Source organism: Setaria viridis, chromosome 7, assembly GCF_005286985.2.
Source record: "Setaria viridis chromosome 7, Setaria_viridis_v4.0, whole genome shotgun sequence".
In the NCBI taxonomy this organism is placed as follows: domain Eukaryota; kingdom Viridiplantae; phylum Streptophyta; class Magnoliopsida; order Poales; family Poaceae; genus Setaria; species Setaria viridis.
In genome coordinates this window covers 11,527,325-11,598,132 of record NC_048269.2, presented here as the reverse complement: position 1 = coordinate 11,598,132, position 70,808 = coordinate 11,527,325, and the positions used below count along the sequence as shown (strand labels likewise).

The 70,808-nt window shown below is 45.2% G+C and overlaps 4 protein-coding genes and 1 long non-coding RNA gene across 8 annotated transcripts in view; all 5 read left to right on the top strand.

Moving 5' to 3' along the window:
* LOC117862710 (ABC transporter C family member 4) overlaps positions 1–880 on the top strand; it is a 7,949-nt gene extending 7,069 nt beyond the window's left edge. Inside the window, exons 10-11 of the mRNA XM_034746211.2 lie at positions 82–321; positions 447–880. Coding sequence (XP_034602102.1) covers positions 82–321; positions 447–547 — 341 coding nt within the window. The 3' untranslated portion in view covers positions 548–880. The remainder of the gene's footprint in view (positions 1–81; positions 322–446) is intronic.
* A 33,464-nt stretch (positions 881–34,344) lies between these two features.
* LOC117865249 (uncharacterized) lies at positions 34,345–37,892 on the top strand. 3 transcript variants are annotated; one of them, XM_034749403.2, is made up of 4 exons: positions 34,345–34,897; positions 34,979–35,109; positions 36,509–37,247; positions 37,332–37,892. In XM_034749403.2, the coding sequence occupies exons 1-4, from the start codon at positions 34,507–34,509 to the stop codon at positions 37,787–37,789; spliced, it is 1,719 nt and encodes a 572-aa protein (XP_034605294.1). In that variant the 5' UTR covers positions 34,345–34,506; the 3' UTR covers positions 37,790–37,892. The 3 variants fall into 3 exon arrangements, with proteins under 3 accessions (XP_034605294.1, XP_034605295.1, XP_034605296.1); XM_034749404.2 differs by lacking the exons at positions 36,509–37,247; positions 37,332–37,892 and adding exons at positions 35,189–35,494; positions 35,585–36,268; XM_034749405.2 differs by lacking the exons at positions 36,509–37,247; positions 37,332–37,892 and adding an exon at positions 35,585–36,268.
* Positions 37,893–38,704: 812 nt separating this feature from the next.
* Positions 38,705–47,453, top strand: LOC117863804 (ABC transporter C family member 4). 2 transcript variants are annotated; one of them, XM_034747657.2, is made up of 11 exons: positions 38,709–41,025; positions 41,908–42,228; positions 43,164–43,250; positions 43,725–44,351; positions 44,637–44,801; positions 44,900–45,194; positions 45,563–45,777; positions 46,018–46,323; positions 46,422–46,485; positions 46,577–46,816; positions 46,972–47,453. In XM_034747657.2, exons 1-11 carry the CDS (start codon positions 38,854–38,856, stop codon positions 47,070–47,072), a joined length of 4,593 nt encoding a protein of 1,530 aa, XP_034603548.1. In that variant the 5' UTR covers positions 38,709–38,853; the 3' UTR covers positions 47,073–47,453. The 2 variants fall into 2 exon arrangements, with proteins under 2 accessions (XP_034603549.1, XP_034603548.1); XM_034747658.2 differs by lacking the exons at positions 46,422–46,485; positions 46,577–46,816; positions 46,972–47,453 and having other exon boundaries at positions 38,705–41,025; positions 45,884–46,023.
* A 1,768-nt stretch (positions 47,454–49,221) lies between these two features.
* On the top strand, positions 49,222–54,144 carry LOC117864594 (uncharacterized). Its single transcript, XM_072295268.1, has 8 exons — positions 49,222–49,228; positions 50,074–52,220; positions 52,357–52,413; positions 52,502–52,668; positions 52,743–53,427; positions 53,503–53,711; positions 53,791–54,085; positions 54,133–54,144. Exons 1-8 carry the CDS (start codon positions 49,222–49,224, stop codon positions 54,142–54,144), a joined length of 3,579 nt encoding a protein of 1,192 aa, XP_072151369.1.
* Positions 54,145–59,625: 5,481 nt separating this feature from the next.
* Positions 59,626–62,429, top strand: LOC140223365 (uncharacterized). The gene is made up of 3 exons (XR_011898778.1): positions 59,626–60,253; positions 60,350–60,528; positions 61,999–62,429. It is a non-coding gene; the product is annotated as an uncharacterized lncRNA (long non-coding RNA).
* The last annotated feature ends 8,379 nt before the right edge of the window (positions 62,430–70,808 follow it).

The window sequence follows — 70,808 nt, the reverse complement described above, 5'->3', positions numbered from 1 at the left end:
TTTATTTTTATGCTTCTTCATACTTTCTTGTTAACATAGGCTGCATCTTGCACTCATGTCCCATGTTTTGGTTCTTCATAGTGGCTGACAGTGGAGAGAACTGGAGCGTAGGCCAAAGGCAGCTTCTTTGTCTTGGTCGTGTCATATTGAAGCGGACCAAAATCTTATTTATGGATGAGGCAACTGCTTCTGTTGATTCTCAAACAGATGCCACGATTCAGAAGATCACACGACGAGAATTCTCAACGTGTACGATAATAAGTATTGCACACAGAATACCAACAGTCATGGACTGTGATAGAGTTTTGGTGCTGGATGAAGGTATGTCCCTTACGTGTCTTCGTTTTTAAGAGCACTTTGTCGCTTTTAGTATATGTACTCTGGTAACATGAAATGCATGCATTTTTTTTAAGGATATTATTTAAACAACACCATTTTCTGTTCAGGCCTGGTAAAAGAATTTGACGCACCGTCAAGGTTGATTGAACAGCCATCCCTTTTCGCTGCAATGGTTCAGGAGTATGGGAATCGTTCTTTGAACCTGTAACTCTTCCCATGATGCTGCGAATTTAAGAAATAAGAGTCATTTTGATAGGTTGACTTGTGGGCACAAATGGAGAAAATCAATCTCGAAAGAGAAGCAGAAATAAATTGCAAGTTCCTTTCCAACGAAGTTTATAGGGATCTCTTGTTCTTTAGATGACATTGTGTTGTTAATTGGATCTGAGGGGAGCACACTCGCCTGGTCTTGTTGTCGGATTTTAGTCAGGATGGCTAATGTAACTTTCAGTTTCAGTGCTTCAGTTATGTTTAATTTCTTTCTTTACCAATTCAGAGAAACTCCATGCGGCGGTTGGCTCCAATTCAGCAGTTCTGAGCTCGTGGCCCTCTCGATTGCTTTGCAATAAGCGAAACATTTTTTACATGTCTTCTCTCCAAATTATACATATGTGCATGGCGCGTTCTTAAGTAAACTTTGAGCTGAATAATTTGTCTTGGAAAGCCAGTCTCCAGCTGTCTTCTTTGTGCTGCAGTCGTATGATATAGATGTATGTGCGGCAGTTAACAAATATTACACATCAAATCTTTGAAAGTTGATCATAACGAGATCGGTAAGAAGCAATCGATTCTTCAACGCATCAACATTTTTAAATTCAAGGATAAGGAAAACTCTGGAAATTACTGAAAAATGAGATGAAAATCATCGAAATTTTTATTCTTCACATTCTCAGTTATAGACTCTTTCTTCTTTGAAGGAACGACAGAATATTTTTTTAAAAAAAAATAAACAAATTTTCAGCACAAGTGCACGCATGACTCAGTTATAAAACAATTGGTTCATTAGATCCTAATGCCTTGGAAGTTGTTTGTCAACATTTCTATTATAATATATAATATATTTGGGTGCAGAGCCCAATATTATACAATAGCAACTGATCACCACCTCCTAATAATGCTATAAAGAAGAGCACACGCACTAAACAGGAGCAGAGTAGGTTTGACTTCATTAGATCTGACCATGTAATTCTTTAATACGCAGCACACATCACATTGAACTGCCACTGCTTACGTGATGGTAAATTAAACTTTAGTTTTTAGCTTCTCTAGGGCAGCGATTACTAGTAAGAAACTAAGAAACATATAGATTTTGAAATCTGTCAGTTCATCTCCAAACCACCATTTGAACCAAAATTTATATAGATCATGAAACATGTCAATCTGACCGTAGGAAATGTTGTACAGTATTTTAAAATTTAGCTCTTAATATGCAGAATATTTGCTTGAACCAATTATATATGTGCAGTAATTAGGTCAACAAGAAAAAAATAAATGATTTCTGATGGAACTAGGGTACCCGATCTTCCGTCAGGTGAGGATAACTTTCGATTTGGTGGAGCTAGAAATAGCACTCACGATCCGACTTCCGATAAGCAAGATCCGAACCCCACAATTGCAGCACCACTTCTCTTCTGGTTATCAACCGTGCATATCCCGATTGACGTCGCCACAAACGCTAATCCCTGCTTGCGAATCGAAGAACACAAGTAAGAACAAGGTAGATGCAATCTAAATATTGCTAATAATATGAAGCACACGAGTTGGGGCCTCACAAACGGATAAATGACGAAACTGTTGAAAGACAAATTAATTTAAGCAAAACCTAAACTAATGTTGGCGGCGGCTACTGAATACAAGGAATTAGGGGCAAGCTCCACCTCCTGGACACATTCCTAATGGACCCCAATACGATACACGGCCCACCGGCCCAAAAGACGGTGACACAACCATCTAACCAATTCTGTATACCCACTTGTTTTGATGATTCATATCGATTCCGAAAGAATTTTGATGTGGGACTGGTGCCACCTTAGCTTTCCATGGATATGTATAACATCCAAAACGGAGTCTGTATGTGGCCTGGGTGTTGATTTTAGTGCGGGCTGCTCCTGGATTCCGAGATAGGCCCGAACTTGATATCGTTTAGGCCTCTACATGGCTTGGACGTCCCATGCTGGTCCTCTCTGTTCCCATGCCTATCTTTAAGTATTTCTTCTTCTTTCCATTGTTCCTAATCATATTAATATTATTAGGTAGCAATCTATTCTTGAAATAACTAAAAAGATTACACAGGAAGGAGTTCACCTTATCATCCATGACTTTCTCCAAATATTTCCTTATCTTTTGTGTATCCATAGTAGTCATATTCTCATCATTCTCCCCTTCTTGAAAGCAAACCGTCCTCATTTTGAGTGTAGTTGTAGAAGATATCATGGGTAATAGCCAACAATGCTCCCCTTCTTGGAATTGTATCTGTTTCTTTAAAACAAAACTAAAAGAACTTGACATTATAGGATTAGTGTTATTGCAGCTCTATCCTTGATCATATTGTTGCACAATCGACGGAGATTTCAGTTTTGAACAAATATAAACTCAGTGTACCATATATTCTCCTTTACAATTATACCCGCCAATAAAGTGATATGTATGAGTAGATAAGCATGTCAACTCAGAATATGCAAAAAGTCTCTCCTCCAAACAGTTTAGATTACACAGAATATCAAATTCAGTATAACCTAAAGTATTGAAAGAAGATAACAATTTCAGCTCATCATGTGCAGTAGTTATAGGGGAAAAATATTTATTTACAGCACAAGTAAAAGTGTTGTGCTTATTCTCTAGTTGTGACATAGGAATAAATGAATAATTTTCACACAACTCTTGTTTATCACAAGAAATAGTAAGCAATTCATCTTGTGATAAAGATAAATCATTATAAGGTTCCACTAAATGTTACTCTATGATAACATGCTTTGTGGACAAATTTAACACATCAAAAGAATTAATTATCACCTTGCGTGAGTGTAGCATCTTTTTCATTACCTTTGGTCTTATGTGCAGCGGTAGTCGAAGGTGCATCATGGCATGAAGATCCTAAATGTTCACATGAGGCGATGTCATGATTCTCTTCCTCATCCTTGTGTGGTTGAATGTCCTGCAAAAGGCTAGGGACAACAGGAGGTATTGCAATAGATTGATCGGTAGAAAACACATCACAATACCTCAGTGTGTCCTCAAAGCCCAAGACAAGTCCTTCATCATCATCGCCGTTGACTTTGTCACCCAAAAAAACACCCTCATCAATGTTCTCCTCGACATTAGAAGCACTAATGTAGCCACCATCCTCCGAAACAAGGTATGCTCGTGGACTGGTGCAAATGTCCTGCACATCATCAAATCCATAGAAAAGTTTTTCTCTAGGTTTTAAGGGGAAAATGATGCAAATTACAAATTAACCCTCAGCCTGGTTTTTTGATTCAACCTAAGGCTCGGGGGCTACTCCATATGAAGTGCACTTTCGCACTTCTATATAAAATTCAAGATTGGAGGATACGACACTGAGTTAAATGAGGCTTGAGTACATTCTAGCCGCATGACAGTTTTTGGGTACCTTTGAGATTCAACTAGATGAAGTACTCAAAGAGCCTCAAAAACTAGTTTGTGAAGTCTACAAACGTACTCGGAACTGTTGCATTTGACTAAAAAGTACTCAACGGCTTGTTGTACATATATCTATAGGCCCACCAGAAGGTTTGGACAGTCCTAAATATGACATCAAGACGTATCTGACATGGAGACTATGGCGCATGACGGTGTAGTCTACATGGAAAGACAGGAACTAGTCGAGGATTAGAAAATACTCGTAGTAATATGACCAACCGACCTGTAATCCTACCCCTGGCAATATAAAGGTGAGGCAAGGATCCCCTCCAAAGCAATTCCATCCAACCAACACACAGGACGTAGGGTATTACCTAATCTAGTAGCTTGAACCTATCTAAATTGTGTGTCTGCATTTACCTTCGAATTTCTGATCTCGACGAGCCCCATTAACCAAAACACTACCTCGGGAATCCCCCTTGGTAGGTTGCCGGGTTTAAACACCGACAATACCTCTACCTCCTACGCTTGTAGAGTACATTTTGATGTACTTACCATTTTTCCCTTCAACCCCTAATGTCCCTCTCCCTAATAAATGCTGCTAAGGTGTTGGAGGCCATGAAGATCTAGGAGTGCAAACCCCCGGTTGATTGCATGTGGTCATGGAGCCTGCTTCCGCACAAGATATTAAGCAATAGCTGTACTTTTCTTTTCGACCAAGGGGTCATTTTGTAATATTTAAATGTGATACGGAAATGTACCTTTGATGAAGTCAAACTTTATGTATGAAATATGATCCTGGCATACATAAAGTGTGCACCTGGTTGTGTTTATAAAATCTAGTGTGACAATTTGGCCCAACTCATATAGTATGTGGCCAGTATTTGTTGTGCCATATAACATGTCACCATGGGTATGCATGGAAGAATCAAACTTCATGATGACATTATTGATCCCTGGGCCGAGTTCTCCATCAAAGGATTTTGATGTCTTCTTGCAACCTCTCGTAGATGAGCTGTTGGACCTTTGGAAGGGTGCTGATGCATACGATGCTTGTAGTCATCAATCCTTTAAACTGCAAGCTGCGGTTATTTGGTGCATACATGATTATGCAGCACTAAGCACATTGGTGGGGCGAGTCACAAAAGGTTATTATGCCTGTGTGCGTTGTGACAAGGATCCTTTCTCAAGGAGATTGAAGAACAAGATATGTTATATTGGCCATCGTCGTTTCCTTCCAACTGACCATCCATGGAGATGAAATAAAGCAGAGTTTGATGGTAATACTGAAAATCAAGAGAGGCCAGAGCAATTTACTACTAAGGAGCTTCAACAGCAACTAGAGAAGGTTAAAGACATTAAACCAGGAAAGCCTCCTCAAGGTTAGAAAAGGAAGCGGAAACCCAGACAGTGTTGGAGCCAAAGGGTTTGTTTGTTTGATTTGCCATATTGGACAACTCTGAAGCTGCCACATAATCTTGATGTCATGCACATTGAGAAAAAACATATGCAAAAACCTTATTGGAACATTCCTTAAAGTTGCTGGGAAGACAAAGGACACGATCAATGCTAGGGTTGATTTGGAAAAGATGGGCATTAGACCACATCTACACATGCTGAATACTACGAAAGTATAGTCATGCAAAATGCCAGAAGCTCCATATACAATGGGTAAAAAGAAACAGAAGATGTTCTATGATTTTATAAGTCAGGTGAAGTTCCCAGATGGATATGCTTCTAACTTATCAAGATGTATTGCCGTTGATGGATGCAAACTCCAAAGACTGAAAACCTATGATTGTCATATCCTACTCCAAAGGATTTTTCCTGCTTCCCTTCGAGGTTTAAAGGATAAAGAGATATACTCAGCTATTTCGGAATTAGGAAACTTATTTCGGGCAAAAACTCTGAAGTTGGATGTGTTTGAAGAAACTGAAAATTGATATCCCAATAATTTTGTGCAAGGTTGAGAAAATTTTCCCTCCTGCCTTCTTTGATGTTATGGTGCACTTGACTGTCCATTTGCTTGAGGAAGCAATCCTAAGAGGTCTAGTACAATATGGATGGATGTATCCCATCAAAAGAAGGCTACACACATTGAAACGTTTCATGAGAAACATGGCTAGGCCTGAAGGATCCATTGCAGAAACATATGTTGCTAATGAGTGCTTGACATTTTTCTCATGGTAGTTTGCGAATGATGATGTTGGCACACGATTCAATCAGGAGGGCAGGAACAGAGAGAATGCTGATTTGTTACGAGAAGGAGATTTATCTTGTTTCTAGCACAATGTTCATAAACTTGGAGCAGCGAAGACTTCGTTCCTTGATTTGGATTAGGTATGTGCTAAACAATTACGAAGAGGTTGAGCCATATATCAGGTATGTAATCCTTCATGCAATTATTGTACTGCAATTATTTCGGTCTTATTTTTAGATGGATGTGTTTTTGCAGGATATACAGGGATCAATTAAAAGTGGAAGGTGTGTTGGACAAGTTCATTGACCATAGAATTCAGAAAGAATTTGCCCGATGGTTTAAATCGTATGTAAGTTTTCTACTTTTTCAGAACAAACTTATATTAGCTAGCGAGGAACTATATATAAAACTATGGTTTTGTTGTACAGATTGAAAAGATGCCTGAATGAGAGGTGTCCGAGGACCTATATGCATTATTAGCTTTACCAGACCAGCGAGAAAGAAAATATTCAACATGTCTTGTTGGTTGTATCCGGTACCACACACATGGTTGAGAGGAAAATAGGAAGACACAGAACAGTGGGATTATGGCTCCTGGATTTCATAACAGTGAGCCATTTGAGTTTTATGGTTGTCTAAAAGAAATTATTGAGTTGCGGTATAACTCATCAGGACGTAGCATAAGTCGAACTATTGTATTAATCCACTTTGATTGGTATGATCTGGGAGGGACAAAGAGGGAACTGAGGATTTGAAATGATGGGTACTTCACAAGCATCAATACTAGAAGGTACTGGTACAAAAGTGATCCCTACATTTTTGCTGAACAAGAAATGAATGTTCTACTTGCCAGACACCCTGCTACAAGACCCATGGAGAGTGGTGCAAAAAATTGAGCATAGGCATTTGTGGAGCTTTAATGAAAATGAGCAGGACATAGCACCTAGTGGCATGGTACTTGCATATCAAGATGATGAAAATTGAAGAATGTGGTGATGATGGTATTGGTGATGGTTCGGAGGCTCTGGTGCCTATTACTGACGAGGAGGAGTGGACTGTCGTTCCAGCGGATCAAGTTACTTCCATTCTCTAGAAAAGCATGGATGATTTGGATGGATTCAATTCTAATGATGAAGAGGAGGATGAAACTATCTGACAATACCATAATGAAGATGAAAATCTTGTACCTGACAGTGACGAGGACTAGGAAGTAAAATCAATTAATATTTTAGTTGATTCGATCTGAACTCATTTTTTGTATAAGATATAAACCGATATGTGCATATAGACCTTTTATCATAGTAGTTGTGGGAAAATCCTTTTGACGTATCTCAATATGTTTGAAAGCGCACTTAACTAGCTATTGATCTGGCTCTAGGTATTGTAAAACACCGAAACATCCTATGATGTCTTTCAAAATCATCAAACGCCCATTTGGCTGGTGTTGCTATATTTAATGAATGCAAATAAATTCGCAAGCGCACAAATATCATTGTAGGTTTCACCTCAGAGTATTCCAAGGGTATCAAATCCAAGAGAACGTGTGTGCACTAACTCCTAGTATAGTTGGTCCAAGGACACACCAAGATAGGTGGTGAGGGTAGGGAGGATTTCTAAAGATAGCTCTATAGGTGAGTTAAAGGTCGATCTCTCAGGTCATAAACTCACTTCAAGCATCGGCTTACCCTGAATTAGTCAGGCACCTCTGGCCAACGGCTCTACGCTATATCCGAATGTGGAGGATTATAAAGGACCAATAGGGCTGTCACCACCTACAGCTACCTCTAGCAACCCATGGGATATAAGGCAAACGAAGGATAACCCTTTAGCTTAGACACCACGTCTGCGCTACTAATTACTACTAGAGCCCAACTACTTCTGACGTCCCGTAGCCAACTACAACACTCCATATAAATATGAAGCAACGAACCCGTGAGTAAGAGAATAGATCTCACTCAACTATAAGAACTACTATAAGAAAGGAATCATGAATACAACTTACTTTATACCGAAGCAAGCTAGCATTCATAGAGGTACGAGCTTGGAGAAGGGTGCCGATAGACCCGGCACTTCCCCAAACTACCCCTTACTCTCTCCCTACTTTAAGCACTAACTAGGTAGCACTCCGCCTTTGCAATGAAGTTCTAAACTCTTCTTGAGTGGTGTTGGTGGTGTTCATCCAAGGTGGTGGTGTGTCCTCAAATGAGACCCCTCCCCTTGTATTTATAGGCACTTGGGGGCTGGTTCCCAAGGGGAATATTTAGGGAATCTTTCCTAACTACCATTACAAGGTTGGTAACTAGCGACACATGGTGGGTAGAGGCGAACGGGGCCACTAGGGGTTCGACCGACCCTAGGGAACCGCCTTAGGCAGCCGCCTTTGGCTGGGTGGCTGCCAGGTGGGTCCCCATATAGGTACATGGTGTTTTGCGGTGAAACTTGTTGGTTTACTCCCATTTGTGGGCCCTTCAATCCGTGTTCTTGCTCCTGATTCATTGAGAGTGTGTTTCCTTGCTCTTTGAGGTGTGTTTCTCCTATAATGGACCTGCATACAAATATTCATCAACACTTGCGGAATTCGTTAGTAATAACTCCTACCACTACTATTGATGCTCATCATTTGTGTGTTTATGCAGGAGTTGATGGCCTAGATTTGGTTCTTAAGAGCCGTCAACAACACCTCCACACTTAGCCTTTGTTTGAAAGGACTAAGGTGAAACTTTACTTCCAAAGGTATGATGCGAGCATAAGAGATATTCCAAACCATACCTTGCACTTGTGAACTTTTAAGTGTCTATCATACCATCTTGGGTAGTTGAGGCATGGAATGATCTTGAATCAAATCACTTCTACTGCTCATGTCAAGTAGCTTGGGATTTTTCAATAAGTTTTCAAAACAAACCTTGCTTAGCTCCTCATTTGATTCTCTCAGATCACTCAATGTGTATATGTCCTCACCAAGGCATTAGACTTGCCTTTCTTCATCCTACTTCTAATGATGGCTATATGTGTAGCTCAAGATAGGGTATGAAGGATAAGGCATACTTGTATCACATATATTGCAAAGTCAAAAATCGGATCCAAGGATAAAAACAAGTCATACAATTAGATCAAGATGTGCACGTGTATGGATATGGTGGATGGAATGAAAATTCATTTTTGTATGATCTCTCCCCCTTTGTAATTTCCATTGAAACATGGCTATCTTTCTTCTTTCTTTTCTCTCTTTTCTTACTTTCTTGGACCTTCTTGTGTCCAACTTTTTTTTCAATGCTTGGACCTTCATGTGTCCATATATTTTTTTTTGATAGCCCATGTCTCTTTTGTAACAATAAGCGAAGAGAGAGACAAGCACATATGGTGGAGCATTTATTTTGTAGAATGGATGGATGGTACCATGCTATCTCTCATATAAGCATAGCAAGGGGAATATGGTATGCACATGAATCTTGATCATGAAAGCATGGAAGGAATTCTCTCAAGGGTCACAACAATTTGACAAAACTCAATGCAAAGACAGGCAGCACATGCGTATAGGGTTTTCAAGATATCTCATTATATGACCTTTGTAGGAATTTGGCATATCAAAGAGGAGCTTGCAAGGGCTTTTTAAATTTTTCAAATAAATTTTCCAAGAACTTAAACATCAAGAGCGAAGATCATATCATCAAACCATACATCAAACATCAACTACTTAGATGAGCATGCTTGTCTAAAGATTTTTGCTCACAAGCATCAAGGTGATAAGCATGGAATAGAACATATGCAAGCCAACCATAGGAAACATGTAGAGCAGGTGGAGAATACTGATTCATTTTATTTTTGAGTTTGATTTTAGTAGATCAGAATTACAAATCATTCAAACTCATGAATCAAGGAGAGTGAGGAATAGAGTGCACATACCATCGCTCTTGAAGGATATGGGGACAGAGGCAGACTAGTGGTGATTCGGCCAAACCACGGGGGTGGCCAATTCATCTTGGTGCACTCGCCTTGTCCCTTGTCATGTTGGCGCAGTCGATGTTGTGCGACATCTTTGTGGGAGATCTCGAGTGTGTATATCAATGAGCTTGAGAGATCTCTCCCACACTTGTGCTTATACTTGGTGCTTTATTCGAACAAAATGGTGGAAACAAAAAAGGGACTCTACTGGTTTCAGAACCATGGAGTCTTACTTTATTTGAACTCAAATATTTTTGAGATTTTTATTTTATTTTCACCATGACGTAACTCAAACAAGGCTGAATTAAAATTGCACCATCATAAGCAAAGGAGGGTATACTTACAGTGGACCCTTGAAGGGTGATATTTACCTCCTTTGTATGTTGTGCAACATGAATCCGACACCTTGGTTTATCTTCCCTTTTTAATCAAGCTCAACGACTTACCCGTTCAGATTTGAAGACTTTCCTACATGAACATCCACATATACAACCAAGATCTATGAAAGTATTAACTCTAAGGTTCATCAATCAAACTCGACACCATATCTAGTTTGATGGAAGAAGATATTTTAACCTAAGCACCATGCTTAATTTAAAAGGCCTATGAATGTACATAGGTAAACATACATTCAAACCAAAGCATACGAGCATAGATAAAGGAAGCATGAAAGCATGATCAAGCTATATTCAAGAGGAGAGATAAACATGAGTATAAGATTGGTGAACCTCATGCGACCTCCCAGAAGGGCTTTGTTTAAAGTCAAAAGTAGAACATACCTGAAGGTACTTACCATGGCGTTTGGATGATGAAGGATTCTGAATTGCCATAGTGGTAATTCCTCTCTCTCTCTCTCTCTCTCTCTTAGTGGGGCAAGATGCAAGAACCAACACCATCTCTAAACTGAGATAAGATTTGGTACGAAAGGAACTTACTCGGGATACTCATAACCTCCCCCACACTTGGAGTTTGCATTGTAGGGCAACACAACTCAAGTGTGTGGAGTTCAAGCTTCCTTTTGTAATTGTTCCCTCACCAAAACTTACCAAGGTGTTGTAGTTAGTGTACCTTCCATGTTCTTAGGTATCACCTATCCATCGTTCTTTTTAATATTCACCTGAAATGGTTAGTGACCAAAAATATCCGAAGGAGAGTTTATCCTAAAGACACGTTCTTTCTTTTATTTGGAAGGAAAAAATTTATGATAATTCGGGCTATCTCCGGTAGTGCTTTGTTTATGGTCACAAGCTCGACCATGGGGACATCCTCTTGCAGCTATCATTGGTGACGTGTTCCCCTCTCACCACCAACTATTAATGTTTCATTGAAGCTTTTGCTTCACGGTTAGTGCCACAATGCATCTACAAAATTTGCAATGTTTATGATAAATATATGCATCTACAACCAACCTTCTAAACTTTTTGAAAGAGAGGACCTTAAGGTGGTTGTAGTCCTCATGCGTGCTTGGAGCACAAAGCATGGCTGACTCTGGAGAGGCATTATGCAAGCATTGTTCTTGTGGTGTTTCAAGAATGAAGCTTCCACGCTCATCTATGGAATCCTTTCCTTCGGACTCTAGAGTCAGTGCCTCACTAAATTCCATGGCCCATGTATTCTCCATCTCAAGAGATTCATCGTGGAAGATCAATGTTGATTCTCGATCGTGGTCGAAAATAACACGATACGAGCCAGCAGGAAGAGGCTCAAACTCGATCGAGGGATGATCGTTCATCTTCACAAAGGTGAAGGGTCTCTTCCGAGTCGTACTCTTCGGGAGCAGTAGATTCTACAATCTCAAAGAGAACGGACTCAGATGATACGAACGAAGATGCATGCATCACCTTCTCGAGCAGATTTTGCTTGGGGAGAGGCTTCGCCATTGGATTTTCTGAGCAAAAGGTGGCAGAAGCGGCTTTCCTATGCTTGTCATCAAGGCTCCCTTGAGATGCACCATATAGGTGGGGTTTTTCTAATGGGTAGCCTATTAGTAGATCAAAATCAAGGATATCAAATATGTAGAAGTCTAGGTTGACCTTGATTTTGTCTAGCGTGATTGCCACGACACTTGCAACCCCTTGACATTCAAGGATGTGTCCAAACTTTTGGGGAGCTTGTCGGATGGCCTTAGCGGAACATTGCCCAAGAGAGTGTATGCTATGTGCCATGGCATGATATTGACCTCCATGATGGGGTTGAGATGGGATTCTACAGTAATTCCCCTTATAGAACATGGAAGGATCATAGAGGGTGAACTAATCCGAATTGCTTCGGAAAAGTGCCTCAATCCATCCGACAATTCCTCCTTTATGTCCTCCATGAGAAATGCTTCACTGTGAGGATCGGGAGGAGAAGGAGGTACTGTAGGCCTGAGGGAATGTTCTGTCAAAGTATTTCTAGGTGGAAAGATATGGATAGAAGAAGGTTCCTTCCCTAATTGGACATCAAGCTTTCCTAGAGTCGGAGCATCTAAGAGAAAATTCTCTATAGGATGTCCGATCAAGATATCAAAGTCTTGGACTTTGAAGACATGAAAGTATACGGTAGCATCGATGTCTCTGTGTCCTATAAACATGTTCTGCAAGATCCCTATCCCTTCTAATAGATCCCCTGAGGAGCTTCGGAAGGTTTTGTTGGTTGTTGCTAGTGGATAGCCAAAGAACAACAATGCGTAGATATTGGAAATGATGTTGGCCGCAATAGTGGTATTGTAAAGAGCATCCACCTCCATCCCTTGTATGGTGCATTGAATGGTTAAGGCAGGGGAGCTGATCCAGAGAACATCTGACGATAGCTCCAGCACCCTTAACCGTTTATTGCTCCTAACGGTGGCTGACTCATGCATGGTTTCTCTAAGGAAACTAGCTTCTAGAGGATCTAAAGGAGTAGCGAGGATCGGTGGTGTTGGAGGTATGCCCTAGAGGCAATCATAGACATGAAGATATTCCATTTGTATCCATGATTTATATTGTGTTCCTTGAATATCCATTAAAGGCTACTTGAATTGATTTGCAATTATGTGAATTGTATGTGAAACTCTTTACTTGTATGGTTATTCTAAAGTTGTCCCTAGTCGCAGTTCATGTGAGGACACACATGAATATTAGACTAGCACATGTATTAGTTGATGACTATGTTTCACAAGTCATGGACATGGAGATGTCAAACTAATAATGTAGGCGTATGTAGAGACATGTGCTAGAATTGACCCAACAGAGTAGTTCTCTCTTTACACAACATGTATATTTTGTCCTTAGACCTGAGATTGTTGCATGTACTCAAGATGTGGATCTACTTAGGGGCTATCAAATGCTACACTGTAACAGGGTAGTTAAAAAGGTAGCTTTCAGGTTTGTCAAGAAGCATGCTAAGAGGCATGGTCAATCAAGATGGGATTTGCCCCTCTCTGATTGAGAGAGATATCTCTGGGCCCCTCAAGTGATCAGATTCAGAAATGCATGACCATGCTACGTAAGGTTAAGAGTTAACCTACAAAGGGATTCCGAATCACAGGATCGAGAAAGAGCGGTCGGCTTGGAGCTAGACCAAATATCGTGAGGCAAAGGGAATAACATGTAAGTGATGTTGTGACGGTTCGTCTGATATGATCTTCGTGTGCATAGAGGAGTTGGCACGTCTTGCTAGTGGCCACTACCAACTATTGGGCTGAGTAGGAGTACTCGGGCCATGTCTATATGTATCCGAACCTATAGGGTCACACACTTAAGGGGCTGGAAGCCCAATTCGGATGTGATACGAATTGGATCAGGTTTAGGAGTACTAATGGGCCTCGGACCCAGAGGCCCGTTAGGAACCTCTATAAATAGAGGGGTAGGGGTGCCCTAGGGTGGATAGCCTTTTGGCCAAAGCAAAGTTGCCGTGCCTCCCACACCCTCGCGCTGTTGCAACTCGCGGACCTAGCAATCCGGCTTGCGACGCTTCCTCCCTACACGTGTGGATACCTTGGAGGTGTTGCACCTGCAGCACTTGGACGAGCTGTCGACGAGCCGACGATGAACCGCGGCACAAGGAGGACCTCGTTGTATGTGGACAAGCTGCTAAGAAGCTACTCAACATTGATGCATTCGATTACGCTGATCGACTTCGCTGCCCCGACGCGTTGAGTGGTAATCACATGATCCATATACAGCTGTTTTCCTGGTTTACGTGGTAGAAAAATTTTGTTTTGCGCTAGCATAGCCTACCTCGTATCCCAATAGGTGGTTCCTTCTTGCAGGGATAATTCAGGGTGTTTCTAATATTTTAAAAAGGGTCATCCTCGAATTGGAAAGAGAACTCTGAAGGTTGAATTTCTTCTCCCTTTGGTGTACGTGGTTCGCGAGAGGGCTCAACAGATGAATGTTGGGATATGGAAGGTAAATGCTAGGATTTGACTATTGAGGGACTCTCATGGCTCGACTCAGATTCCTCTCGGCGAAGTTCATTATGATCGGTAGGGGAGGAAGAGTTTTCTAAGAGGCAATCTAGGATTTCCCTTCCTTTCACCGTAGTTTTGTGTGCAAACGCACCACCGGTGGCAATGTCGAGATCTAGGGTAGATTTCATGTCTAAACCTGACCAGAAAATGTATAATCATACATTATTGGATATAGACAAGCCTGGGCTAGATGCCAAAAGGCGTAAGAACCTAGCCCATGCTGCACCTATGGACTCCTTCTTTAAATGCTCGAAGTTGAGGAAGTCACTCGGAAGGGAGGCTATGCGTTTTATTAAAAGGGAGAACGAGTAACAAAAGTCAACTCGAAGTTCTTCCCAATCACCATTCTCAGTCCCTACGGTGCGAGTGTACCATTGCTCCGTCCTCTCTGAGAGAGACAGGAAACAACTTCCACCTCAAAGTTTCTTGTGTCATACTGGGAATAACCGGCACAAACACAGTTCCTCGAACTCTAGCAAATTGTAACATCCCACAAATTTTGCAAAATGTCAATTTTAGCAAAAAGTGAAATTTTGAAAATTTTTGTTTGAATTGTGTGAGCCATGAAATTAATTTACAAATTAGGGCTAAAAATTTCTCTCCCTCCCAAAATCTCTAGTAAATAAAAATGGTGCACTAAAATATTTAGTCATGACCCTTGTATGAATGAGTTGGATTTTTATTTGGATTTAATTGGATCTTAATTGGGTGAATTCAAATTTGAATTCTAAATTCAAGATTTGAATTATAAAAAGTAAAGCCAAATCCCTAAACTCACATGGGCCGAAATTGATAGCGGCCCGCGAAACCCTGCCGGTCTCATCCTCTCCGCCGGCCTACTAACCCTCCGCCAAGTCGAAGCCATCGCCGCCTCCATGGCCCAACAACTGGCCCATTGGCTTGCTCGCCCACCTGTGCTAGCACCGCGCCCACCCTTCTCTCACGCTCGCCAGCAGGTGGGTCCCACCTATTAGCTTTTTCGTCAACCTCCAGCCTCCTCCGCTGACACCCTGCGCTGCGCCGCCCTGTACTGCGCCTCTCCCGCCCCACAACAAGGAGGCTGTGGGAGCCTTCCGGAAGCCTTGCGCTGCACCCCTGTGACCCCGCGTGCACCAACACGCACCCTAGGAGTCGTCCGATGCTCGCTACACCACCCCTCTCGCACATCCCGAAGATCGCCGGTTGTTCGTCCTTGTCCCGGTGCCCAAACCCTAGGCACGCTGCTATAAATCCCTCGCCTGTGTCCTATTCCGGCCAGTCGCTGCCCTAGGGGTTCTCCCCATCCACCGCCACCACTGGAGAAGAGGGAAGAGGGGGAAAGCCGGAGCAGAGGAGGGGAGCCGCCGTAGCCACCCGTGACACTGCCACTGACAAGCCAGGACTCCTGCGCCGCCATCCACGCCCCCGTGCGTGCTGCACGGCCTCAGCTCACCCGGCCTCACCTCGCCATTGCATCAAGTCCATGCCCCCAAGCCTCCAAGGTGAGCTCTCCCGCCTGTTGGGATACGAGGTAGGCTACGCTAACGCAAAACAAAATTTTTCTACCGCGTAAACCAGGAATAACTACTGTTAAAGATCACAGGATTACCACTCGACGCACAGGTGCAGAAGTTGTAGAAATGCGTCGGGGCAGCGAAGTCGATCACACGTCGACGCAGTGTAGTCGAACACGTCCGCGTCCAGCAGCTCCTTAGTAGCTCGTCCATGTGCAGCGGCGAACTCCTCATGTGCCAACTCGTCATGTTCCTCGTCGGCTCGTCAGGTTCCTTGCTAGAGCTCTCGTGCAGCGGCTTGTCCAAGTGCTACAGATGCAATACCTCCAAGGTATCCACACGTGCAGGGAGGAAGCATCGCAAGCCGGACTGCTAGGTCTGCGAGTGCACCAAGGTGAGGGCGTAGGAGGCGCGACTGCTGCTAGTACGAAAAGGGATGAACCCTTGGGCGCTCCCCCTCAATATATATGGGTTCCTAAAGGGCCTCTAGGTCCGAGGCCCATTAGTACTCCTAAACCTGGTCCAATTCAGATCATATCTGAATTGGGCTTCAAGCACTTTAAGTGTGTGACCCTATAGGTTCATATACATATAGACATGTCTCGAGTACTCCTACTCAGCCAATAGTTAGTAGCGGCATCTAGCAAGACATGCTAACTCCTATATGCACACGAAGATCATATTAGGCGAACCATCACAACATCACGTACATGCTATTCCCTTTACCTCATGATATTTGGTCTAGCTCCAAGCCGACCACTCTTTCTCGTTGCTATGATTCGAAATCCCTTTCTAGGTTAACTCTTAACCTCACGTAGCATGGCCATGCATTTCCGGATCCGATCACTTGAGGGGCCTAGAGATATCTCTAAAAATTGAGAGGAGCAAATTCCATCTTGACTGACCATGCCTCACAGCATACTTCTTGACAAACCCGTAAGCTACCTTTATAACTACCCAGTACGATGTAGCGTTTGATAGCCCCTAAGTAAGTCGATCCACATCTTGAGTACATGTGATAATCTCTGATCTAAGGACAAAGTGTACACGTTGTGTAAAGAGAGAACTATGTAACTCGCGTTGGGTCAGTCCTAGCACATGTCTCTACACGTGCCCACATTATTAGTTTGACATCTTCATGTCCATGACTTGTGAAACATAGTCATCAACTAATACATGTGCTAGTCTAATATTCATGTGTGTCCTCACATGAACTCCGACTAGGGACAACTTTTAGAATAACCATACAAGTAAAGAGTTTCACACACAATTCACATAATTGCAAATCAATTCTAGTAGCCTTTAATGGATATTCAAGGAACACAATATAAAACATGGATACAATGGAATATCATCATCTCTATGATTGCCTCTAGGGCATACCTCCAACACCGCCTCCTCTGTGTGCCGCCGCTCACCACCATGATCACGGCCACTGTCGGATTTATAAGCCTGGTAGCCACCAGGGGGTTACCCAAGTGGTTGATTTGTAGATGAGGGCGATTACGAAACCAAGAACTCGAAGGTGATCAGAAGAACACGAAGGGACACAAGGGTTTAGACAAGTTCGGGCCTCCGAAGAGTAATACCCTACGTCCTGTATTTTGGTGAGCTGTATTGCTTAATGATTCGATCGATGATGGGATACCCTCGGGGGGTGCCTTTGGCTGCCTTATATAGGCTGACGACCAAGAGTTACAAGTCAGTTTGAACTTAATCTACTCGGTAGTTACATGGAAGGTAATCTAAGTCAGATTACAATACATGTTCCACGATATCCAGGTAGATTTCTACTATCTAGTTGCACTGGCGTGTACTCCTAATATCTTCATGTCCTCAGCCCACACGTCCTGATCGAGCGGACCCACTTGTCAAGTCAGGCAAGTATCCTAGTCGCTGGGGACCCATGGGGTACCCATATCCCTCAAGCCCGTGAGAGATGTGTAGGTGAACAGGAACTTGAGGTCATCACAGTGAAGCTTGAAATGAGATCAGTTGAAGATGTGACAACATCAAGGTGACCGAGAGGCTATGCAATGCTCAAAAAGAAGAAAATCCGAGCAAGCACAGAGCCAACGCGTAGAGCGAAGACAAGTGCCGAGTTGATGGACGGTGACGTCCAGCAAGTTGGAGCGATGGGTGCGGAGGGCGTCGCAAGACGCACTCCGTAGGAGTAGCCCCCGAGCATTGAAGTGATTAGAATAATCAGTCCAATGGTTAAGAGAAAGGAAGTTATCTCTTGAAGTAGATCCCAGTACCTGAGCACAAAAGATAAGCACAGCCGCGGAGGCCTGCCGACCAAAAATGTGTGCCCAAATCTCTGGAGATAAGACTGAAGCAATGATAGGTAGGTGACAAAAAGTCCTTGTTCACGAGAGTGCCACTCCATCGATGTAGCTGCATGGGAGTACTGTCCTCCAGTACTTGAAGATAAGGCTGATTATCATGTGAATATTGTGTAGTCATGGTGGTATGGAGGGGCTCTGTTGTGCACCTTCACGGGTTTACTGTAGCATCTTGGATGCTAGCCGACGGCCCGGCTATAAATAGACAACCGTTCATCTTGGAGAGTCATGGCTCGAGTAATAGCGCTTGTAGGTTTGAAGCTTGTAGTTTTTGATAGGGGTAGTGTCCACTCAGAAGCCTGATGCCAGATGAATTCTCATGAAGAACACCTGGATGCTTCTTTCCTTTGTAGTCTCTGTGGTGAAGTTGGGAAGTAACGATGCTAGAAGAATCCTCATGAGGAAGGTGCATCGTGAACTCCGCACTTTGTCCAGGACACCACTTAGGGAAGCTTGAAGCGCAGCTTTCTTGTATTGTGCTTTTTTCTTTTTCTACATTGTAGCTTCTTATCCTGGGATGTCGGCTATCCTAGAGCTGTTCACAGTCTTTTGTAATATGTAATGCTAGGAATTCGATTTTAGCTGAATGAAAATATGCCTTTGCATCTTCTTCTAGGGTTTTTATGTGGCCACAGAAGCGTGCTTTCTTGAAAGTGGACTACTGATCCTTGTAGTTGAAAAATTGGCTGCGCTGCAGAGGCTAGCCAAGTAGAATCAGGTGCCCAACCCCCGAGGACGAGGACTAGTGGAGCCACGGAGGCACGCCAAGTAGAATTAGTTGACCAGCCCTCGAGGGTGAGGACTAGTGGAGCCAAGGAGGCGCACCAAGTAGAATTAGGCACCCAACCCCCGAGGCTGAGGACTACCAGAGCCGCGGAGGCGCGCCAAGTAGAATTACGTGCCCAACCCCTGAGGGTGAGGACTGGCAGAGCTGCGGCGGTGTAGAATTAGGTGTCTAGCCCCGAGGACAGGGTGTGACAAAACCAGGGGGTGCGCCATTAAAAATGTAACGAAGATCCCGCAAATTCCGTACCACGCACACGGCGTTTAACAGGAGGATCCGCAAATTTCGCCTAGCACGTTGCGCCGTGCTAATAGAAGGCCCGTGATTTTTGTCCGTAACTCACGCCATCATCTCTTCAATAGCGCGAGAGGCACGGAGCTAGTGTCATTCTTATCTTCAACCTCTCTCAACGCCTCTGCTTAGAGCTCACTAAGCAATTCGTCACCATGCTTGTGAACCCTTGGTCGCGCCACCGTATTCCGCATTACTCTCGCGCACATGCCGCCGCCACCCGAGCTGCTGCACTGCTTTATGCATATCAAAACCCTAGTCCATTTGAGATCCAAATCTCAAGGCCTCAAAGCGATGGCGCAACCCAATGCCCTAGTGCCTTCCTCGGTATGGATGAAGAGTGTGATGACATAGGAGCGGATCCAATCCCTCGTCGACCGTGGGCTCCTTGGCCTGCAAGTGCTGCTCAACTGGAAGCCTACCGCCGGTCAGGAGTTCCTATTGGAGGACACAGTGGAGGCAGTAGTGCTCGCGATATTCTTTGAGCGTGGATTCGGGATCCCCACTGGAGACTTCTTTCGTGGCCTCCTCAACTACTACAAGATTGAGCTGGTACACTTGAACCCAAACTCAATCTTGGACATATCTGTTTTCATCCATCTGTGTGAAGCTTTTATGGGCATCCCCCCATTTTCATATGTGGTGCTACCTTTATCAACTGAAACCCATAGTTACCAAGGGAAAAAAGATCGGGTTATTGGGGGGGGGGGGCTGGATTCTCGATGCGCCCCAAGAGGGTGCAGGAGTACTTTGACCTTCAATTGAAGGAGTCCAACAAGGGGTGGCATTCGGAGTGGTTCCTCATCGCCAATCAGAAACCTGAGTTGCCGCCGCGTATGGGTTATAGGCCAGTGTCAATATCCGAGTGGCAAAATCTACCGACCTTATAAGAACAAGTCCATGTAGACGAGCTGTTAGTGAAGATCATCGACCTGAAGGCGCGGGGGTTCACAGCCACAGCCATCATTATTAATTTCTGTCAAAGGGCAACATAGCCAATCAAATATCGAGTACATCCATCGTACGAGTACTCAGGGCTGGATGATCTGACCCAGGAGGTCCCTGGCAAGGTCCCCAATGAGGAAGTCATTCGCCGGGTGTCCGAGTTCTTCAAGGGCGAGGTCAGCACCAGGGACATCCCCAAGGCCTTTTCGTTGAGGAGGCCGTTGCCTACCCCGGTAAGATTGTACTCAGCTTTGTCTTGATGTAGTGCATTACTTGTTTGCAATGTTTCTGACTTGGAGCAATGACTTGAGTTAGGATGACGCACTTGTTTATTTTTTCCCTTCACTGTTCCTTGGCAGGGCTCAAGTGGCGCTGCCCAAGATTTGTCCGGCTGAAGTGCCGGTCGCACCGCCTACCAACCTTGAGTTTGACTCTGAGTCCTCTTTTGGGTCCATTATGAACGCGACCGATGAGGGCAGTGAGGATCAGGGCACCGAACGGCAGACCCAGCAGGTTGTGCGCAAGCGGTCCCTTTCCAAAGTGCCTCTACCGAGTAGAAAGAAGAAGTTGGCCGGCAGGAAGAAGGAGAAAGCCATGCCGAGTACTGCTGCCGCAACTAGGTCGGTCAGTGAAGCGGAGTCCGACGCCCTGAGCCTGGCTACGAAGGACAACGAGCTAGAATTCGAGAAGACCACTACGGCTGACGCGGCACGCCTCAAGGAGGCCTTAAAGGCGAAGATGCACGGTGTCCCGAGCGAAGATACATCCGTGCCGCCTGCGCAACTGCGCCCAAAGTTACACTTAAGGAAGAAAAGCACTTTGTAAGTGCTGCCCTCTTTACACTCTCTATGTTTATGGTTGCAGTCTGATCTTGCATGGATTGCTTGTTTGTGATGATGATGCAGAACTGGCGTGCAGTCTGACGACGGCAGCGCACAGCTGACAAGGTGCTCGGGCCAGACCAAGGCCACCAGTGGTCGCATCGTCGAGCAACCATCAGCCATAGAAGTCAGAACTAGCGAGGGTGGTCAAACTAAAGAAGTTGCACCGAGTCCTGCACCGCAACAGGTTAAGGTCAGTGCTAAGGCTGCCGACGATAGCATAGCTAACCCCGAGGTCGCGGAGGAGGTGGAGGAGGACATCGTGGTCGAAGAGGAGACTGAGGAGGACACCAAGGCCGATCTTCAGCAGAATGAGCTGCCTAGGGATGATCCACTACCTGATTTGCCTGCCTTGGATAGAGGAAATGATCCTAACACTTTCAACATCTCCGGGGCTGACCTTGCCGGGGACGCGGCGTAGGACTAGAGAGATCTTGCCAGGCTACGGCAAGCATCCTCTGAGGTTTCTGAGCTATTAATCGTAAGTGTGCTGACCAACCCAGAGGTTTTATATCTGAAATCCAGTTTCTTTGCAGAGCTCTGATTGTTAGAATGTGAACAGGGTTTGGCTGAGCGTGCTCACAAGAGGACGAACGCGATCCACCATGCCGAGCAATATCATCTGAAGGCAGCGCATCTGGAGGCCGAGCTTGAGAAGGCAAAGGGAGATCTCGAGACCAGCTGTCTCGGCAGAACCTCAAGAAGGTGGTGCACGATGGGCTTATGAAAGGTACAGTGTGCCGACCTATTTTAATCAATTTTTGCTTTAGCAATCTTGATGTTGATGCAATCCTGTGTTGGTTATGTAGATTCCGCCGTGCAAGTAGCCAAACTCCAACGGAACCTTAAGGAGTGCGAGGATGCCAGAGCGCACCTTCAAGCCGACCGACAAAAGGCAAAGATTGACTTTGCTATTGATAAGGATATCCTCTCTTTGAACTTGACTGGTATGTTACGCCGATTAGTTAAATCATGTTTTTCTTGGATATCGTCGCACTGATGCAAACTTGGTCGGTCAAACAGATTCCAGGAAGAGGGAGGAGAAGCTCAAACGGCACCTCAGAGAGTGCGAAGACTCCAACAAGCACCTCCAGGAGCAGCATGACACGACGGTGAATCGTGAGTATGCAGTATCCCAAAAGCTGGCCTATGAAGCCAATGCGTGCAAGGAAATCGAGCGCTGCTTAGAGGATGCTGATAAACAGGGGTAAAAAGGTGTTAATAATGAGCATCAACACACATCTTACTTGATGGTAGCTAGACCTCATATCTAGTTTAGAAAAATATTATGTCCTTGCTAACTCATCTAGGATTTCATCTATCAAAGGCATTGGAAACCTATTCTTTATAGTTATATCATTCAACTTTCTATAGTCAACACAAAAACACCAGCTCCCATCTTTTTTTTGCACTAAGAGCATAGGTGAAGCATAGGGACTAGTACTAGGTGTAATCAAGTCAGCAGTTAACAGCTCTTTATCATGCCTTTCTATGTCATCTTTATGTAGTGGAGAATATCTATAAGGCTTAGAGTTAACAAGAATAGCATTAGGAAGTGTAGGTATGGAATGATCATACTCTCTTTCTAGAGATAGACCTTGAGGCTCTTCAAAGACATACTGAAATTCAGTTAACACTTCTTGTACTGCTAGAGGAAGTGAGCCTATTGGGTCTTCGGATGATTGAACATCAACAACTGCCAAAGCCCATACATCATTGCTAGCTAACCATTTAACCATTCTCTCCACAGGAAGCTCTTCTAGTTGTGAACTCACAGGTTTCACCCCTTGCAACAAAATTTATTGGCCCTTATGGAGGAATTCCATTGTTCTATTTTCCCAATGGTGATTAATGGGACTATGAGTCTTCAGCCAGTCATATCCCAAGATGGCATCATAAGCTTTCAAGTCTAAGACCCTCATATCAGTGGTAAAGGAAGGCCCTTGAATCCACCACTCCATTTGTGGAACATATGTACTAGTGATCCAGATTCCCCCATTTGCCACTTTAACTTATTTGGGAGTAGTTGGTATAGGTGTGATGCCAACCCTCTTAAGGAAATCAAAACTCACAAAGCAATGAGAGCTGCCACTGTCCACCAGCATAAGCATCACCTTGTGTTTATAGAGATCTGAGGCTTAATACTTCCCCTTCATCTGTACCAGCAATAGCATTCAATGATAAGGAACAGAACTCCTCAACTAGGGCATCTTCAATCTCCAGCAGGTTTAATACATCCTCAGTTAGGTTCACACCTAGGTCATTGACGACTAAGGCATTAACCTGAGCTTTGGGTCTTTTTGTGCACTTGGATGCATGAGTAGGGTCATAAGGTTCCCTGCAATAGAAACAAAAATTATTTGTTCTACAATAGTATCTCAACTGCCTTTCTTTAACCAATTGGCTCTAGGGCAACTGTGGTTTGTACTCCAACTTTGTTGTAGCAGAAGTGCTTTGCCTGAATAAAACATGTTGTTTTTGCAGCTTGTATTTGCTCTTATCTTGAATAGTTTGTTGTATCTTGGCCAGCATCACTGCCCTTTCCATAGTCCCTGGCACTAGACCCTGCACTTGGTATAAGATCTCTACCTTGAGACCCTTGATGAACAGAAATACAAAATATGTATCACCTATTCCTTGATCATGCATAGTGATTTGGTAATGTAATGCCTCAAATTCAGTTACATAATCCTTTACGGAACCTGTTTGCTGCTCCAGCAACTCATCAATGGCATGTTTGTAGTCATAAGCACCAAATTTGTTCTGTACTGTCTTCATAAAAGCCTCCCAAGAGCTCAACCCATATTTCAGCTTATATACCTGCATCCATCTTTCTGCATTATCATCCATATGTAGAGAAGCAGCAGTGGTCCACGTAGATTCTGGTATGCTCAACAGCTTGAAGTAGTCCTCACACTTATCCTTCCAAATAGATGGGTTCGTGCCATTGAACCTAGATAAGTTCATCTTTGGCATAAAGCCTTTGTTCCCTCCTCTGTCGCCAGCATTGTTCCTATGAGAAACTCATGCACGAAAGTGTCTTCTTGCTCCACTAGTAGTTGGCCGGTGATTGGTAAATGGGTTATCAGTAGTAGTACTGAATCTATAGGGTTAGGTGGTGCATCGTCCGCTGAACGCATTTGATTCATCCTTAACTTAGCCACTGCGTGGCATGTAGCCTCTATCTGTTTAGCCATGGTCTGTTGCAGCATCTGCTCTGTCACTTTTGTTGACATGTCAAATTTCACTTCAAACTTCTGTTGGTTCCGATCAATCTCTTCTACCTTGGAAAATAGCAGATCCATATTCTCCAGTACTGAGTTCTAGCGTTCCTCATCATTCTTCGCTATCTCATCCATCTTGTTGAGCTCAATTTGAGTCTGCACCGTGGTGCCTACACCTCAAGCTGAGCGAGCTACGATCTGGTATGGGGAAACCTCGATTCCCTCTCTCGAGGCCCAAATCAAGTCACTCAAGGCTGAAGGAATAACAACGGCACTCACCCATTCCCACAAACACCCGTCGAGCTGCTCGACGCTGCACCTTGATGCAGATTTCGAGTCACCGCCACCACACGCCTCCAAATCCACGAATCTAGGAACAATTTCAAGCCTCCGAGTTGATTCGCCAGCAAGCGGAGCTGATGGCATGTAGAAATTACAGGGAGAACAAATCGTGACCGGTGCAGCGTGGCACACAACTCGATCCCCAAAACCAACACAGTTTATCAAATCAACGCCAACGAAATCTCGCGAATCGACAGCGGGCACGCTGAGGATAGCTAAATCTGATACCAACTGTAACAACCCTTAGGCCGCCGGCGATCGCCGGGACATGAGCCGATCACAGGAGGGACACAGAATTGACGGTGGAAGGTCAGACAAGGAACCTTAACACCCAGTTCACGATTTACTTCGATAGATAGTTCTAGGTGCTGGCCTATATGCTCAGCTACTGACAGTGTTACAATTTAAACTCCTACGTCGAACACGTTACACATCTTCCGACTTCCCCCTCCTTACGCCTGGCCGTCTGTTACACTGCCCTGTTCTCGTCGGGCAATCGTTCTCCACTGCCCGCTCGCAGACCTAATGGTATCTGCGGCGACAGAAGTGCTTTACCTGTTTGTGAGGTAGAGGCCGTTGCTGTTGTCAACTTCTTGTGAAAATTCAAAACTAGCATAGTCTCGTTTAAAATTTGCAGTCTCAAGTTACGCATGTTTCATAGACGTATGCATCTGTGAGAACAATTGATAAAATTGTATGTTGACTACAACATCAGCTTTTATAGCAGCTGGAATATTTTGAGCGGTCGAAGGAGCAAACGTGTATGTTTCTTCAAAGAAAAAAAAAACAGAGGAGCAAACGTGTATGCCTTCCTTCCACCGAAATCGCAATCCACAGCAACTAGAGCCTATACTTTACAAGATTCCGAACATCTTCAACACCTGCTCCATGTTTGTAGTCTAAAATCCTTAGTTTCATTAGCATCCCCTACGCATGATTCAGTCACTGTCCTGAGAGGTGAGAATCCTCTTGAGAGCATGGGGTAGGTCCAGCACAATGTCCGCGTAAGCTGAAACACAGAACAGGGAGGGAGGAAACAGATCAGAACAAAGTTCCGCACAAACCTGTGTGTATATTGTACGGCAAGGAGAAGACAAGGGGCAGGATAGGGACCTTCTGGTAGACATAATGTCTTGAGCGCTTCCTCAGCGTATGAAAGGCGAAACGGTACCGGCTGGGAAGCTGACGCACTGCTGCTTCGTGTGGATATTCTCTTGGATGAGCGAAGTGGCCAAGCCAAGACCCTTGCCTGGCTCGGCAGGGTCAGAAGTAGATCTGAATATCGGATACTGACTGTAATCTTGCTGCTCAAACATTTGTATATTTCAGTCTCTAGACGAGGTAAAACATGCAGCTTACTATGCAAAAGCCAAGGGCCAATGAAAAATAAGGGTAACAACTTGCATGTTTAAAATCAGCAGGCAGCATTCAAGATGGTGCTAGCAAAGAAAAATGAAAGACTTCTAGTTGTAGATATTCTACAAAGCTGTACTCGAAACAGAACAGAACTTGACTGGTGCAAATCCCAGCATTATTAGCAGTTATTGTCCTTACCACTCAAAATCCTCCAAGACAAACTCTATCACATTGTAAGGAAGACTGTGGAACAGTTCGCCAATTTGGTTCCCATAGAGCTCCTTGATAAGCCGAACCTTGAACATGAAATACAAAATTATAATTAACAATCTGCTGTCGAAGAAAACACATTGCACTAGCTCTATGGCCTATCCGTCTTCAGCTCACATACGAGCCTACTAACAATCTTTACAGCCAAACTTCAAAAACAGCTGAGACCAAACGATAGAATGCATCCTTGGCAAAAGGGAAAAAAGGGATCCATGACTCATCTATACCCTTTTCTAATACAGGTTTACAGTAGACACTGGAACAGAACCAAAAATCAACCAGTACGACAAATTGGTCAATTTATACATAAAGTATTACATAAGCAAAAATTGAAGATTGGTATGCTGTACAGTGGCTAAATGCACACATATATGTAGAACGAGAACACTAAAAAATTAAGTCCAAATATAGATAAGAGTAAAATGCACCAGAAGTCCATCAACTTGTAAAGAGGTGTCACTTAGGGTCTGTTTGGTAGAGCTCCATCTGATTCTGATTCTCTATGGGAGCTAATTCTTTGAGAGAAGTGATTCTGTGGGTGAAAGTGATTCTCTTTGATTCTTTAGCATAAACTCTTAAAATCAGGATGGAGAATCACTTCACAGAATCAGGAGAAGCTACTTTTTTCAGCTCCCAGCCTCTTAGTTCATTTTAGAGAATCACTTCACAGAATTGTTAGAGAATCACTTCACTCTAAAAAACTGTTTGGCAGAGCTCCTGCTGGATTCAGCAGAGAATCAACTCTGGGAGCTCTGCCAAATGCACCCTTAGGTCCACAAACTCTGAAAGTGCACTTTTGGGTCCATAAACTTGTTAAGTCGTTCCCCCAAGTCCATACACCTCCACATGGCATCTAGCGCTGACATGGTATGCTGACTGGGCATCTTCTCTCTCATCCCTCTCATCTTCCTCTCTCTCCCTCTAGCATTTCATCGAACATGTCGACGGTGGTGATGGCACAGAACTCTTCATATGCTTCATGGAGGAGAAGCGGATGAAGAGCTCCTGCCGCCACCGCCGTCGACATGTTCGATGAAATGCTAGAGGGAGAGAAAGGAAGATGAGAGGGATGAGAGAGAAGATGTGCAGTTAGCGTGCCATGTCAGCGCTAGATGCTCATGTGGAGGGGTATGAACCTGCTGTGAACGACTTAACAAGTTTATGGACCCAAAAATGCACTTTCGGAGTTCATGGACCTATGTGGCATCTCCTTACAAGTTATGGAGAACAGAGATCTGATATAGTTACTCATTTTCTGAAAATAAAACTGCAATGAGCACAGCTCCTGCCATGTGCTGTTGCCTGGCTAATGTTTGCACAAGACACTAGCCAAGAGGGTTCAGCTTATGCAAAGATGAACAAACAAGTGGTAGAGTTGTTTCAACCGTTTTCATTAGAGTTTTTGCAACACAAAGTTAACAGATCATCTGTGGTGATATCTTCAATGGTGTTTTTTTCATGATTATAAAGCTTTTGACTTTATACAGAGCAAATTTATATGAAAATAAGAATACGAGATATGAAGGTCTTGTTTGGCTAGAGTAGAGCATGGAAATATAATTAGTAAAAATCAGTATGAAACAGCTTCTGCATGACAAACAGAAAATATTACCACCAGGAGTTATACACAAAAACATATTAAATATTTCTATTCAGTTGAAGAACATGGAGACAGCTCAGCTGAACAGACCATATGCATTATGCCTCACCGAGACTAGATCAATTGTTTAAAAGATAGAGTGCAAGTCAGATTACTGTAGCAGAGGCGGACAATTGTTATGTAATTTCTAGCATTACGCAATAGAAGATAAGGAAATCTGAATATAAAATTACACATAAGTTACATGTGGGATTGACTCCTAATAGCTGATACTGACCTGCTCTCCTAACAATATAAGCCTGTAAAATTTCTTCAAGGTGATCAATAAATTTCTGCAAGGAAAAACATGTTAGCATATAGAACTTTTCACACAATTCATATGGTAAAAGCAAGCGCTGTGAGAAAACATACAGTGGCATTAGATGACAGGAGATCACTTTCCAATTCGCGTATGGGCAGAAAGAAAGGTAAGGTGTGCTCAATCAGAGTCATCTTTTCCAGGAATGACTTGCTTTCCAAAACACAATGAAATATTTTACAAGGCTCACCTGCAAAATAGAATTCTTAATATTTGTACAGAATTATGAGAGTCATTCTCTTTTTTTAGTTTGATTTTTTCGCACTAGTAAATGGTTCCTCCTATTTGAAACTGTTTAATATGCATAATGTTTCTGTTGTACATAGCAAGCAGTTATGGTTATGGAAATCCCAGTGTATAATTCTGTATAAATAGTTTTAAAACTATAGCATAATATTTTGCACTATGCACATGCGGTATTCTGAATGATTCTCGTAATTATGTACAGAACTAAAAAATCGAACTAAAAATTATTCTCTAAAAAAACGAACTAGAAATATTAAGGGTAATCACCAGCAAAGAATGTCTCATACTGTATGCCAATTCTCGCTCCATCAAGCAATAGATAACCTATTAAAGAGAAGAAAATTAAATTTCAATATGCTAATAATAACTGACAACTTAAGGAAAATTAAATCTAGCATACCTAGTCTTTACCCATAATGACTCTCATAATAGAAAACAATAATAGCATGATGGTGCTGCATAACATGTGTTTTACGCTAATTTATAAGGGCACCATAGCCATGTACAAGCTGGGATAATGCATAAGGCAGCTGAAAGTCCACAACACTGGTTTGACAGATAGATTGGTTGTGGTGGTAACCAGTATAGATGCTTTGCAAATTCTAGACACAGAAAGTCAGAAACAGAATTTTAACTCATGAAACACCACTACCCAGCCCAGCCAACATAATCACTGGCTAGTATATTGTGAAGATTGGTTGTGGAGGTAACCAGTATAGATGTTTTGCAAATTCTAGACTCAGAAGCAGAATTTCAACTCATGAACACCAGTACCCAGCCCAGCCAACAGAATCACCGGCTAGTATATTGTGATGACAAAGGGGTCATGTAATATGCCACTAAATCCCAATCCCAACTTAGCCATATCTTATTGTAGTAGAGCCAAAATTGAACAATTATTAGTGCAAGAGGAAATAACAAAGGCTAACCCGAGCAAATCAACCAGGGGAGAAAACAACCCTACCAAAGCAACACAAAGCTAGATTGAAACAAGTTGATCCTGCATGCTAACCAGATACAAAGCTAGATTTAAAATCAATGGTCTAGAGAGCATGTCACCTTATTTCTAATCCTATATGTAGTCTTTGATTGAAATGGAAGATCTCCTGGAACATTTACTTGGTTAGCCATGGCCTTCCTGTCAGCCTCCATATGGACCTGGTCTACGAGATTGAGCAAACTCAACGAAAATTCAGAATTCGCAGAATGTGACAAGAAAAAGGTGAAAATTAGACTGTTGAAACACATTAAATACCTTCTCACGGATAGTAGCCAGCAAACAATCATTCCAATCATCATCATCTATTGAAATCTCTACAGAAGGCAGAAAAAGGGTGTTGGCAATTTTCCAAGAGAAAGATACAATTCAGAGCACAACAATGTGGTGCTGGTATTAGAAGTTAAATGCTACATCTAGTAAAATCCAAGTATGAGATTATGCTAGCAGTACAGAAAATTACAAGAAAAAACAGCAAACAAGCCAGGCATATTATCAGCCTATCCTACTAAACTACACTATGCATTTAGTTTCTTCCGATAAAGGGCCATTTGAATTCTACCCCAACTTTTTCTAACTTCATGTCTGCCCTCCTTTTTCAACTTTCCAACATTGCCCTTACTTTAACCAAGTCAATGCATCATTGCCCCTTGACTTCGCAAAGAAGGGGTAATAGTGCAAAGCTGAAAAAAGGGGGACAAACATGAAGTTAGAGGTCAAGTTCAGGGAACTTATGCAATCATCCCCATCAAAATTAATTTGCGCAGAGGTAATTCCACCTGAGCTCAAAACAAGCTGATACCTGCAAGAAATGCGACAAATCTACCGTAGCATGTCCAATACTGTTGTGTTGCTAGGGCTTCCTTCCACCTATATCTTTTCAACAGTATTATTTTTCAAATCCACTTTGAAGTGTTGTAAAACTTGCCCCCAATATTATATTCAGACCCAACTTGGAGGAAGTATATATCATTAACCTAATGACAACACTGATTTGTATTCCAAAATGCAGAGTTTATGATATAGACCTACAGTTCTTGATCTCTATCCCTGTGATCTATAGATCAAACACCGTAAACTCAAATATCCAAACAATCTAAAGGAAGTTATCGATTACAGCATGTTGCCACAGTATGTTTAATGCATCATGCTTTCCATTTACGGCAGCAAGATGCTTCTATTCATCCAACAGCTTGCACCAGTTCAGGTGTAGTGAAAAACTTCTCAAATAAGCTATTTAGAACAGTGGTAATGTGCCTCCCAAATCCAGGAATATTCAAAATGATATCACAGGTAGTGCGTTATTAAAATTTCTATCAGTCCGTTGAACTGCGCTGTCAGAATTTAATCAGCAATATATGATACAATTGCAGTGTCAGAACATGAAAATTCAATCTGGAAACCTATGATGGTTAGTTCTAATTGAACAAATGTTCACCACATGATCAACAAATGCCTTTTCCAAAACTGTGCAGCATTTATGTAGGTTAGCAGATAAGACACTTCTGAGAAGTAATAACCAAATTGTTTAAAAATCATACGAATCATAGAATTTTTGGGAACAACTGCAAAAAGACATGGGCACTACTCTAATCAGAAGCTCGGCCTATCATCCTCAAACAGGAGGACAGACAGAAAGGGTCAACCAAATCCTGGAAGACATGTTGAGAGCATGTGTCCTTACCTTCTCTAGGCTATGGGACGAATGTTTGCCCCTAGCCGAGTTCTCCTATAATAATAGCTATCAAGCTAGTATTAAAATGGCACCTTTCGAAGCCTTATATAGTCGAAAATGCCGAACCCCCTCGAATTGGTCGGAAGTAGGAGAAAGAACACATTTGGGATCAGATTTGGTTATGGAAACCGAAGAAAAGGTCCGAAAAATTCGTAAACATTTGGAAATAGCCCAGTCTCGACAGAAGAGTTATTCAGATAAAAGGAGACGGTCTTTGGAATTTCATGTCGGAGATTTTGTATACCTGAAAGTATCCCCAATGAAAGGAGTACAACGTTTTGGAATAAAGGGTAAATTAGCCCCAAGGTATATTGGTCCTTATGAAATTCTGGAACGAAAGGGTCCGGTAGCATACAAGCTATCGTTACCAGACCAACTTACTTCTATACATGATGTATTTCATGTATCCCAGCTCAAGAAGTGCTTAAGAGTTCCAGAAGAGATTCTAGAAGATCCAGAAATTGAGCACGAACCAGACCTAACCTACGAAGAAAGGCCTATTAAAATTCTGGATCAAAAGACAAGAGATACCCGAACTCGGATTATTACGTTTTACAAGGTACAATGGAAGCATCATACTCCAGATGAAGCTACTTGGGAACAGGTTGAAGACCTAGAGTCTAAATATCCTGAGTTATTTGAAACTGTCAGGAGCAGATGAACAAAAGCCACCACCCCACTTTCCTTGTACAGAAAAGAGAAAGATATTTGATCTGACGCAGTTTCCTTTCCATTCTCAAAGCCAAGAATTTAACCCCTGGAATCTCGGGACGAGATTCTGTTAAGGGGGAGAGGCTGTAACACCTGCTATTTTAGCCATCAAAAGTAATTCTGAAGAGATAGAAGCAAATCATGAAGAAAAGGAGAAGAAATTGGCTAAAAATCAAATTCGAGTCAAATTTGACCGAAATTTGAATTTTGAATTCGAAATTCAGAAAAATTTGGCAAAAATATGGAATGGAAGGATAAGAGTGTTTAAAACTTGAAGATCAAGACTAGGGACAAAATCTGGACCTAAATATTTCAAGAAAACCCAAAAAAGAAATCAAAATAGAAGAGCACTATTCACCGTCCGACAATAGGATTTCAGAAAAACAGCATAAGAGCCCATTTTGGAATTTGATTTCTGCTAAATTTTCCAAATAAGTGGACTAAGACAACTGTACAGTGATGAAGTATGGACTTTGGACCAGCATATTGGGGTGTTGTTGATCAAGAACTACCAAGGGAACCAATTTAATTTAAGGCCTAAAGTGGGCACTCTGCCACTTTCGGCCAAGTCACTAAAACAGCAAATTGCTAACAGTGAGAAATGGCTGAGTTTGGAATAAATTTCAGAAAAATATAGTGTAAAGGGTATAGGTGTTTATGGGCAAAATGGGATCTTTGAAAGTTGTAGAACACAAATGGATGGGAGTTGGATTGAGAAAAATGGAATTGGTGCACTGAAAGTGAATTAACGTACATGGCCATATCAAATGACTGATGAACTGAACTTCAAGTTTCAGACTAATTCAATTAGATAAGGGAAAGAATTCAAAATTCGACTATGCTAGGATGTTTATCTCGGGTCAGAGCAAAAATAAAACTTGGAGAGTTCAAGTTTATCTACAACATTGCTTAAAGAACCAGGGAGCCGTCGGATTCAAAATCAACCGTGATTTGGACCTGAACTTTCGGGCGTCAGAAACAAAAGAGGGGGGGGTGACAGAGCCGAGCCCGACGTGTCGCCGTCGGCATCCTCGGTCGACCACCAGCACAGCAGCTACGCCACCTCCTTACCACGCAAGCCTACGAATAGGCCACGGTGTCGTTCATGCGCCGGTGAAACTTTTGTATAACTACGAATAGGCCACGGTGTCCTTTTCCCTTGAAATGATCATGTAAACTTTTCACTTTACTACTTTAACTAAGGTGATAGGCACGCGTGGCTTGGGAGGTTTGAGTCTCTGGCTGTTTTCTTCTCTATCCTTTTTTAAATAATTCGAGAAACTTTACACTCTACTCCTTCAATTAAGGGGATGGACACGCTTGGGAGGTTGGCTGTAGTTCTCAGCCAGGTGAAGACTAGTAGCCGAGTACCGTCCCTATCACATCGATCTAAATCCGTATTCATCCTTACGCTTTTCAATTGCATGCCACGTTACCGACTAAGCAATCGCTTTTGACCCCTAAAGCTTCCTTTTGTTTTGGAAGACCCCCTAGCTAGTTTTGTAAGCTTCCTTACTAAAAAGAGGGTGGGTTGAGTAAGCCTGACGCATGCACTATCGTGTGCACATGCACTAATTTAGGGCCTGTTTTCTTCCATCCATCTAAAATTTAGATGCTAAAATTTAGCAACTTTGATCTGCTAAATTGGAAAACAGTCTTGCTAAACTTGCTAAAGTTGAGTTGCTAAAGTTTAGATCTTTAGCAAGTTTTGGGTTGCTAAAACTTGCTAAAAGGTGGGCTGGACACCTTCTACCCCTCATTATTGTCTGGCAGTCCCGCACTCCCGCACGCATACCCCTCCCGCACTCTGCATCCACCCGCACTCCCGCACGCCCGCCTCCTCTTCTCTTCGCATCCGCCCCCTTCCTGCCCCGCATCGAGCGCCGCCGCCGCAACCGCATCCACCCCCGCCGCCGCCACGCATCCGCCGCCTCCGCCACGCATCGACCGCCGCCGGCTCCTGGGGTCGAGCCCCACCGCCGCCCTAGCCGCGACGCATCCACCGCCGCCCTAGCCGCGCCGCATCCACCGCCGCCGCCGCAACGCATCCACCGGCGCTGCCCATACAATCTCCCGCCGTCGCCTCCAATAGTCTAGCTCCACCGCCGCCGGCTCCTGGAGTCCACTGCCGCCGCCCCCCCCCCCCCCCCCCGGAGTCCAGGACCGCCGCCACCCCCCGGAGTCCAGGGCCGCCGCCGCCTGCTGCTGGAGGCCGCCCTATCTTCCCCCTCCCCCCACTCCAACTCCAGATCCGCCATCCCATCGTCCCCCTCCCCCCACTCCCACCCCGGATCCGCCATCCTCGCCGCCACAACTCCCGGATCCGCCATACTCGCCGCCCCTGCTCCATCCCCATCCTCACCGCAACCTCCAACTCCCCTTACCCCATCCCCACTGCAACAGCTCCGAGCAATGGCCGGATACCGTGATTGGTCGCAGGGTGCTTCATCCTCGGCGGCCCCTTCGTTCCCTATTCCTGCGCCCATTCCCGATCCAGAGGAGTTGGAGTTCATGTCCCAAGGCCCGTCGCGCGCTCGGGCGGCTCCATCTCTCTCGGCTGGGAGGGTCAACATGCAGGATCTTGATCTGAACTCCCAGGATGAGTCCTTCCCCTACCTCGATGAATACACTGACATCCTGGAGTCTGGAAGAGGACGCGGCGATGGTGTTCGGATCGGCTCGTTTCAACCTCCCCATCAGACCGATGGTGGTGTTCCAATCGCCCGGGGAAGGGCTGGCACCGCACGTGGTGGCCGCCGTGGCCGGGGAAGGCGAGGTACTGCTTCACCTTCGCCGCCTTCAGGTAAAGACCTACTGAATTGGTTGTATGGTTTGATGATTTGCAAGCTTTGCGGTTCTGAGTGTTGTGATCTTACATATTCAGATGCAAGTCCTCCTATCCGGCAACATCTTCGGGGGAGATTGGGACGAGGCGCAGCCTCTGCTGCCTATTCTACATCCATGAACACAGAGGATGTTGAACAATTGGACGAGGAATCTGGGGAGGATCATCATGTAAGCATCCTGTCCTCACTGTGCAGTGTGCATCTCCATGTTTTTGTGAATTGTATTTATGTTTTTCATTTTCTGGTAGAACAAATGTCATAGAGCAAACTGGAGCGAATTAAACACAGGAATTTTTTGCGAATTAGCTGTGGAACAAATCCGTATAGGCAATGCAACAGGTGGGGTGGTCAATTCTAGAGGTTTCAAGGAAATAGCTGCCAAATTTGCGGAGAGGACTACCATCAGGCATGAACCGAAGCAATTCAGAAATAGGTGGGATCAATGCAAGAAATTATATGAATTTTACGTTTTCGCGATGAAACAATCAGGATTAGGTAGGAAAAATAATGGAGCCATTTCAGCAAGTAAAGCCTGGTGGGATAAATACTGCAAGGTAGTTTTTTTTTGTTGTTTGTGATAATTTCTTTTAGTTTTGTGCCTGGAGTACATATAGTTTCTGAATTCCTGTGTCATTCGATTGCAGTATCCAGAATGCCGTAAATTTAGCAAGTTCCTACCTCACTATCTTGAGCTGCTGTATGAGATGTACCACAAAAATGTAGTTGATGGATCAACTACAACCATACCAGGAGATGTGGATGAAGATAGGCAGGAGGTACCTGAAGAAGATGACTTCCAATTTGATGTGGATGACTACCCTGAACAGAGCCCTATGAGCCCTATGAGTAATGGCAGCAAGAAAAGGAGTACCAGTACAAATGATACAGCATCAAGCCCTCAAAAGAAGAGTAAAAGTCCTTTTTTCAAGATGTTCAAGGGCCTCATAGACACTATGCATGAGGGGATCTCTGAAGATAACACTACCATGAGGGTGAAGATGGAGTTGCAGTTGAAGCAGAGGGAAATGGAACTGCAACAACAACTGAAGCAGAAGGAGCTGGAGTTGGAATTTAGAAGGCATTCTCATGACAAAGAAGAAGATGAGTACAAAGCAAGCCTTCTATTGGCACAGGAGTGTGGAGCATCAGAAGAGTCAGAAGAGTACTTTTTTGCTATGGAGTTGTTTAGGGATAGATTTAACAGGGTAGCTTTTGGCACACTATCGACAAAGGAACTTAGGTTCAAATGGTTGCAAACTAAGTGTGGGAAGACCTTTGGCCGGCCATGAATTGTAGGCAACAACAAGTAGATTGTGTTGCTAGTGATGTTAGAACTTTTAATAAATTTGTGTGAACTATGATTTGTGGTTTGTGTGGACAATTTGTTGAGAACTATGAATCTGTCATGTTGTGGTTGTAGTCATATTAGAGCTTTTAATAAATTGGTCTTGTGATTTGTGGCTGTTTAGTTGAGATCAATTTCATGGCTGCCTTGTTCAGAACTTTTAATCATGCTTTGTATGTACTATGACATGGCTGATTTGTGGACTATTTCATTCTATGTACAGGTTGATGTGTTTGACTATGTTGATGACTGGTTTCAGAAGAGGAAAAGGATAAGAAGAGAATTTGTTGCAATGGGTGCTTTCCTCGGTATGTACTATTATGCCACACATTTGAACAGATCAGAATATAGGGTACCAACAGAATCAGGATATGAATGGGTTATCAAAACTTTAGGAAATAGATCATCTTGTCACAACATGTTCAGGATGAATAGGAATGTTTTTGATAGGCTTCATAATGTCCTTGTACAGTCTTATGGATTAAAGTCTACTAGGAGAATGACATCAGTAGAGTCTTTAGCTTTATTCCTGTGGATGTGTGGTGCCCCCCAAAGCATGAGGCAAGCCGAAGACCGTTTTGTTAGGTCTACTTGCACAATTAGTAGGAAGTTCAACAAAGTATTACACAGCATTTGCAAACTAGCAGGGGATATCATTAGACCAGTTGACCCAACATTCAGTACTGTGCATCCGAAGTTGAGGTCAGCACGGTTCTCTCCATACTTTGACAATTGCATTGGGGCTATAGATGGGACACACGTGCCTGTTGTTGTGCCAGCAGATAAGGCTGTCCAACATACGGGACGACATGGGTACACTAGCCAGAATGTGTTAGCCATATGTGACTTCGACATGAGATTTACCTTTGTCGTCGCGGGATGGCCTGGATCGGTTCATGACATGAGAGTCTTCAAAGATGCATTGGACAAGTATGGCGATAAATTTCCACACCCCCCTGAAGGTACTTCCTTCATCTATGAACTATCTGCACGTAGTACTTTTGATGTTTGTGGATATATGTAACACGAGAACTGTTGATGTGCAGGGAAGTTTTATCTTGTCGACTCTGGATACGCAAACCGTATTGGGTATCTTGCCCCGTACAAGGGTACGAAATATCATCTACCAGAATTTCGAGCCGGACGAATTCCCAGAGGTAAAAAGGAGCATTTCAATTATGCACATTCATCATTAAGAAATGTCATCGAGAGGTCATTTGGGGTGTTGAAGAACAAATGGCGTATTCTGCGCGATTTACCATCTTATCCAATGGCAAAGCAAAGTCAAATAATTATTGCTTGCATGGCAATTCATAATTTCATTAGAGAGAGTGCTATTGGTGATGTTGATTTTGAGAATGCGGATGATGAAGAAAACGATGCTACACCTTCTGAAGGACCATCATCTCAAGCAAATGAAGGTGCTACCCAACATGAATATGAAGATCAAAGCATGAACCAGTTTCGGGATTGGATAGCCGATGGATTGTTCAATAGGTCATAGGATCCTTTACTTTTTTGTTGTAATAATGTAATTTTTGGGATGCACAATAATTTTTTGATTCAATAAAAAAAAATGGCTGCCAGCATCGTGGCATTCCATTTTATTGATCGACGCAACGTTAGTAGGAACGGCGCTAGGAATGGAACAAATGGGTAGGAAGGTGCATGGCGCCAGGAAAGAAATGGCGCCAAGTTCCTGGCGCCAAGAGCAGTTGAACCAGACAGAAGAATGGCGCCAGGGAGGAGGGAGAAAAAATGGCGCCAGGGAGGAGTGAGATGAGAGAGAAAGAAGGGTAGCAATCATTAGGGGCAAACATGTCTTTAACCTTCTCATTCAATGCCTTTTAGCAAGTGGAAGAAAACAGGTTTGGCTAAACTTTAGATGCTAAACTTTAGCAACTTTTAGCATCTAAAGTTTAGCAACTGCAAGAAAACAGGCCCTTAGATAATCGTGCTGTGTGTCCTAAATTACTAATTGCAAGAATGTGGAGGTGGTTGAGTAAAATAACCAACGCCGGGTGATCCGGGCCACTGGTGGCGGTCAACGGCGACTCCGGCAGTTGAATACGACCCCAAATCTAGCGCTTGGAACCGGACGGCGTTGTCGGATTTGGACACTCGCCGAGTTCCCCTCCCGCACCGGCGCTGGCGGTGTCCGAGCTATTCCACGCCGCCGCGTCACCCACCAACACCCACGAGTTCCACGAGTCCACACTGGCGCGGCACCCGAGGTCCCGTCCGGCGGGCCAGGCACACGCGTGGCGTGGCGTCGGCGATGCTGTCGAAAATCCAACGACAGGTGGGGCGGAGCAACCGGGGCTGTCCACCTGTCAGTGACCCATACGCACCGCGAGGCATCGTGCGTCGGGATGCTCGTCGACAAAAATATTCACACACTATCCGTATTGACACTGGCTGAGCACGACGGCCTTCGGTCCCCTCTACTTCACCCACCACAACAGGGGGAAAAATCCCCACGCCGCCGCCGTCGCCACCTCGCCGCGGCGCGCCCGGATGTAGTAACTTGCCGCCACCACTACCAGCCACCCGCCAACCACTGCCACGATGGAGGCCTCACCCTCCTCCGCGCTCCCGTGGTGGCTCGCCGCCACCAGCGCCGCCTCCTGCTCCCCGCCGCGGGACTCCTCGGTCTCGTCCAGCCTCGCTTTCCTCTTCCTCTCCCCGTGCCCGCAGCGCGCGCTCGTGGCCGCCCTCGACCTCCTCTTCCTCCTCGCCGCGCTCGCCCTCGCCCTCCGCGCCCGCCTCTCCCGCAGCGGCGGCGTCGGCCCCGACCGCCGCGCGCGGGAGCCACTCCTCGACAAATCCGACGGCGCCGCGCCCCCTCCCGCGCGCCGCGGGAGGGGGAACTTCCGGCACGGGCTCGCGCTCGGGGTCTCCGCCGTGCAGGCGGCGGCAGCCGTCGTGCTGCTCGTCCTCGCGCTCCTGCGGCTCCGCGGGAGGACGGCGTGGCTCGCGGCCGAGTGCGCCTTCCTCGCCGCGCACGCCGTCGCGCACATCGCGGCCGCGGGGGTCGTCGCAGCGGAGAGGAAGCCTGGGGCGGCGGCGCTGGTGGTACACCCGCTGCACCTCCGGCTGTTCTGGCTCGGCACCGCGGCTTTCGCCGCGCTCTTCTCCGGGTGCGCGGCCGCGCGGTACGCCGCCGGGGACCCGCTCCTCCCCGACGACCCGCTCGCGTTCGCGTGGCTGGCGCTCTCGCTCCCGCTGCTGTATTTCTCGGTCACCGGCTCCACTGGCCTTGGTGCCGGTGGTGGCCATGCCGCCGAGGCAGAGGTGACGTACGCCACGGCGTCGTGGCTCTCGCTCGCCACGTTCGGATGGATCGGCCCGCTCATCAACAAGGGCTACAGGGCGACGCTCGCGCCCGACCAAGTCCCGCCAGTGGCGCCGGCTGACAGCGCCGAGGCGGCGTACGCGCTCTTCGCCTCCAACTGGCCCGCGCCGGCGCCAGGGGAGTCCAAGCCCAAGCGCCCGGTGCTTACCGCGCTGCTGCGCTCCTTCTGGCCGCAGTTCCTTCTCACCGCTGTGCTTGGCCTGGCGCACCTCTCCGTCCTCTACATCGGCCCGTCGCTCGTCGACAGGTTCGTCAAGTTCGTGCGCCGCGGCGGGGAGCCCATGGAGGGGCTGCAGCTGGTCGCCATCCTGCTTGTTGGCAAGGCGGCCGAGACGCTGGCGTCGCACCACTACGAGTTCCAGGGGCAGAAGCTGGGGATGCGCATCAACGCTGCGCTGCTCGCCGTCGTATACCGCAAGTCGCTGAGACTGTCCACGGGCTCCCGCCGCGCTCACGGCGCCGGCGCCATCATAAACTACATGGAGGTGGACGCCCAAGAGGTGGCCAACGTCACGCACCAGCTCCACAATCTGTGGCTGATGCCGCTGCAGATAGCTGTGGCGCTCGCCCTGCTCTACACCCATCTCGGCCCTGCAGTGCTCACCGCGGTCGCCGCCATCACCGTGGTCACAGTGGCCGTGGCCTTTGCCAACAAGCTCAATATCGAATACCAGTTCATGTTCCTAGGCAAGCGCGATGAGCGCATGAAGGCCATCACCGAGCTGCTCAACTACATCCGCGTGATCAAGCTGCAGGCGTGGGAGGAGACGTTTGGGGACAAGATCCGCAAGCTCCGGGAGGAAGAGCTCGGGTGGCTGGCAAAGTCCATGTACTTCATGTGTGCCAACACCATCGTGATCTGGAGCGGTCCGCTTGCCATGACCGTGCTTGTGTTTGGTACTTGCGTGCTGACCAGCGTCGAGCTCGACGCTGGAAAGGTCTTTACAGCGACCGCGTTCTTCAAAACGCTCGATGCACCTATGCAGAGTTTCCCCGAGGCTATTGCTGCTGTGACGCAGGCAACCGTGTCCGTTGGCAGGCTTGACAGATACCTGCTTGATGCCGAGCTTGATGACTCGTCAGTGGAGCACGTGGAGGGCACTGGCATTGGTACAGGTGCTCTGGTCGTGGAGGTGCGTGACGGGATTTTTGCGTGGGACATGAGGGGAAATAAGCAGAGTAAAGAAGGTGAGGACGGTGATGAAGGTGGTGAAGGCGAGGATCAGAAAGATGTGGAGGAAATACCAGTGTTGGAGACTGTGCTGAAGGGGATCAATATGGAGGTAAGGAGGGGCGAGCTTGTGGCAGTGGTTGGGACAGTAGGGTCCGGCAAGTCATCGCTGCTTTCTTGCATAATGGGGGAGATGGAGAAGATCTCTGGCACGGTGAGTTTGATATTTCTGATTCAAAGAAAACACTGTTAGTAGCAATACCTTGCAATTTCTTCATTGGTTTGTGCAACATTCTCTGAAAGTCGTCACCAGCAAACGCCAAACAGAACTGTCAAAATTAGTGCTAGGTGGGTTTAAGTCAAGTCTAAGGCCACTTCAGGAGTCCATGATTGGTGGTCAGCATGCAGAATCATCATTCTCCCTACACAAATTTATATTCCACACAATATGTGTTCAGCTCATGTCTCAGTAAGTATGGAACCACAAGTGCAATACCAGTGGTAATTTGCATGGCTAGAGAAGCCTGTTTAATTAGACTAATTAGTCATTTGCTTTGCCGCTTGTTTTGGTTGGAATGGATGCAAATCATGCAAGTGAATTCTCAATGCCACCCATAAGGTACCCTGCTTTGGCATGCCAGTTTGGAGTCCATACAACGACCACCATGTGTGTGATGAAATGCCCCTCTCAACCTGACATGGTCTATATTATCTTATATCTGCTTCATGTTTGACTGAATGCTTAGCCATTGGTTTACTCTCACAATCTACATGCTTGGTAGTGTAAAGGTTTAAATTTTAACTGTGTTATAAAAAAATTTATATCTGGGACTAGAATGCTATTACTGTCTTAAAGCTTCCTTATTGATCAAGTGAACATTGTGTGCCTGATAGTAAGCATGCTGCTTTCATCTTTATGGCACACTCAATGACATGTTTGTTAGCCATACAAATTCATTAGCAAGCATTAGGAAATCTATACAGTATCATTTGAAGAAGGTTTAACATTTCTCAGATAATGACATATCCTATACCTACACTATTTTTGTTTCTATACTCTTGTGCCTGTTTGCTTAGTCCCTTGCATTTTTTATAGGTTAGGGTATGTGGGAGCACTGCATATGTTGCACAGACTGCTTGGATCCAAAATGGTACCATTCAAGAGAATATCTTATTTGGACAACCGATGTATGCTGAAAGATATACAGAGGTTATACGGTCTTGCTGCCTGGAAAAAGATTTGGAAATGATGGAATTTGGGGACCAGACTGAAATAGGGGAACGGGGAATCAATCTCAGTGGTGGACAGAAACAACGTATTCAGCTCGCCAGAGCAGTTTATCAAAATTGTGATATATATCTTCTTGATGATGTCTTCAGTGCTGTTGATGCACATACTGGTTCAAATATCTTTAAGGTATACCATTTTTGCCGTTTTAATTATTTTCAAGCTCGCATGCCCTTACAGCATCTTTTCTGAAATTAAGTTACTACAAGCTTGGTAAGTTGTTGATGGATAAAGAAAGGTTGTAGTTTGCAACAGGCTTAGGTGAAATACAACCTGTACAGAAATGTTGTACTCCTTCCGTTCCAAATTGTAGGTCATTTCAGCTTTTTTAAGTTCATAGATATTATTATGCATCTAGATATAGTGTATGTCTAGGTGCATAATAATATCTATGAACCTAGAAAAGTCAAAACGACCTACAATTTGGAACAGAGGGAGTAGAAAACTAGAAATGGTATTATCCTATCGAAGCTTTCCTCATACTTATTTTGTGATACAAAAACCAGTTTTTGCATTAAATTAATCATAGATATTTTAGTAAATAGTAACTATGCATTAGATAGAAGTTACTGTCCTTATTAAATAAGTTTCCCCTCTATTCCTAGTAAACGGAAAGTGACAGGAAATGAACCCAAGTATATGACTTGTCCATCTAATCATTTTTCAGCAGGTTTAGCTTCATAAGATCATCATTTTTAGAGTCAAGAAGTGATTTTCAGCAGGTTTAGCTTCCAAAACTTTGATATGAATATAGATGATTTTTCAGTCAGCATTCTTTCTCCCCTGCCTGAGTCACACATAAAAAAAATTCATATTAAAGATTTTTATATTTTGGAGGAATTAAATAATAATAAAGGTATGGTTTTATGTTGCTCCAAATGGAAACAACGATTTTTTAAGTAGCTGTTAATGGAATTTTGAAGGATGAATGCTACTTGATGATAGATAATAACCAATGATGGACAAACCGAAACCATACTTCTTATTTTTATCTTTATTTTTTGCAACTGTGTATTGTTTAACCAATTACGCACACTATTACAACAGCAACCTTTGTTTGACAGGAGTGTCTAAGGGGCACACTTAAAGGAAAGACCATCATACTTGTTACACACCAAGTGGATTTCTTGCATAATGTGGACAACATCTTTGTAAGTTGGATGCTACACTATTGTAGTAATTTGTCAGGAGATATGCTTTTCTTTTGGAAAACCTTTTTGTGTAGTAAGCTTTACCAACAACTGGCTGTGATCTGCAGTATTGGCTTCGTAGTGACCATTAGGCACTATCTCAGATATCTGCTGATACAATTACTTACCAGCATGTTCTTATAGTATCTAGCAAGAAAAAAATCTTTCTTTTTTCTTGAAAGTTAGCAAGCAAAATTGAACTATTATTTGATTGAGTCAATAAAACCATAGCATATCTTTGCTCTTTAATAAACCTGAAACTGTAGGTCTAAAGATTAAAGATCCATCAGAGGAATTGTCACACATAATCATTTGTTTATGTGTGATAGAGACTTTTGGATCGGTCATTCTTTTCTTGAAATGGCATAATGCTAGGGTTTTATAATATGCCCTTGACTTATTCTTCTATCCTTTTGCCCATGTGGAAATATGCAGGTCATTAGAGATGGTATGATTGCACAGTCAGGAAAGTATGATGAACTACTAGAAGCAGGCTCAGATTTTGCGGCTCTTGTTTCAGCTCATGACAGTTCAATGGAGCTAGTGGAGCAAAGTCGTCAAGTGCAGGATTCTGAACGTTCTCAGCCAGTTGCAGTAGCTAGAATCCCTTCTCTACGCTCCAGATCCATTGGAAAAGGTGAGAAGATGGTCGTTGCACCAGAAATACAAGCCGCCACTTCTAAGATTATACAAGAAGAGGAAAGGGAGAGCGGTCAAGTAAGTTGGCAAGTGTACAAACTATACATGACAGAGGCTTGGGGCTGGTGGGGAGTTGTGGGAATGGTTGCATTCGCAGTTGTTTGGCAGGGTTCTGATATGGCTAGTGACTATTGGCTATCGTACGAAACATCAGGCAGCATTCCATTTAACCCATCCTTGTTCATTGGAGTGTATGTGGCCATAGCAGTTTTTTCGATTGTCCTTCAAGTAATCAAGACTCTTCTTGAGACGATTTTGGGACTTCAAACAGCTCAGATATTTTTTAAGAAGATGTTCGACAGCATTCTGCATGCCCCTATGTCATTTTTTGATACAACTCCTTCAGGAAGGATTCTCAGTCGGGTAAATCTCATCTTTTGGTTTCTTTTGCAATTTGGCTGAAAGCCCCAAACTTCATTAATACTTATGAAACAATTATAAATTCCTCAGGAAACCTTAATTCCCCTCTGATGTAAACAGAACTAAACCTCACTAGCATAGTTTAAATAGTACAGTCTTGTAAACTGTATTGTGTACTGATTGTACTCTTGGCATCTATGGAATAAGTTTTAATTTCAGGCCTAGAAAGAGTGATACTACAATTCTTTTATCATCTACTGATATGGTATATCCACTTTGTCTTTTCAGGCATCGTCTGACCAAACAGCCATTGATGTTGTGCTGGCATTTTTCATTGGTCTGACAATTTCAATGTACATTTCAGTATTGAGCACCATAATTGTTACTTGTCAGGTCGCCTGGCCATCAGTTATAGCAGTAATTCCTCTTCTACTATTGAACATTTGGTACAGGGTATGCAACTGCCAAAATTCATCTTCTGCACCACACTGAGTTCTGCTCATAGAAAATTATAATACTTAATGCAAATTGCAAATTCTCCATTTCTGCAGAATCGCTATCTTGCAACCTCTCGGGAGTTAACTCGACTTGAAGGAGTAACAAAGGCACCAGTTATTGATCACTTCTCGGAGACTGTTCTTGGTGCCACAACCATAAGATGTTTTAAAAAGGACAAAGAATTTTTCCAGGAGAATTTAGACAAAATTAATTCAAGTTTGCGCATGTACTTCCACAACTATGCGGCAAATGAATGGCTTGGGTTCCGACTGGAGCTGATTGGAACTCTTGTATTATCAATAACTGCATTTCTAATGATTAGCCTGCCCAGTAATTTTATCAAAAAAGGTATAAATCAGTATATTTAAGATTCAGTATTTTTTTCCTAGCATAAAGAAACAGCCATTCAATCTTATACAATTCGGCATTGGTTTCCGCATCATATGTTTAGCAGCTTGCCCCTTCATTCTTAGAAGTAAAAGTTCAAATAGTACTGTCTGTATTTTGAATTTAAAATGATAAGTCATGTTCTTTTGCACTTTTAGTCTAGCTGGATGTTACTAAACGTTTGAAGCTTTATGCATTATGTTTTGTGTCATTTGATCTTTTCTCTGCGAGTAATCAACTAATTGTAATTTTTTTTATAAGCTGGTAACAGTCTCTGTAGACTTATGATGATGACATTTCCATGCGCTCTGATGCCTATGTTTTTGCAGAATTTGTTGGAATGTCTCTTTCGTATGGTCTATCCCTCAATTCTCTGGTGTACTTTGCAATATCTATTAGCTGCACGTTGGAAAATGATATGGTTGCTGTGGAGAGGGTAAATCAGTTCAGCAATCTTCCTTCTGAGGCAGCATGGAAAGTAGAAGATCGTCTTCCTTCTCCGAATTGGCCCACTCATGGAGATATTGATATTAAGAATCTAAAGGTTAGTGGTTCTTATTTACCCTTATTTTACAGATTTTTCCCTGTTAGTCCTTTCTGTAATTCAAAATAAAAACTAATATTATCCTTTTGTTTTTTTGACGGTACAGAACTCTATGTTCCACATAAGTTGAAGCAATTTCCTATCTATCTCACACTTAATAAATTGGAGAATACATTGAAACACTTCATTTGCAGATAAGGATCAATTACAAAATTGAAGACACCATTCTTGTTATTTCAGGTTAGGTACCGACCCAATACCCCTTTGATTCTGAAAGGAATTAATATAAGGATCAGTGGTGGAGAAAAGATAGGAGTTGTAGGAAGGACTGGTAGTGGCAAGTCAACTTTGGTCCAAGCATTGTTCAGGCTCGTCGAGCCAGCAGAGGGGAAAATTATCATTGATGGGATAGACATATGCACATTGGGTCTCCATGATCTGCGATCTCGTTTCGGCATCATTCCCCAGGAGCCGGTTCTGTTCGAAGGAACAATTCGAAGCAACATTGATCCAATTGGGCAGTATTCAGATGCAGAGATATGGCAGGTATGGTGTCTCTAACCTGTCGTTTATTTTAGCCTTCATTCCTTCAGGATAAGCTAGTTGTCTTAATTAACCATTGACACTAAGGCACATAACTTCAGGCTCTGGAGCGCTGCCAGCTGAAAGATGTTGTAGTTTCAAAACCGGAAAAACTTGATGCTCCAGGTATGCTATTTTTATGCTTCTCTGTATATCTGTTTGCATAGCTGCCTAGGTTGCATCTCACACTCGTTTCTTTTGTTTTGCTTCTTCATAGTGGCTGATAGTGGAGAGAACTGGAGTGTAGGCCAAAGACAGCTCCTTTGTCTTGGTCGTGTCATATTGAAGCAGACTCGAATCTTATTTATGGATGAGGCAACTGCTTCAGTCGATTCACAAACTGATGCTACAATTCAGAAGATCACACGACAAGAGTTCTCATCATGTACAATAATTAGCATTGCGCACAGAATACCAACAGTCATGGACTGTGATAGGGTTTTGGTGCTGGATGCAGGTAGGTCTCTTCCGTCTTGCTGCTTATTGATTGAAAGCATGTGTTGTTTCAAGAGCTCTTTGTTGCGTATTGTTTCTGATATCTGGTAATATGAATGTGAGCGTTTTTCTTCTTCCAGAATTTTGTTCTAATAAATAACACTATTTTATTTTCAGGTCTGGTAAAAGAATTCGATGCACCATCTAGGTTGCTTGAACAGCCCTCCCTCTTCAGTGCAATGGTTGAGGAGTATGCGAATCGCTCGGCAAACCTATAACTCTACCCATGTCATCTGCTGCGGAGTTTAAGAAATAAAGAGTCATTTTGATAGATATATGTCATCTGTCGCAAAGGAAAAGGCAGGACGACCTAAGGAGGAGGATGGCACGGCACGCTGATCGGCATAGTTAGTTTGGTTCAGGTTCAGTTGTTGTTGAGATTTGCTTTGTTAGGCTCGGTTTTATTAGCGATGAGTTGTTAGCTTGAGCATGGGACAATTGTAATCAGCCTTGTATAGTGTATATGTGAAGGCTGTGTACTTGGAACACCAAGTCCCAAGATCTTGCTCACGGAAAGAGACTGGAATAAGTTGAGGCTTACCATTTCAGAGACACACGGAGAGCACATTTTGTTTAAATGGCAGTGTTACTTTGAGTCACTGTTTGCCTAAACAGCCCTTTAGCATATTTGCTAGCCGTGTTTTAATTAGCCATTTTATTCTGTTTAATGGCTGTTGAATCCATTTAAATGGTTTGTTTAGCCTAAAATAATTAACTAAATACGGAGTAGTAGGTGACCATATGTTTAACGTTTAGGATAATATTGCTATGAATTGAGCTAATTCATGTTTGTACACAAAAGATTGACATATGTGGAGCAAATGTGCTAACGTGCAACATCGGTGCAATAGTTTAAAATGGTGATACAGCACCACAGGTCAATCAGGGCGCGTGATTAGATGTCTCTTCAGCGCGACAGATCTTAAGTTGTCGCCTAGAGCGTACGCACCGGGCCACTTTTTTGCTTTTTGGCCCTTTTTCGAAAAAAATCTCACAAATAGGCCCCTGGCGAAACTAATTCCGAAAATGGACCCTCGGCTTGGCGCCAGGCTGGCTGGCGCCAAGGTATAACGTCTTGGCGCCAGCAGTCCTGGCGCCAAGCCACCTACACCGCGCGACCAACGTGGCACCGGGGCGCTGACGTGGCGCGGAGGCTTGGCGCCAAGATCCGTGGCGCCAAGCCTCGGCGCCAAGATCTGTGGCGCCAAGGCTCGGCGCCACCGTCGCTGGCGCCAAGCCTTGGCGCCATAGATCTTGGCGCCGAGGCTTGGCGCCAGCCTCCCTGGCGCCAAGCCTCTTACCTTACCGCAGGCAACAAGCGCGTCGCGTCGCTTTCCATTATTTTGAATCGCGCCGCCGCCGCCCGAGCAAAAGCGCCGCCGCCGCCGCCTGGTAGTCCGCCGCCGCCGCTCGGAGTCCCGCCGCCGACGCCGCTCGGAGGCCGGCCGCCCCCGCCCGGCGCCCGCCCGGCCGCCCGAAGGCCCGTGCCCCGTCGGGCCGCCCGAAGGTCGCCGCCGCCGCCGCTCTACGTCCGCCGCCGCCGCCGGTCGTAGGCCGGCGCCGCCGCCACCCGGAGGCCGACCGCGGCCGCCCGGCGCCCGCCCACCCGCCCCCGCCCAACGCCCGGCCGGCCGGCGCCCCAACGCCCGAAGGTCCCCGCGGGCGCCGTCCGCGCGAAGCTCCCCGCCGCCGCCGGTCGAAGCTCGCCGCCGCCGCCGCTCGTAGGCCGGCGCCGCCGCCACCCGGAGGCGTGCCGCGGCCGGCCGGCGCCCGCCCACCCGCCCCCGCCCAACGCCCCAATTCGCCAGAAGGCCCGACGGGCCGAAGCTCCCCACTCGCCCGACGGCCGGAGATGCCCCGGCCGGCGCCCCCCGCGCGGACCCCCGCGGCCGCCCCCCCCCCCCCCCCCCCCCGGTCCGGTGGGACCTTGCCCGCGGCCGCCGCCGCCCGGAGGCAGCCGGCCCGACGCCCCCCGCCCGGCCTGTCAAGGTTGCGCCGCTCCCGTCAGTGCCCGTGGCTGTCCCTGCCGGTTGCCCACGGTCCGTCGCCCGCGTCATCCACGATCGGAGGTCGTCTGACGACCGCTCGGTGCCCGCCTCCACGCCTTGCCGCCAGTGTTCACCAGGGAGAGGTAAAACTCTAAGAAGAGTTATAGTTAGATAGATGAATTAGAATTATATTGATAGGTAGAATTTAGATAGGTAGGTAGAATTGGTAGATGAAATAGGTAGATATGTAAATGAGAATAGGTAGATAGATTTGTTAGATATGAAAATTAATCTATATGGATTGTAACAATAGAAAGATTAGAGGATACTCATGATACTATTTAACTAGATGTATGTCCAATTTTCTTTACGTAGTTAGATGTACAGTTAGTTACATAGTAAACTAGTTATTTAGTTAAGCAGTTGTATATGTACGTACCTAACTAACTATTAGGTTAGTTAGTTGTATGACACAGTTAGGTAGATGTATTTGGTAGTTATTAGGCAATTGATACTATCTTATTACATACTAGAGATCTAGTACTTGGAATGTTTAATTTATTATGAACTAAATGAATTGTGCGTCTTTATATTGATATACTAGATGGAGAACGTAGTGAGCATATATTACGGAGGCACTGTGGAAAGGGATGAATATGGATGTGTTAAGTTTGTTGGCATGCAGTGCGAGGTTGTCATATTCGATGAGAAACCATCGTTTAGTGAGTTGGTTGCAAGGGCTCGGGAGGAGTTACATTGTCATGAAAATGATGAAATCATAGTCGAGGGCATACTTCACCTAGGTTCCCCTCTCAACATTCAAAGGAAGATAGTCCCAATTCGGTGTGCAGGTCAGTGGGAGAAATATGTGAGGACGGTTATGAATGGTCATTCACCAAGTGTTGAAGTGGTTGTTCGGCCGGTGGGAGTTGATCGAAATCCTCGTCGGTTTTCCCGACCAATGGGTCAACGGGCACATTTCGATCCTCCCGTCCCAGAACCTGTTATGAACGTGGATGTTGCACCTACTATTCCCGATGCTGAATCTGCCCCTAATGAAGTAGTTGGACATGGTTGTCGGATTGACGATGATGTGGCGGACTCTCCTAATGAGTTCCTTTTCACTCAGAATGATCCGAGTAAGTGTCTCACCGGTTTCTATTGATACGAGATAATCCATTCGTTCCATCCACTTATTCTTTACTCATATTTGTACTTGATGGCGCAGGAGATATTCCAGAAAATGTGGATGTGCCTCTAGTTGATGCGCAAGTGCAATGTGGAGATGGATTGCGTGGCTCTAATAGTGTTGAAGTTTTGAATGATGAAGATGCATACGAGATGGGAGTGGATCTTGATTCTGATGATGATCGTCCTGTTGGAGAGATGACGGAGAGTGATATTGAGATGTTCAGGCGTATATTCCCCGGACGTCGTGATCCGATAGTTAACGAGTTTAGCGACCTGAGTCTTTCCGATCAGGCGTTTGCAGAAGGACGTGATGATGAGCTCCTAGAAGCTCCTGAAGCTGGTCCTAGTATGGTTATTGAGGAGGGTAGAGTATTTAAGGATCTTCCCGCATTGAAGAGATGGTTGCAAGCTTTTGCGGTGATACGGAAGAGACCGTACAAAGTGTTGCATTCATATGCGGAGCGCCGTTACACTGTTGTGTGTGACAAGGAACGGTGTCCGTGGAGGGTTTGTGCAAGAAAGCAAAATATCACCGGGAAGTGGAAGATCACAAAAGTAGTCAGTCCACACAATTGTGCTGACCATGAGCTTACAGTGAGACATCCGCAGCTAACATCTACCCTCATTGCGAAGCGATTGATGGGAATATTGAAGGAACAACCCAACATGAAAGTGAGAACAATTATAAGAACTGTTGAGGAGATTTATGGAGGATATGTGATAACTTATGGTAAAGCTTGGAGGGCTAAGCAGCGTGCGTGGAGGATGATTTATGGAGATTGGGAGTCTGGGTACGAGCAGCTGCCAGTTCTTTTTAATGCTATTAAAGCGGTGAATCCAGGCATGCATTATGAGTACATTCCAAAGCCAAATGCTTGGAAGGAGGACGGGAGGCAGATATTCGGGCGTGCATTCTGGTGCTTCCCTCAGTCTGTGGAAGCCTTTAGGCACTGTCGTCCTGTTTTCTCTATTGATGGTATGTTTTTGATTGGCAAATATAGAGGCACACTTCTTATAGCCATATCTTGTGACGCGAACAATATGTTGGTTCCTTTGGCATTTGCATTGGTTGAGAGGGAGAACAATGACAGTTGGGGGTGGTTCTTAAGACTGGTCCGGATACATGTGGTTGGTCCTGGTAGGGAGGTTGGCGTCATATCCGATAGGCATCAGGGCATACTTAATGCTGTGCAAGAACAGATAGAGGGTTATGCACCTTTGCATCATCATTGGTGCACTCGGCACCTAGCGGAGAACCTTCTTCGGAAGGATGGTGTGAAGGATAATTTTGATCTGTTTCAAGTTGCAGCACGGCAGCTTGAGGACTATTACTTTCAGCGCAAATTGGAGCAGGTAAGGACCGCAACAAATGCAGAAGGTCGACATTGGCTTGCTGGTTTGATGAGAGATGTAGATAAGTGGACTAGAGCTCACGACGCCGGTGGTTGGAGGTACGAGTTTCAGTGCAGTAACATGGCCGAGTCATTCAATAAGTTGTTATTGGGGATACGTGGTATGCCTGTGAACGCAATCGTTGAATTCACCTTCTACAGGCTTGTTGCGTGGTTCAATGAAAGACACGCAAAAGCAGAAGCGTTGCTGGTTGCTGGGGAGAGATGGGCTGAAAAACCAAAGAGACATCTCATCATTGCAAATGAAAGGGCTTCCACACATGAGGTGCAATGTTTTGATCTCGGCTCAGGGACTTATCAGGTGGAGCATAGGGGCGGTACAACGTCCGACGGTGAGATCCGAGAGTCGAGGATACATGTGGTAGTTCTCCGAGATTTCAAGTGCACTTGTGGTAGGCCAAGGCAGTACCACTTCGTATGTTCTCATTTGGTGGCAGCAGCTAGGCATCGCAATTTTGATATCGAGAGCATGATACCACATGAGTTCAGCGTAGACACCCTTGTGCGGACATGGAGCCCCCGCTTCGTGCCTTTCCGGGATCCTAGAGAGTGGCCTCCGTATGATGGGCCAAAATATGTTGCGGATCCTGCATACCGTTGGAACAAACGTGGAACAAGGAAGCGGACGAGGCATAACATGACTATGGATCAGGTATCCGGAAGAACGAGGCGTGGTAGAGCAACACCATTTCTTGCTGATCCAGAACAGAACGAGTGCGGCAAGTGCGGTAGATTGGGTCATAATTCACGCACTTGCCGTTGGCAAATTAGTGAGGTGCGACTAATACCTTTTTTCGTTACTTGTTATGTGTTTTATTCATACAGGTAGTGATTCTACATCTCTAACTTAATGATTTATTGTTTACTAATCTTATATCTTTTTGCCTTTTTGTAGGATGGCGCACTTCCACCTTCTAGATCAGGCGTACGACCAGACCCACCGAGGTCGTCTCATAGCGGGAGGGCAGGTAATAATTTACAATTCATGGTTAAAGGTTTGCTAGCGTCCACGTCTTTTGTCCTATGTAATCTCTGACTTGGTTTATTTGAATGCAGGTCCTTCCGCTCCTTCGTTCTAGAGCCCATGATGGGTTTTTGGCGCTTCCGTACGACGACCGCTACACTCCTTTACTACAGATGGCTGGCCTCGATGTCATCTCGTATCAGGTTTGTCGTGGGATGCCCAGGTTCAATTCAGCGGCTATAACTGCGTTGGTCGACAGGTACTGTTACCACTAGTCACATTCATTTTGTTATGTGTTTACATGTTATGAAATAATAATCCGGCGAAATGTAGGTGGCGACCCGAGACTCACAGCTTTCACCTCCCGTTCGGAGAGATGACAGTGACCCTACAGGACTGTCAGAAGATGCTGGGTCTGTCGATTCGGGACCAGCCAGTCACCGGGCCGTGCGTCTCAGATGGTTGGAGAGCACGAGTCGCAGCCTTCCTGGGGCGAGAGGTTGACGAGCAGGGGACTCGCACATCTGGAGTGCTAATCTCATGGCTGCGGGAACACTTCGGCCACTGCCCCCAGGACGCGGATGCTGAGACAGTTGGGCACTACTGCAGGGCGTGGATACTACACCTCTTTGCCTGCGTTCTTTTCCCAGACGCTACAGGTGACACTGCGTCTTGGATGTGGATCCACTGCCTCACTGACTGGCACCAGGCTGGTTCTTACAGCTGGGGATCAGCTGTGTTGTCATTTCTATATCGGCAGCTGTGCGAGGCGTGCCGTCGGTCTTCGGGCTCCCCGTCAGTTGGTGGGTGTGTCTACCTGTTGCAATTATGGATGTGGTCCCGTCTTCCTGTTGGTCGGCCAGAGATTATGCCGCGTCGACCGTGGTTCCCAGGTGAGCCGCCGAGACGACAGCCGACATGGGCATATATTTGGGATCAGGTTAAGGTTAGCCATACCAGGTTGGACCGCGCGTACCTGGATTACATCAACGAGATAGACGCGCTCACTGCTCATAGTGTAAGTGAATTTTTTTTAAACATGCTTTGTAATCTTTTAGTATAACAACTAACGTTTTTTATTAAAATTTTGCAGGTAAATTGGCAGCCTTACGACGGAGACGATCCACTTCCTTTTCCCCTTAGCTTCGTGTGTGTTCAGGACGATGATATTTACAGGATGGTGTGCCCTCTTATTTGCTTCTATGCTGTCGAGTACCACCTGCCACATCGAGTAGCACGCCAATTTGGGATGACGCAGATTTGGCCACCACAGGCGACCTCGACTAGTATAGAGTTACACAAGTAAGTTTCTTTCTTTTTCATATATTTCAATACTATTAACTAAATTTTGGCTAACAGTAATGTGTAACGTGACGTGCAGCGTGGATCGAAAGAAGAAGCGGAAGGTCTCCGACTGGCCCGCGTTCCACCACGCGTATATTGAGGAATGGGAGCAGTACGAGCAGAACTTGGACGAGAACAACGAGCCGCACACAAACAGTGCGTACAGGCACTACCAGAGCTGGTACCAAGGTGCGACGCGGCACAGGCTGAGGGAAGCGTGGACGCAAGATGACTACGCCGAAATCCAGTCATCCGACGATGAAGACACGGTGTACGATCAGAGTACTCGTGCTGGAAGGCAGGTGGAGGCAGGACCAATCCTGGATAGGATGGTAAGACAATTGCTTCACTTTTCTATGTTCTATGTTACGTTACGTAGAGATTTAGATAGTTAGAGAAGGACTTAGTGATCATCTGACGTAATCATTTAGTCATTTAGTGACTTAGACATTTGTTGCTTCAGTGACTTAGTCATTTGTTGCATTAGTGACTTAGTCATTTGTTGCAGGGCCGTACCCTACAAACCTCGGTTAGAGATATAGAGCATATCCGTCCACGAGTTAGGGACCCTGAGGTACGGAGCGTCCTAGAGGTAAGTCTCAAATTATTCTTTCTAATCCTTTATTAATACGTTACATTCTTCATTTGTCTAACTTGTTTTTACTACTGCAGCGATTGTCAAATCGGCTTCGTCGTGCCGCTGCTCGTTGTGGTTGCAGGACTGCCACGACGCGAGACGTCCACGTTCCATCCCTTCGCGTGCCAGGCGTCGGTATGTCCAGCCAAGGCCCCTCAGGTTCCAAATCAATTGCATCGGAGGAAGTCGACGACGACGACGACGATGACGACGACGATGAGCAGAGGGCCGAGGAGATTGGCCCGTCTCAGCTCCAGGAGGCTCCCTTGACTCAGCCTACACAGGTTGTAGGGGGTACTAGACTACGTCGTCCACGTTCTCCTTACACTCCAGGCACCGACGCCCTTGGTCACAAGGGTAAGGGTAAGACTAGGAGGCAGTGACGACTCTGATTGCGAACTTTGTATCATATGGACTATTCTATCATTCTGAACTATTTGTGGATTCTATTGTGTCATTCTGAACTTTGTATAAGGACTTTCTCCCTTAACTATTGTGGATTCTATTCTGAATGTGTCATATGCTTCTATGTTTCTATGCTTGTATTTATATTCACTATTCATCTCGTAATTTTGTATGGATTGCATCAACAAGTAGGGGAAATTCTGCCGAAATTTCGCTAACAATTACCATTTTTATTTTCTACGGATATTTCAGTAGACTACGACTTCGAAATGCATTGCATCGCAAAATGAACATATGTCGTCTACAAATTGCGTGTCCTTACTTAAAGTGCATTATTACATGACAACATAATAAAAGTCTCACAGTAGATAATATTGTTCTTAAATAAACCATAGAACTAGAACCTAAATATGGCTACTGAGTGCAACGAGGCCACTTTCCCTTCCTTAAGGCATCGGGATTCTCCTCAACCGCTGCTTTCGCTCGGCGTGCCCGCTCAAGCTTCTTCTCTCTCTCCTCCCTGTTCGTAGCAACCCGCCTCCTTTCCTCCTCTTCCTTGTGCTCCTTTTCCGCAGCCTCCTCTACGAGCCTCTTCTCGTACACCTCCTTCCTCTCTGCATCCCAGCGCATCATATACTCCAAAAACTCCTTATCTTCAGGATCGATCTCAGTGTCGATCCACTGCTCAAAATCACATAGCGGTGGAGGGGTCTACAACAAATGCAATTGTTATAAAACAAAAAAATTATGGACAATAATTATAAGACAACAACATTTCCTTACCAACATGTTAATGCGGCGCTGACGAAGTGTAGGTTCAAACGCAAAGTTGGAACACATCCAATACCTCTGCCTATACGTGGCATGTTCTTCGGACTTGGCTACCTTGCAAGGATCGCCGCAAAAGCACATCGGCACTGGAACACCACTAGGCTGAGGCAATGGATCGAACGCATTTCCGGTCTTTTTTGCGCCATAACTACAATTTTGTTTATTTGGTTCTATGAATCAAACGCACTTAAGAATAAACCTACAATTAAGGTTTTTTCATTTGATCCACAACAATGAGTATATAACATAACTACGGGCGTTGAGATTACCTTAGTTTCTTAGCTTTTCCACGCCTCGGCATCCTACATTTGCATGAAACCCTAAGTTCAAAAATGCAAGAAATATATAGCGAATCGATGTGAAAAAAGGTATGACGGAGAGAGGATACCTTGCTCTTCAGGATCCACGGATCAAATGAAAGTTTCCTAACCTACAATGTCGATTCCTAGTCTAGAGCGAAGTAAGGAGAGTAAAACCCGAGAGAGTAGAGAATAATGAGGGAGAAACTCTCGGGCAGGAAGAAGGGGTGTTATATATGGCTGGAGGCTTGGCGCCAGGGAGGCTGGCGCCAAGCCTCGGCGCCAAGATCTATGGCGCCAAGGCTTGGCGCCAGCGACGGTGGCGCCGAGCCTTGGCGCCACAGATCTTGGCGCCGAGGCTTGGCGCCACGGATCTTGGCGCCAAGCCTCCGCGCCACGTCAGCGCCCCGGTGCCACGTTGGTCGCGCGGTGTAGGTGGCTTGGCGCCAGGACTGCTGGAGCCAAGACGTTATACCTTGGCGCCAGCCAGCCTGGCGCCAAGCCGAGGGTCCATTTTCGGAATTAGTTTCGCCAGGGGCCTATTTGTGAGATTTTTTCCGAAAAAGGGCCAAAAAGCAAAAAAGTCGGTACGCACCGGGCCTGCTAGATACTGGGCCAACCACATATTTTGCTACTGTTGTTCCGTGTTGTCAAATGAGGAGTGAAGAATAAAATTGATCACGACATTCACACCCATGCAAATTCGAAACTAAAAAACCAAATTTTTAAACAAGCATCCAAGTTAAATTTCAATTGCACCATTATGTTTCATATATTATGAGAAGATCGTGAAAATAAACTATACTTGACTAAGACTATACTTGACTATGTTTATAGGATTTTCTTTAATAATATTTTTATCAAGTCGGAATATTTTAACTACTACAAATAAATACTTGAACACAATTCATTGTTTTATATGAGCAAACGAGTAGACATAACACACAAGTAATATTAAATACGAACAAAAGATTGAGCATCACAAACATTTTATTGTACAAGATAAATAGTTGAAATTGAACATTAACAAATTATTGAATGCAAGAACAAATATAATACAACGAAAAAAATAAAACATTGAACGTCAAGACAAATGATTTTTACAATACAAACAAAAAAATATGAATATTAAGAACAAGTTATTGTATTGCACGAACAAACAAACGATAGTACATTATGAATAAAATATTAAACACCTCAAATATATAATTTAATATCACAAATAAATTATTTTTATAGGTTAATAAATATGTACGCATGGCAAACAAATGAGTATACAAAGAAAACAAAAGGAAGAAGAAAATAAAAGGAGAAATAAAAAAGAAAATAAAAATTATTAGTATTATACAAAATAAAAGGAAAAGATGGAAATGACCCAAAAAATGAAAATATAATATAATAAAAATTAAATTTTACAATTACCAAAAATAAAATAAAATAAAATTGAAAGATAATAAAAATATGATTACCTCAAATAAAATAAAAAAGATAGAAAAAAATAGAGAAAGAAATAGAAAAAATATAAAATAAAATAAAATAAAATTATATGCAAAGGAGTAGAAAAGGTAAAAGAAAAAGGAAAAAATTAAACACGGAAAAAAATAGAACATGGATAGTACATGATCCAAACTTAGGCCACTCCCGCTGCTCTAACTAGGGCTAGCTCTACCTTCCCGGGTGATAGATTATACGTTGTACCCTTAAGCATCAACTGACGTCAAGGAAGAAAGAAATACATCGTGTCCAACGTAGAAAAGTTCACTCAAGACTTGCAATAGTCCTGTCCAAATGATTAGTGTAGTCATCTAAAATAAAACTTGCGGTACGTAGTTATTCAAATGTCATTTATGTTCTATTGCTTATTACTATGTATATTATATTGAAAATATTATGTCACTACTACATAACACAATGACCTCCACCTACCCAGTCCCGCCGGAACAAATAGAGCTAGTACGAATAGATCATCTCTTATCATTTCTACCAGCTGTAAATATAAGACTTTAGTGAAGTCATGAACATGCAAGGATGCTACTTATCCTCATCGGTTTCTAGTTATAACTGACAGGACTCTAATGCTACCCAGCCCCAATGGCTTCTAATTTGAACTGACAGGATAGCATCCGCGTCCGTTGCGAAGCAGAACTGTTTTTTTTATTTAAGACGTGTATTAGAGTGCTAGTATAAGTATATATATACACACGTGTATACACGCTCCATCATCCCTACATAGAAGTCTATTTTACTAGGGGTGGATTGGACAATTTTATCAGGTTAGATTGAACAATTTTAAGTAACTTAATGATAAACAAGCTAAGATTTTATATGAGTTATAAACGGACAAATTAAAGAAAGCTCTATGTGAGATACCTGTTATTATTCTGCCCTGTTTTTTGTTTAATCCAACTTGATCTTGACCTAATCCTTAATTTTTTGTGATTCCCATCATCGACGGGTGGGTCCAGTATCCACTCCGTTTACGAACGTCCGTTTCTTTTTCCACCTGCGAGCAAACCGTCCGTTCCTTTCTCCAAATATGGCTCCCTCTCTGCCCGTCCCTACTCCGACCAATCACGCCTAATAGTCACGCCGCCATTGAGTCCGACTCGACTAGCTCCTGGAAGGTTGGAACTCTCGTGTCATGGCTGGCCAGGACTCAAGGCAACAGAAACAATAGGAGGCCGCCCTCCGCCGCCCTGCATGCACGCCGATTTATTATTGCTGCTCCCCTCCGTGTCCATCTGTTTCAGCCATGGGTCCATGACGCATTGATCCTCAACGTGGTGCAATGAGGGAAAACGAGTATGAGCCTGTTCGGCTGGACTTATAAGCCGGCTGAAAAGCTGAAACGGCTGATTTGTTGTGAAAGAAAAATACTGTTCGGTGGCTGATAAACTGGCTGATAAGCTGAAGCGAACATGCTGTACGAGAGCAGCTCGTGAGGCTGCAGGTTATGCTTGAGCTCGCCCTCAAGGCCCTTGCATGGACATGTTGCACTAGCAACCGACAAGAAGACATGGAGATGAGTAATTGAGAGAGGGAATGTGAGAGAGATGCAGATGGAGGCAATGCTTGGCGTGGGTGCTCTGCAGCTACCATTTGCCTATTTGAATGATGTAGGAGCATGGAAAAAAAAACCAAGAGAGAGGTTGGGATGGTGCTTGGCACGATCGCCTCTTTGATGTGCTTCGTGTTTTGGCCTCTTAGATGTGCTTCGTGTTTTAGCCCAAAACAATTTAAACTGTGAAGTAAATTTGACTAATTATACAAATGAATAAGAAGAGAATTAAATAGCAATTAAACTAATCCAAAGAATAATTTTTTTTAGTTTAAGGATCTTTTCATAGATACAAATGTGCGAATAATTGAGAATTTGAGCGATGTCAAAAGAGATGGTCCATATTCTCCACGGTGAAGTGATGCCACCCATTAAAGCACCTACAAAACGCTCCTTGATGCAGCTCACGTGGGCGGTTGCTCGAGAGTGAGCAAATGTGGTGGCAGAACTATGACAATCAACAGTAGTAATTGTGCTTAGCTACTAGTTAAATATTATAAAAATAAGATAACTTGTGAATAGCAATATAGCCGGACCTATCCGACCGTGCGGTGCGACGCAGCGCACCCGTGTCCCACCGAACCACATCCGCTCCTGCGGCTGCGCACATCACGATCGGCTCGGCTCGGCTTGCACAACCACCGGAGGGCGCACAACATAGGGAGCCTAGCCGTACTCCCCTAAATCACACGCCCGTTTTCCTGCTCCGCCTCCCAGAATCCCCCTCGTCAGCCGTGGAGTGCTTTGGCGGCCGCCCCCGACGGGAACGGCCTCACGCCGCCGGAGACGCTCCAATCCAGAGTCTAGGCACTCCCGTCAATAGGTTTCGCCTCATTCTCAGCATCCCCCTCCGTGGAGCTCGTCATCTGCCATCCTGGTGTGGCCGCCGAAGATGCAGATCTTGGCGGTGGGGAGAGACAGTGGTGGCGGGCCCTCGTAGGTGGAGCAGCGGTGATCCGGCGGGAAAAGATCCTGGCAGCGGCGCGGCGGTAGTTCCGGGCAGCACGGTGGCTATGCGGCGCCTCGGCGACTACCTCCCTCTCCTGGCGACGGCCGCCGCAGAGCGCGGCGGGGCAAGAGCTTCCCGGCCGGTTCCTCAGCGAGCAGCAGTCCCCCTCCCGAGTTGCCACGACGTGGTTACTGGGTTACTGCTGGCCCCCTCCCGCGCGGCACCTCGTCCCAGTCCGGTGTGCGGATGGGAAGAGATACGACAGGGATGGCGGCGCGCCCGTGGACGCGGGCAACCTCACCGTGGCTGCAGGTCCTCCAGGCACGTTAAGCTGCTAGCTGCCCTGTCTTTGCTCGTCCATCACTGGCTTGTACGTATTCTCACGATTCTTGCATGTCGTGTATGTATTTTTTGCAGATTAACGAAGGGTGATGCTGATGCACGCTCTCTGTTTGCGTAAATGCCCCAGCAAAGCTGACGACCCGAGCAGGGAGCATTGCCTGTTAATATATCCGTAATCTGTGCAGGTCAGCAGCAGGAGTAAGAAAAGGGTCCAAACCAGAACTGAGATGAGTTTGAGATGCTACGTCGTGCAGGTCTTAGCTTCTCACTTCATCTCTTTGCAATTAGGCTCATGAATTCCAGTTCTGACAAAATAATAATTTACCAAGCTGCGTAGTACATTATTGACATGTACAGTACTAAATTAAGCATATAATTTACTACTTTTTTTTGAATTTTGCCGATTTCATCAGGTTTAGCCTATTTTTTTTGTCTGATTAGCTGTGTGTAACATTGGGAGTTCCTGTTGTAGCCAAATATACTTTTCAATGATTGATCACTCTTATAGTAAATTAACAGGCTGCATAGTACAAATTCTCCTAATTTACTAGATCTTCATTGACCCGGCACCATAGTAAATTTACTACTTTTCTGAACTATGTCGATTTCACCAGGTTATACAGTTGTGATTGATTTATCTGGCTTTGGGTTCTAAATTGCATGAAATTGGATTTTCAATTATGTTGGAACCTGAATGTTAAAGTAAAACAATGGATTCATGTTAAAATACTTATCAGTCTTTCTCATAAATCATAGTCAGTATTTGACATCAATCATTGTTGTGGTACAAAACTTTTACATATAAAATATGTGGTAAATTAACCATATTTTTTACTAGTATTTATAGAGTTCTTGTTGTTTTTATCTGGTAATAAATATTTTGAATTATGATGGAACTTGGTCAGTGTTATAGTAAATTCATGGATTCATGTTAATATGAATTATGTTTCTTGTAAATCACTGTCAGAAAGTTACGTCAGCCAATGTGGTGTTACTGTAATTTTGACAGAGAAATTTTGCGGTGCATTTCTGTCGGTCAGCTTATTTCCTTCTATTCAAAATGTGGTGCATTTTGAGTACTACAGGCTGACTGACATTTTAAACATTGGTGGTCAAATTGTATTATCATAATGCGAATGCATAATTTTCTTGTTTTTGGTAAATGCCTTTGTAGTAAATTAATGATCCAATCTGGTAATTTGATGGTGCCATTGTGGTAACCCATAAGTTCTGGTACTTTACTGAAGGCATTGTAGGATATTGGATTCTAGTTAATTGGGCCTCATTTTATAGTAACTGATCACGCCATATGGATAGATGCCTTTGTGGTCTTACCGTGCCTTTCTATAGAGCAAAACCAAATTTCTTACACTGCTCTTCTGGTAATTTCGGGTCATCCTGTCCTTTAATTCTCGTAAATTGTGGTTCTCGTAAATCATATACATTGTAATGATGGAAACTATTGGTGTGTATGGTAATTTTGTCTGACAATACTGGATATCAAGAAAAAAGTGTTTGTTCAGATCACTAGGCATCCAGTGACCCTTCACAATTGTAAATACATCATACAATTTACTGGTCTAATTTACTTTTTGCCACTATTACGAAGCGAATATCAGCCCATTTGCCCTGCCAGATTACCCCACTCGTCAGTGACAAAATGGATTGGACCATCCGTGAGAGGGTGCCAAATAGTTAGATATAATTTAGTATTTTTTTTTCAGGACATGAGGCTGGCAAATGCAGGGAGACTTCAATTTGACCACCAGCTTCCAGTAATCTGGAGATTCTGATGCCACAGCACAATCGACATCAGGTCTAGAATAGAAGAAATGCTCCAGACATAGAGACTGCACTTGAGATGTTGTCTGCGAAGCCATTTGAGAAGCCCAACCAAAGTGATTATGATGACTGAATGTGTGCAGCAAACCGTGCCTCAGGTTAGGTAATCCGAGCTGTTCTTTGTGCAGCAAAGAAGTACACTGGCTTTGATGGTCTTCAATACTGATGTTTGGTGTCAAAATAAATACAAAGATATACTGTCTTATTTGTAGTACTTTTGATTTGTTTGTTTTTCGACAAACAAATGTATTTGTGTTATCTGTAAAAATACTCATCAGGGTGCCCTGCTTAATCTCATTTTGTGGCTTTGTTATGTCCTCATTTTTTAAACTGTAGTAATCCCACTGTATAAAATCCGGTACATATCTGAAGGCATTGTCGTAATTATGGGCATTATTAATTTTTTATGCAGAATATTGTTGCCAATTAAAATATGAATTCTTTTTTTCTCAAATACTCTGGTTTGTGCAAATAAGGAACAATTTGTAAAGCAGGGCAATCTTATGACGTCCTCTGATGCCCAATTTTAGTGCCCCTCCGCCCTCATTATAGTAACTTCATTATAGTACTGATTCCCCATGCCGCTCCTGTCTCGTAGGTCGCCTTCGTTGCAGAGCTGCTGCCTTGCTGCTCGTCATGCCCAAGGCTTCCAGGCTTCCAGCGCCCACTGCCGAGTCGTGATCGATCGAGCCGCCCCGGCCGCGACGCGGTCACGTGGACCCTGAGTCCCTGACCCTCTGGCACCTGCCGGTTTCGGCATTAGCGGGGGCAGCTTCTTCCTCGGCAATGGCGCGGCCCCCGAAACGGCACCACTGCACGGAGGTACGCCTGTGCCATGAGTCTCCGGCGCAGCTCGCCCCTGCTGCCATCCGAACCCCCGGTCCTGCTTGCCTCGATGGGCTAGTCGAGGACATGTGCCGTGAAACAACGGTAGGCGCTCAGGCTCCCTCGTTCCGCCACGGTTAGTCGGTGGGCTCGCGCGAAAAGCAGGCTGCTGCTGCATCGAGGCCGCATGCTCGACAGCTCGAGTGAAGCTGTGGACGGAGAAAAAAGATGGAGGTGGCGGTGTCAACTGTGAAGAGAGAATCGTGGAACGAGCGTGAGAAGGAAGGGATAGCTCCGATCCGAGCGGACGCAACGCATCACACGCGACTCTCTCCACGCTCCGTACGTGTGGCACAACTAGGCTGACTGCATGTGCCGGCCAGAGAATGTCCATCCGCATATTTACAAAACCACTTGCTAAACTTTAGCACCTGTCACATCGAATGTTTAGATACTAATTAGAAGTATTAAACGTAGACTATTTACAAAATCCATTACATAAGACGAATCTAAACGGCGAGACGAATCTATTAAGCCTAATTAGTCCATGATTTGACAATGTGTTGCTACAGTAAATATTTGCTAATGATGGATTAATTAGGCTTAATAGATTCGTCTCGCCGTTTAGATTCCACTTATGTAATTGGTTTTGTAAATAGTCTACGTTTACTACTCCTAATTAGTATCTAAACATTCGATGTGACACGTGCTAAAAATAAGACACGGGAAGAAAACGCCCCCTTAGGTTCCGGCTCCTAAAATTCCTGTCATATCGATACTAGTTAGGGTAAGTACATTGCTACACGTCAGCGGTCTCATAGGTCGTCTCATGCAATGCCACATAGGATTTTTGATGATGTGGAGGAGAGAGAGCGAGGAGAGAGAGAGAGGTCGTTGCTTCGCGAAACAACCACCTCATGAGCTAAATTGTAGGACTACGAGACAACTTAACAACCATTGTACGAGTTATTATTGACATGCAACTCATAATATTTTATTTTTCTTATGCACAAATTAAGGAATTATATACCACTACCAGACAACTTATAGGACAACCCATTGTACAAGTTACCTGTTGAATCGTCTCAAGATTACGTGTCAATGCATGAGACCGGCTATTAGACGGCACCAATGTACTTGCCCTTAGGAGTATTAAATATAGACTAATTACAACACCAATTGCATAGATAGAGGCTAATTTGCGAGACGAATCTATTAAGTCTAATTAGTCCATAATTTGACAATGTGGTGCTACAGTAAACATGTGCTAATGATGGATTAATTAGGTTTAATGGATTCGTCTCAGGAATTAGCCTCCATCTGTGTAATTAGTTTTATAATTAGCTCATGTTTAGTTTTCCTAATTAGCCTCCGAATATTCGATGTGATATGAATTTTAATCCGGACTAAAGATCCAAACACCCCCTTATTAGATCTATTTTAATGGGAATATATAGGTCAAATAATGCGTAGCAGAAGTATTAGATAGAATCGAAGAAACCTAATAAATAAATATAACCCCATCTAGAGCCACGTATTACCTAAATCAAACTCTAAATTTTAAATCCTATAGCAATGGCGACATCCCTTCCATGTTTCTCCTTTGGATGCCAAAGGACCTTTGACTCTGCCACGGTTCACGCGCCACCGCGGCCCCGCTCACCATCTAAAGCTGCCACTTTATTGAGTTTGATTCGCGCACAAATTTGAACTATTTTAAGAATAATTAATATGGATAATATATCAAATTATCACCTAAGTTTTATATCATGTTCATTGGATTAGGGTTATGTGAAAATTTATTTTACCCATACCAACGCACGTGTATATTTGCTAGTCAAACAAATAAGAGACGAAAATCGTGAAAAAAAGAATAATATCCCTTTTCTTTTATAGGAAAGGAAAAAAAGTAAAATAAAAAACATCCATCGGACAATTTATTTACTATTATGCTTTCTCGTGCATTCTTTTAGCGTGAGTGCATCCATGACTCTGCACATGTATACAGCCCAGCACACTCCTCTCCGATCAAAGCAGAATCCCCGGCCGTAGCGCCGACGACGTCTCACGGCTTCCGGCCACCGCCGCCGTGGCCGCACACGCCGGCGTCGAGGGTGTGGTAGTTGACGTATCGGCTCGGCGCGGACGGCGGCACGCGGAACCCCCTCGGCATGCAGCCGCCGGCCGCCCGCCCGTGGAAGAACGGCTGCCGCCGCCGCCGTCCGCCATGCTGGCTCGGTCGCGCAGACCTGAACGGCACAAGCGACGGTGGCCTCCGAACGCCACTCACCTCGGCGCCCGACGCCGGCGCGGGCGCCGGAGCCGGCGACACGACCACCGCCGTCACCACCAGCAGAAGCACGATCATGGCGACATGGATGGACATGGCTACGTACGTGGAGAGTACGTGTCAGGGAGGAGGCAGGTAGGGGCAGGATGGCTGGCTCTTAAAGAAAAGAGAGCCGGGGCTCGTGTGGGAGTACGTGTCACTGGTGTTAGAGGCTGCAGTTGCAAGGACGACGTGCTAGGCTGTGAGCGGGAGGATGCTCGTGCACCGGAGTTATTGCGCAGGCTGCTTTCGTTTCTGCGTGCATGGTTGCTAGCTTGCACGTACAAATTTGACCCGTGAGAAGAAGGGGACTTGCCGTCCCGGCGTACTGGCTAAAGCAACAACATTTTGGTTGTTGACGCGTCGATGGTTTAATTTCGACGTGTAAAGGGCACGCGCTGGCGCTGGCGCTGCACTTTGATGTGTACTTCTACGGTTCTGCTGGGTATGTTTTATTTTGATCGTGTGTGACGACCTTTTTTTATTTTTTATTTTTTTAGTTGTAATTTGAATTTTTTTTTACTATTGACTGTCCATTAAAAATGGGAAAATTACAGCCATATCATCGAAGATCCAAACTTTGAAAAAATACCATAAAAAAGATTCAGATTTAGAAAAAATAGCATTGAAAGGTTGCTCCGTTGTTGATTTCTACCATTGCACTGAACTTGCTCACTACTGGAAAACTTGGCATTCATCTTTAGCCTTAGCCGGTTGCTTTTTGGCTCGGTACTTATGGGAGCATTAGTACCGGGCCTAACGGCTATGGCTATTCCCCTAGGAGGCAGTGGCGGGCCCACATTGATTCAAGGGTATTCAATTGAATACTCATTATTTTTGCAAAAAATTTTCATGTATATAGTGTATTTTAGGTGTATGTATGAAAAAACAAAAATACAAAAGCTAGCATACAAATTTCACTCGAAAAGGCCCACCGGAGGCCAACTTCGCTCACCCTCGACTGGCCCAACTAGCCCATCCGGCCCATCCGGCCTGCATCTGCCCACACCCCAAATTCCCCACCGGCCCACCCGGCCACCCCCACCGGCCACCGTGAGCACAGGCACAGGGACGTCCAGGCGCGCGATTGCGCGAACCCTAGGTCCCTAGCGGCGTCCGGCGGCGGCGGCGCCCGGCGGTAGGCCCTGCGGCCGGCGCGCGATTGGCGCCGAGCGGAGGCGCCGCGGGCCGCAGCTGCCGACGCACCGGCGGCGGCGGGCGCGCCGTGCGCGCCTGCTCGGGCTCGGCTGCTACCGGCGGGCGGCGGCTACTGGAGCCACCGTCCCACCGAGCCAGGAGGGCAGCGCGCCAGCGCCGCAGCTGGCGCCGGGCGGCCTGCGCGGCTGCACGCCTGCGCGGCTGCGCCCTGCGCCCCTGCCGGCTGCCGACTGGTTGCCGCCCTGCCAGGGCTGCCCCTGCGGCTTGCGCGCGGCCGCGCGCGCGGTTGGGCGCCGCGACGCCGGCGACGGCCGAGTGCCGACGACGGGCCGGCGGCGGCGGGCGCGCAGGTGTAGCGCACTGCGCTTTACTGGTGGCCGAGCGCCCGAGCCAGTGATTGCCAGTGATTGCTATCAGAACTGATTGCTATTCCTCCGTGAGTCCAGTGATTCATCAAGTCTACTGATTGCTGTTCCTGATTGTTTGTGAAATTGAGGTGAGCATTTTGCCATTTTCAATTATTTGTTACCATTTTGCTGTTTTAGCCTCTATTTATTTCACATGTTGCCACTTTTATATGTTGATCATTAGTAGCTGGACAATTTTAATTTGTGATCAATTTTATTAATCAATGATGGTACCACTTAATTCTGTGTTATAAAATTATAATTTATTCTATCAATTTTTTTTCTTGCCATCTCCAATTTTGAATACCCATAGTCCAGATCCTGCGCCCGCCTCAGCTAGGAGGGAAGTTGAAGCGTTCCCACATAAGTAGAGACTAAATGTGATACAAATATCAGTCCCAGAAGGCTGATAACACATTTATTCGACAGATAATTCAGTTACCGTACAACTCCCGAGGGAGTGGGCGTGAAAGCCACGCAGCGATAAGAAGTAAATAAACAACAGCGGCTAACCAAGCTACTGCCAAAAGACAGCACTCGGGACTACACGGCAGCAACAGCATCTTGGAAAGGCCAACACCACAGGCAGCGTTGGGTGCGGACACAACCTCTACTCAAGGTCCTCGGCGATGAAGTCCGGGTCTTCCTTTGTAGCAACGAAGCAAGGGTGAGTACAAACGTACTCAACGAGTCCAACCCTATCCACGGAGGGGGATACAAGCAAGTATATGCACATGATACAACAAGGATAGGCTAGAGTTTATTTGCAATAAAGCTAGATTTTTCAACACATGCATAGGTTCGTTTTCAAACAAATTTTTGTAAAGCTTTTCTTTAGTAACCGAACAAGGAGTGGGGTTGATCCTACACAAAGGATCCAAGTTTTTATCGCTATTGGACTCCCCGTCCGTCATAGCACACGGCACAACTGCCGGACTCTTCCAAAATTCAACACACACACACACCATCCATGCCCAAGTGCTAGTTATGTGACCAAGCCGTAACTCGTCCAATGCCGTGGACACGGCTACCCGGATAGGTTTTAACTCTGCAGAGGTTGTACACTTTTCCCACAAGTAGGGTACCGCAGCACGATCACCTTGGTGCCGGTGCGGATCCTAACAAAGCCATCACCCACCTTAGCTAAGACTGGCTAGCCCTCACGGAAGCACCCAAGGGGTTCACGGCTCATCCACGAGACCGTAACTGGGACCTAAGTCACCAAGATCTTACTCCTTTTCCATGGGCTCCCGTTGCTCACCAGCACCCCTGACGGCTAACAGTTCAGCTAGTGGGATTTATGCTAAGCCGTTGCCCATACAGCGGTCGAGTGGTTGCACGATGGTGGAATTAGGCAAGATGACACATCAACTCGGTCCTTAATCATGATAAGATGGATATCTCCCGACATTGCTCAACCACCAAGGTACGAGCACAACACCCTGGCATCCCACACAAGGAATACCTATCCATCCTGTCCACACATCCTTTCCCTTGAACCTAGAAAGTCATTTTCCTTATTTGCACACACACACACACGTTTATTTTTTGAAAATATAATTGTAGTGGTGATTGTATTGGAGTAGTAATTTCCTAAGCATTCTAGCAGTGGCTATCGACCAAATAGAGCGAATCATATTTAGAGACAACCATAGGATAACAAGGAATGTTAATAACAATCAAGGGGTGGCTATCCAACCATGTCTTGCGATGAAATAATATGCATTTTGTAAAAACAAGCCAATGGGTTGTGTTTGAAAAACTAGGTATTAAATATGCATTAAAGGGTGAGATTGGACTTGTCGTCTTCAAAGCCTTCCGGGAGTTCCGGCTCGTGCTGCTGGTCCTCGGGCTTGGGCTCGCGGTCAAACTCCTCCTCGGGCAATCCACGATCTACGACACACACAAACGGACACACAAATAAATAAAAGAAAATCGGTTTTTAGCCGTGAGCTCCGAACAGAAAACGCGAACGGAAAATAGGTAGAAAGATTATTTTTGGTAAATTTGGATATGGATCGGCAAAAGTATTCTGGAGGATGACGTGGTAAAATTTGGGATTAATCGGAGGGAGTTTGGCGCATGAAATGACGGGTTAAACATGAATTAGGGGCTTAAACGGAGGTTTAGGACTGATTTATAATAAACCAGGGACCTATTCGTAAATACTTTTGGAGGTGGAGGGGTCGATCTGCGAAATAGCCTTTGAGAGAGGTGGAAGGGCCTATGTGTAAATTGGGGAAACTTGGGGGTCGGATCGGAATTGGAGAACTTTTAGCTCTTCTTCTTCCAAGAAGGGAGAGAGAGAGTGGGGAGTTGGGGGTCCGGCGGCGGCGAGCCATGGGCCGGGGGCGGCGGTGGAAGGGAGCTCCATTTGGCCCCTTACCTTGGAGTTTCGGAGCGGGAAATGGGGTGGCTGGCGGTGGTCTGGTGGAGACGGCGTCCGGGCGGAGGGGCTCGGGTGGTGGCGGCGCTATGTGGCGGCGGCGGGGCTCGGCGCGGGCAACCGGGTGGCGGTGGCGGTGTGTGGAGGAGGTGGCCGAGGCGCGGTGTGGGGAGAGGGGCGGCCGGGCGGCCTCCTTTTATAGCCGGCGAGGTGGGCGGCGGGGTAGGGGCCCGGCAATGGCCGGCGGTGGGCGGCGGCGGCACGACACCGGTGGCGTGCCGGGACGGGGAGGTAGGGGCCGGCGGGCGGGCGGCGTGGAGTGGGCCGGAGGCGTGGTGTGGGAGCGTGCGGGAGGGGCCGACGGGCGGCGCACCGGGGCCGGCGAGGCCGGGCTGTACGGGACCGGCGCCGGGCGTCGCACGGGACCCGAGGCGTGCGGGCCCAAGCGGCCGGCGGTCGTGGCGCCAGGAGGAGTGGGCGCCGGGGGTAGTAATGGCGCCGGAGGGGGGTTCCGGTCAGTGGTGGAGGTGAGGCCGGCCGGGAGGAGTGGCGCCAGTATCCAGGAAGAAGAAAGAGAAAGGAAAGAGAAGAAGGAGGGAGGAAGAAGAAAGAAGAAGGAGGAAGAAAGGAAGAAGGAAAAGAAAAAGAAAAGGGGAGGGAAAAAAGTGAAAGAACAAGAGAGGTGTAACAACTCTACCTAAATTAAGTGCTTTAACCCTAAACCAGTGAGAAATCCCTAAGTTAAGAAGTGAAATGACCTTTATAAACCTAAGAAGCTCTTTTTGGAGTTTGAATTAAAGCTTGGAAATTTTATATATAACCTTACGTTTCTGCCCAAATAAGAGTTTTAAAACTTTTAGATTCCAACAACTTTGGTTAAAGGCATCTGGTCTAATTCAGAGTGGAAAGGAGTCAAAAACAGCAACCCAAGCCGACCTTCCTAAAGGACCCTAAAAATTTCTTAAGTCCTGGAATTCGAGTTTCCTCCATCTTTGCAAGCTTTCATCTCCCGTTTTCCTATCTGAGCTCGAGTCAGAGCCTTAATAGAAGTTGTAGTACCTCAAGAGTGTTCCAGCTTTGTTACTCTGACCCAGATCCAAATCGGACCCGAGCTTGTCATAATCCCGGTCAAAGTGAGGTAAACCAGTCAACTCACCCCGGATGCTTAGAAATCCTAAGTCTGGAATTCCAGATTTTTGGCTAACTTTGGCCGGAATTATCTTTGAATCCTTTCACAATCTAAACCGACACCTTAAACAAAGTTTGAAGAACTACCAGAGTTGAACAAGTTGTTTAAGGGAGTTTCGGGTGTTGTGTTGAAAGATTCGGAGAAGGATCGCTCCAAAGCTGGTCTGGCTGGCTGCCTGAAGGGAGCCTCGACGCCCGCGCGCCCGGGCAGGTTCGCTCGCGCGCCGCGCGCTGCGTGGCCGCCGACTACCAGCAGCTCGCCGTCGCCCTATCCCCAGCGCGACAGCGACCGGACGAGAGCCACGGCGCCCAACCCGCACCCGCGACAGGACGGAGCAAGCGCAGGGCCAGCCAATCGCCGGCCGAGCGCAAGTCGCCTTCCCGCCTGCCACGGCTCTG

What these genes read in the sequence shown, in the direction of transcription:
- LOC117865249 (XM_034749403.2), top strand. Translation starts at nt 34,507, where the DNA reads ATGGCCGGATACCGTGATTGGTCGCAGGGTGCTTCATCCTCGGCGGCC. An exon ending in AATCTGGGGAGGATCATCAT is followed by an intron (nt 35,110 to 36,508) that starts GTAAGCATCCTG and finishes TTCTATGTACAG; the next exon opens with GTTGATGTGTTTGACTATGT. An exon ending in ATTTCCACACCCCCCTGAAG is followed by an intron (nt 37,248 to 37,331) that starts GTACTTCCTTCA and finishes GTTGATGTGCAG; the next exon opens with GGAAGTTTTATCTTGTCGAC.
- LOC117863804 (XM_034747657.2), top strand. Translation starts at nt 38,854, where the DNA reads ATGGAGGCCTCACCCTCCTCCGCGCTCCCGTGGTGGCTCGCCGCCACC. An exon ending in TGGAGAAGATCTCTGGCACG is followed by an intron (nt 41,026 to 41,907) that starts GTGAGTTTGATA and finishes CATTTTTTATAG; the next exon opens with GTTAGGGTATGTGGGAGCAC. An exon ending in CTGGTTCAAATATCTTTAAG is followed by an intron (nt 42,229 to 43,163) that starts GTATACCATTTT and finishes TTTGTTTGACAG; the next exon opens with GAGTGTCTAAGGGGCACACT.
- LOC117864594 (XM_072295268.1), top strand. An exon ending in GTCTCATAGCGGGAGGGCAG is followed by an intron (nt 52,414 to 52,501) that starts GTAATAATTTAC and finishes ATTTGAATGCAG; the next exon opens with GTCCTTCCGCTCCTTCGTTC. An exon ending in ACGCGCTCACTGCTCATAGT is followed by an intron (nt 53,428 to 53,502) that starts GTAAGTGAATTT and finishes AAAATTTTGCAG; the next exon opens with GTAAATTGGCAGCCTTACGA.